The sequence below is a fragment of the Kogia breviceps genome, chromosome 12 (genome assembly GCF_026419965.1).
Source record: "Kogia breviceps isolate mKogBre1 chromosome 12, mKogBre1 haplotype 1, whole genome shotgun sequence".
Taxonomy (NCBI): domain Eukaryota; kingdom Metazoa; phylum Chordata; class Mammalia; order Artiodactyla; family Physeteridae; genus Kogia; species Kogia breviceps.
The window spans coordinates 41285316-41355660 of record NC_081321.1 but is presented as its reverse complement, the minus strand read 5'-3'; the positions used below and the strand labels follow the sequence as shown (position 1 = coordinate 41355660).

Sequence of the window (70345 nt, the reverse complement as noted above, 5' to 3'; positions counted from 1 at the left end):
GCTCCCGGAGGATGACACGGATGACAGGACCTCAGGGGAGGCCCGAGTTCAGTCAGTATTTGGAGTGCCAAGGTTCTAGGTGGGAGGGAGCTCAGAGGCCTCCGGAATCATCTTCATTCAACATCCAGTCAATAAACCCTTATTGAGGGTCTGGGGTGTTTTTTATTTTTTATTTTTTATTTTTTTTCTTTTTTGGCGCGCGGGCTCAGCAGTTGTGGCTCATGAACTTAGTTGCACCGCGGCATGTGGAATCTTCCCGGACCAGGGCTCGAACCCGTGTCCCCTGCACTGGCAGGCGGATTCTTAACCACTGAGCCACCAGGGAAGTCCGTGGGGTGTTTTTTAAAATGCTGATGCTACAGCCCCGACCCAGAACTCCCGAATCAGAATCTTATGGGGGGACTTCCCTGGTGGAGCAGTGGTTGAGAATCTGCCTGCCAATGCAGGGCGCACGGGTTCGATCCCTGGTCGGGGAAGATCCCACATGCCGCGGAGCAACTAAGCCCGTGAGCCACAACTACTGAGGCTGCGCTCTAGAGCCTGCGAGCCACAGCTACTTAAGCCCCTGCGCCTAGAGCCCGTGCTCAGCAACAGGAGAAGCCCCCGCAACAGAGTCGTCGCCGCAACTGGAGAAAGCCCGCGTGCAGCAACGAAGACCCAATGCAACCAAAAAAAAAAAAAAGAAAAAAAATCTTATGGGGAGGGGTAGGGTCCTATCTTTGGTTAAATGTCCCCCAGGCGATTTGTTGCTATAGTTGGTAACCACTGGTCTTTCATTCACTTAACCAGAGACCATGTTCCTCAGCACTAGTGGGGCTTGATCTGGGCCTTCAATCAGGGTGAAATTTGGAGAAAGTTGAAAGTGGGACCTGGGTGGCCAGTCAACTCTGGTGGGGGAAGGGAGTTGCTGAATGGACTGGCCAGCTGTGTGTGTTGGAGGGGGCCCTGTTAGTGACTCTTTAGGGAAGCAGTGGGGAAAGAGGGGCAGTATTTGCATAATCTTTACTTTTCGCATAGATTTATGTGTTCTCTACTGAAAGGCTAAACTCCAGGAACAGAAAATTCGCTGCCATTTAGGAGGTGTCCCTTATAGCAGCAATTCTTTTTGTTGCAGTTTAGCAGCTGTGCTTCCTCCCTTCTCCCCGCTCCCACCCCAGTCCCGGAGCCTCCAGACCATGAGGAGTTCCCTGCAGAGAAGGTAAGCTGGTTGAAATCATGGGAGTTGGATGACTTAAAATTCTGAATTCATTCTTCACTCCCTTCAGGCATACCTGCCTTCAGTGTTTTGTGTTTGTTTTGCGGTTCGCGGGCCTCTCACTGCTGTGGCCTCTCCCGTTGTGGAGCACAGGCTCCGGACGCGCAGGCTCAGCCGCCATGGCTCACGGGCCCAGCCGCTCCGCGGCATGTGGGATCTTCCCGGACCGGGGCACGAACCCACGTCCCCTGAATCGGCAGGCGGACTCTCAACCACTGCGCCACCAGGGAAGCGCCTTCAGTGTTTTTTGAATGCCCACGCATTACCAGGCCCAGGAATGGTGTCCGAGAGCTTCAACTGGGTTGTGTGGTTCCGAGGTGGCCCCGCCTTGTAAGGGCGTGGGAGCATGGCTGAAGAGGTGGGCTCGAAGGCGGGAGCTGCCTTCACAGCGTGTTGGCTGAGGGGAGGACCGTACTTCTGCCCCACCCTGTTTCCCGAGCTCAGGGCTGAGAGGTGCAGTGTTCTAAGGTCACCACCAGGGGCCAGGCGCACCTGCTCTGTTCTCCAGCGTCCGTCTCATCTCTTGGCTATCTTATTCTCTTAGGAATCTTCCTTGGTCCCTTGCCCTTTCTCTCTCACTTCTCTCGGCCGATCACTCCCTCCTTTAGGTCATCCCATCCAGCCATCAATGCAGGAACAGGCAGGCTCCCAACTCGACCGCCTGACGTTTCTCCCGACACTTGGAGAGTCCCACAGCCCTTCTCACTTCCCCAGCTTCATGAGTGACGGACTGGGGAGCAGAAAGTCTCTTCTACTGTCTCACCTTTTCCCCTCCTGCTGCCGTTCAGCTCACATTCTCTGGTTTTGTTTCCAGGCAAAACAGGAGTGTTTATAGGTTCCCTCCTTCTAACAGGTTTTCTTATGTGTGTCCACAAAGCACTTCTCTAAACCCAAGTTCTTTTGTGACCCCCCAGAACACAGTGCCAAGAGCCCCTCCCCACCTCACTCCAGGACAGCACCCACATCCAGGAGACTTGATCTCTGTGGACCTGATCTCCTCCTCCTTTTGCTGTCTGGTACACCTCAGACCCTGCTCCCTCAGGTCCCACCTTTCATTTACCCTCCGTGCTCCCACCTTGCTCCCCACAAGTGAGTCTTACAGCTTTGGAGGTTCAATTCCTCGAAATGGTTCCTTACCACCTTGACCCTGTCCTCACACTCTTTCCTCCAGGAAGACTTCCCTCTCCCCAGTCTAGGCTCTAGAGACAGACAGATCTGAGAGAATGCTGCTCAAGCAGGTACCAGCTGTGCTACCTTATCCTCTCTAGTCCTCAGTTTCTTCATCTGTAGAATGGGCTGTCAGATATGCTGTGAGGCCTAAGTGAGGTGATGGATGTGGACGTGCTTAGCACAGTGCTGGTACCTAGGTGATGCTCTGGGAGCCAGTCTCCTGTCCTTTCCTTCAGGACAGCTGCCACCCCCACTGTCCCCCAACTCCAGCCTGCTGTCAGGAACCTGCCCTTGTCTCTGTGCACTGGCTGCTTCCGCTCCCCCCACTGCCCCTGGGCAGAGGGGGATGAACCAGGGGACTCAGGGCCATGCAGCCACCATGTTGAGGGGATGGGGCAGATGCAGGGCTCTGTGGGGACCTCAGATCTGAACTCCATCTGCAGGGCTGTGTCCTCAATCTACCATGCATGACACCTGGGGTGGCATCCACTCTCCTCCTTCCTGGAATTAGTAGGGGCCCCTTATGGCCTGGGGAGGGGGAAGGGCTCCCACAGAGTCCCCTGAGGCTTTGAGAGGACAAGGAGGCTGGTGGGAGGGGAGGGAGGGGAGGCAGGGCAGGGGGAATACCGACCACACAATATTCCGAGTCCCTGCTCCTTTCCCATCCACCCCCACCCCTCCACCAAACACGATCCCTGGGTTAATTTTTAGCATCACAGCTCTCACATTAGTCACTCCCTGTCACCCACCTACACGGCAGGAGGCTGCTGTGCTGGTGCCGTCATTCCGTCAGCTGAGAGGTGGGATCCAGCCCCACCCTGGGCACCCCCTCACTCTCCTTGGGGTGCACACGGCCAGCCAGGAGCCCCCCTTCAGCCTGGGTAAGCGGTGCTGACATCACTGCCAACGCTAGCTGTTTGGTGGGGGAGGGGAGGAACAGGCTGGTAAGAGAGGGGCTAGGAATCTATTCTGGGAGGAGAAAGCCAGGGAGGCTCTGGCAGCCCCCCACCCCCAGGAAGGTGCCAGGCTATGCCCAGGCAGCTGGTCTCCTGGCAGCTGGGGGCTCTGGGAACAAAGGTGCGAGAGGTCCCCTCCCCTAGACCTGAGTTCCTGGGAGCTGCTGTTTGTCATCACTGCAGAGCAGCTGTTCAAACAGGGAGCTCGGGGAAGGTCCATTTTCTTAATCAAATGTCCTCCCTCCCCAGGACCAGGGAGGGCAGGGCAGCCAGGTGCAGGTGCCCTGGCTGGAGCCAACACCCAGCCCCGAAGGGATTTGGTGAGAAGGGCCCACGGATGCCAGCTACAGATGGAGCAGGGCAGGGGCCTCCCCACCCCACCCTCCAGGGCTGAGAGGTGGGTAGGTCGTGGTCACCCCTGTGCAGGGCTGGCCCCAAGGAAGCATTCCTGTATATTGAGCACCTGCCATGTGCCAGGCTGTGTTAGTCCCTGGAGGTACAGTGTAACACAGCTGAGTTTCCTGCCTTAGAAAGGCAAAAGGCAGATACAAAAGAAGTCAGTAAAATTACCAACTGGGAGTAAGTGCTATAAGGAAAGAAAAATAGAGGGCTCAAGATAAAGAATAACGGGGACAAGGAATTTCTTCTGATCAGATCAGGAACATCTCTTTAAGGAGGTGATGTTTCAGATGAGATCTGAGGATGGAGGAATCAGTCTCGCAAAGACTCTTCCAGGCAGAGGAAACAGTATGTGCAAAGGCCAGAGGCAGGAAAGAGCTTGGCATATTTGAGAATAGGACTAGAAAGAATAGTGTGGCTTAAATATGATGAGTGACATAGGAGGAGAAACGATTTGCGCTTGAAGAGAACGGCAGGGCCCAGATCCTGGAGAGCCTCGGGCAGGGCATCCCAGTATAGTCGCAGAGGTTGTGCACTGCACAGAGGCTCACAGCTGCCAAACTGTTGGGCCCGTGTGGCTGCTGTCAACCCACAGGAAGGGATGCGTTTTTGTAATTTGTCTGCCCAGAGGGACAACACATTATGGCTAGGCCATGATAAAGAGTTTGGATTTTACTTTTTTATTCCAGGGGAAACCATAATGGGTTTTAAGCTGAGGAGGTTTGTGACCCAATTTCCTTTTTGGAAAGATCACCCGAACTGCTGTGTGAAGGGGTGGTCCAGGGGTGAGAGAGGAAGCAGGGAGCCACTCAGGAGGCAAGTGCAGTGGTGCAGGAGGGAGAGGCCTGCCTGGTGCCACTTAGACCTCTCAAAAGCACCCCTTGTATGCTGATTACTGCCAGGGAGGAGCGCTGGCTCAAGAGGCTCAGAACTCAGGCCCAACTCTGCCACTTACTTTCTGTGTGACCCTGGACAGGTCACTTGCCCCGGGTCACCTCAAAGAAGGTGGTGACCACCTCTTGAAAATGCTTTGAGCACACACTGTATTTATCGAGGCTCTATTATGTGCTAGCGTTGGGCAAGAAATAAAGCAGTGAGTAACACAGGAGAGGTCCCTGAGTCCTGCTGTATGGAGTATACTTCCTAATGGGGAAGAGAGCCAGGCACAAACCAAAACCCATCTGGGTCGAGACAGTTTCAGATGGGGATGAGTAGTATGATGGAAATAAAACAAGGCTCTATCAAAGCAGAGGGTGTGACAGTATTTTAGACCAGATGGGACAGCCTTGGGGAGGCCAAGCTGAGTACCAAAGGAGTCAGCTATGGACAGAGCAAGTGCAGAGACCCCAAGGGCAGGGCATCTGAAGTGTACTGTGGGCAAAGTGGCCAGAGCAGGGAGCGAAGGGGGAGGCAAGAAATTGAGGAAGGCAGGAGTCAGATATCCCTGTGTAAGAGTTGGAATCTTATTCTAGGAGTGATGGGAGGCCTCTGAGGAGTTCTAGAGCAACAAGTGACCAGTGATTGGGCCTGTCACAGGTTGGGTGGGTGATGGCTAAGGTCTCCTGAGCAGGAGACCCCAGACCCCCGGGAGAAAGGGTGCCAAGCAGTTGTTTACACAAGGATAGTTAAGAAGTATAGAGAAGCCTTGACCCCACCAGTTGTGGTATTTGGGGAGGGAAGTTCTAGATACATTAAACACGAGGCCCAAGGTCTGAAGGGGTATGGGGCCTCGAGTTCAGGACCATACATGTAAGTTAAACTCTCCTAGTCTGTTTCCCTGGCTGCAGGCTCCGAGCAAATAAGATGTAAAATATAGTGAGTGTGAGAGTGTGTGTGTGTGTGTGTGTGTGTGTGTGCACGTGCGCGCGCGCTGGGGGGCAGGGTGGTGGAGTCAGAGCTTGCCGAGCCCAATCCTCCCCCTCAGGCAGTCACCACACTGACACAGATGCAAAAAAAACCATCGATTTTATACAGTCTGTGGTTCAGAAGCAACAATATGCAAAACGGTGGAACAGTCTGTGCTGCCCCCATCCCCCCCAGACATGCCCATTCCTGTCCCCCAAGGGGCAGAGGACCCAGAACCCCTGCCGGGCAAGACCCCACTTAGTTATAGGCTCCTGGGAGGGGCCAAGCCCTTAGAGGTCAAGGCTGGGAGGGAGGGGGACCAGCGCTGGTTAACTGGAACTATGTGGGGGGATGGGGAAACGACTGGGCATAGGCCATTTCTCCCCAAGGCCAAGGGTGGGGAGCAAGTAAAGCTGAGGAGAGGGCTTCGTGGGACAGGGTCCTCTCACCCGGAGAAGGGGTTTTCTTGGACACCCCACAAGGCACTACTGACCCAGATGTAGGATGGCACGCCCCATCTTTGGCCCCCGAACCTCTCCCAACCCCGAGCTCGCCTAGTTCTCCCGTGCCCACCTCCCACTGTGCTTTTGGGGAGGAGTAGAGGGGCCTGGGGCTCGGGTTCATTCACCACTCTGCACAGCCAGGAAGGCAGGCCAGCTGGGGCTGGCAAGGACCCTCTCCCGCCGCCTTGGGCTCCCGGAGTCTCCGCGGCCAGGCGGCCGCCCCCGCCCCCTTTTTGCACTGACTGGAAAGAATAAATAAATAAATACCTTCCCCCGCCCGCCCCCACCCCTACAGCTGGCTCTCCTCCTCCTCCAGGGAGCGGTTGAGTCCGGGGATGAACTTGAGCAGCCGCCGGCGGAAGCTGCGGTACTTGGTTTTGCGCAGGCCTGGGCCGCACAGGGCCTGCTCACGGGCCTCAGTCCAGAGAGCGCTCGGCGCGCCCACGCCGCCGCCGCCGCCCCCGGGGCCCGCGCACCGCACGCTGGCGCTGCGGCTCAGCACCGCCCGGGGCCCTGGGGCCAAAGCGTCGGCGGGGCCCGGGCCGGGCGCGCGCGCAGGGGGCGGGGGCGGCGGGGGCTCAGGCGGTTCAGCGCCCCCGAAGAAGCACGTGTGGTAGACGGCGTCGTCCGCATCGCCCCTGGCCCGACGCGCACCGCCGCGGGAGCCCCCGGGGGCGGCCAGCAGAGGCCCGAAGGGCAGTGAGCCCGGGAGCAGGCCCGCACCGTACAGGCTGGAGCGCACGGACTCCAGCGTGTCATAGATGCTCGGGTCCTTCACCACGAGGCCTGCCGGGGCAGAAGACACGAGGGAGGGCCGTCAGAGGGCACGGGTAGGAGACCTCAGCTCCTTCCTGTTGACCATCTGTGTGGCCCTTGGGCAAGTCACAACCTTGAACCTCACTTCTCTTGTCTGTAAAACAGGAATTATACACTCAGATCCTTATGAGGATCACTTATGACACAAGAGCCACGGAAGGGGTCTGAAACAAACTCTTGGAGCCTTCCTGTTCCCATCTGTAAAATGGAGATGGTACTATCTTGTACTTTCCTTCAAGGGACAATCGTGAGAATAAACTAAAAATGTGTGTGCATCAGCCTGGGGCAGCATTGTACCCAAAGTAGTAGCTCAACAAACCTTTCTTCACTTTGGAGTGGGAAGTAACCCACTAGTTCTGAGGGGGAAGCAGGAATGGGGGTATCAGTAGGGGTGCAAGTAGCCCTTCACACCCCTAATCTACTCACCGTGCACCAGCCGCTGCTCCTGCACCATTAGGGACCTGTATTCTCCCCACTTCTCATACAGGGTTTGCTGTAAGAGACACCCCCCGCCTCACTGTCGGGAGCTAGCAAGAAACTAGCAGGAGGTGGGTACAGACTGAGGGATCAGGGAGCACACAGAATAAACCTTAAGGTTAAAAGGACGTTTAGGACTTTCCTGGTGGTGCAGTGGTTAAGAATCCGCCTGCCAATGCAGGGGACGCGGATTCCAGCCCTGGTCCGTGAAGATACCACATGCTGCCGAGCAGCTAAGCCCGTGCGCCACAACTACTGAGCCTGCGCTCTAGAGCCTGAGAGCCACAAGTACTGAGCCCGTGTGCCACAACTACTGAAGCCTGCACCCCTAGAGCCCGTGCCTCGCAGCAAGAGAAGCCAACGCGATGAGAAGCCCGCGCACGGCAATGAAGAGTAGCCCCCCGCTTGCCGCAACTAGAGAAAGCCCGCGCGCAGCAACGAAGACCCAACGCAGCCAAAAAATAAAATAAAATAAAATAAAAGGAGGTTCAAGCAGATAAACGACCCCTAGAAATGAGTGGGGCCGGTAGGGGCAGGGGCTTGGGAAGAGGAGGGTGGCGACTGGATGTTATCTGTGCAGCTTTACCTTCAGGTACTGCAGACGAGCCTCCAGTTCTGCCTTCCGAATTGATGTCCCATACAGAGTTTCCAGTCTGAGGAGGTTGGGGAATCAAAGGCTGAGTGGGCCCACAGGGTGGGGAAACACTGAGAGAAGCTGAGCTCAGGAATCCCTCAGGGACCGCAGCACTTGGACGTACCTGAGAACGTTGCCAGATGCCTTAATGATGTCAACAATTTCCCGATGCCGGATGCCTTCCACGTTCAGGCCATTGACACTAGCGATGGTGTCCCCTGCCAGGCAGAGAGGGGATCAGAATCTGCTCCACGGGGCATGTGGAAGAATTCCAGCCACCTTCACCAGAAAGGGTAGGGGTAATAACCCCACAAAATACTCCTGAACTCCCTACCCCCAGTCATGGTTCTGGGGAGATCTTGTCCAGGCCCGGCACCCCAGCATAGGGCCCAAGGCCCTCAGACATCCACATCTTCACCTCACTCTCAGGAAGCTCTGTCCTCAAAGGCTGAGCCCTCCTGGCAAGGCGGGGCGGCCCCCAGAGCTGGTTATTTTGGTCCAGCCCACAGGCTGTCATGAGACCCAGCCAAGACAGGAAGGGGGCAGGGTGAGTAGCACCAAGCTGGGAACTAACACTGGCCCCAGGCATAAGAGGCCTCAGCTTCTGATACCCTGGGCCACTGCAGAGCCCCCTGACCTCAGGCAGAGCAAGGCACCATCTCTGAGGGCCCATTCCCCATCTGGAAAAGGGGGTGTGGACCCCTGTGGTGGCTACCATGGGGATTAGGAGGGAGGGTGGATGTGAAATTACTTTGCAAAGTTGCAATATACCACTTAGCTACCAGGGGCTGCTGGTAAATAGGCAGGGGAGGTAAGGGCTTAGGGAAGGAAATGGTGACAGGACTGGGTGGAGGTCAGTTTGTGCAGTCGCAGGCTGTCCCTTCCTGGGACTTGGGACTCTAGATTTGGCCAATCCGAAGGGTCTCCTACCGGTGGCACCATTTCCTTGTTAGAGGAAGTATCACAGGTACCCCAGTTTGGGGCCAGGTTGGGAGCAAGATAGGCCCTGATCCTCAATATCAAGCAGATCTAATGGAGTTGTTCCACCCCAACTCCTGCCCATGCTGGATTGCCAGATCGCCAGGGGGAGGAAAAACAGCAGCAGCACCACCTGCTATTTACCAGGCCATGGCTCTGTGCCCAGGGAATTCCCTCACCACAGTGACGTGAGGACATGTTACTGCCCCCAGTTTGCAGATGGGACTGCTCAGCATCACACAGTAAATGGCAAATTTGCCTAAGTCCAATCCATTCTTCTTTCTGGCCTTCTCAAAATAGGAGGAGGAAGGGAAATTGTTTTCAGAAGAGATTTCTTACCCCCTCTGCTTGGGAGTAAGCTCATACCCCTTTTCCCAGAGCCCTGTGTCCCGGGTTCATGCCCCACCTGGTGTGAGCCCAGCCAGCTGGGCAGGGCTGGACTCATGAACCCGGCAGACAAAGGTCACCATCTCCACGCGCTGCTCCTCCCGGTGGTGAAGACCATAAGTCTGTAATAAAGAAGGGGACCCTCAGCCCAGGGGTGTGGCGAGATCCATCCGTCCCTCTGACCAGCCTCCCAAGCCATCCCTCCCTCTGCACGCAGCTTCTCCCACCTGGATCTCAAAGCCGAAGGTCTGGTTCTCCTCCTTCTCCAAAGTCAGCACTTTCCTGCAGGAGACACGGGGGCCATCTCATCAAGACTGTCAGAATTAAAAGGAGCTTGGCAGTCCCATAGCATGGCCCTCCGCTAATGCTGGGAGTCTGCTCTGGGACATCCAGGCAGGGCTCACTGTCTCCAGTGACAAGGCACACTCATCACAGGTTGTCGGAATGTCCTTTTCCCATTCGCAGCTGAAATCAGCTTCACGGAGCCACACAGCATCAGTCCAGCCCCTGGTGGGGGAGGCACTGGAACGGCTGACCCCCAGAGCCGATGGACTAGCTGAGTTTTTCAGCCACACTCCCAGCTTTCTAGTGAGCCCCAGAAGACTACTGACTGCCTAGCTGAGGCCCCAAATTCGGCCACAGCCCGCAGCACCGTCCGCTCCAGAGCTCTGGGGAGAGGGCTGGCCCCACCCCCAGAGGCCAGTCACGAGGCTGAGCGCAGACCACAGCTGCTCCTCCCAGCTGCGGTGAGGCCAGCCCACCAGATGTGAGGGCTGGGGGGAGGGGAGCCTCAAGGCCGCCCCTTCCCGCACTGCAGGCCTGCCCACTGGACACAATGGTCTGGAGTAGCTCCAGATTCTGTCTGCTGGGGGAGCCCAGAGTTTCCTCTGCCCACCCCCACACCCCCTTCCTTCCCGCCCAGCCAGAGGCAGAGTTAAAGCAGCCTGCAAAGGCCCCTTCAAGCCTCATGGCCTCAGAAAGGCCCCGGAGACCCAGGCCTCTCAGTGCCCAACCTGACCCACATATCCCCCAAATGCTGAGCAGCAACTCCCAGCCCCAGCCTGAGCTCCTCCCTACTTTGAACGCAGGCCTTTCCCCCTCTACATGTATTGGGGCGGGGAGCAGAGTGACTTCTGTGTCTACTCCACTGCTCTCTGGTTTTCTGGAAGGGTTGGCAAACTTTTTCTGCAAAGGGTCAGACAGTAAATACTTTAGCCTTGCTTTCCGAGACCTAAATTATTTGACAGCCTCCGTCCTATATCGTTCTTTGTTTTTATTTGTACGACCCTTTCGAAATATGAAAACAACTCTTAGCTCAAGGCCAGTCTGGCCGGCGGGCCATAGTCTGCTGATCCATTTTGGAAGAAGCCAGGCCCAAATCAGGACGGGACATGAGCAGAGTGGGGCCTGAGTCAGCACCTACTTCTGCCCTTACCTCAGACCCTTCCTATGAGGCCACCACAGGATGGGACCAGCAGAGGACTGAGATTTTGGATGCAGGGGCAGACAGACTGGAGCAGCTGGACATAGCTTGGCCATGGTTTGGGCCCTCAGAGTTTGCTGGGCTGGGAGGGCTCAGGGTAGCCCCGAAGACTTCTCCTGCTTCCCTCCTCCCAGATCCAGATCCCTCCGGGGAGGGGTAACTGGCAGGGACTGGGGGTGGGTTGAGGAGCACCTGATGACTCAGAAGTCCCTATCTCCTTCCTCTGCCACCCCCTTCACACAGCCCACACCTCCACCTGCCCCTCATTCCTAGCAAGGGTGCAGTGCTGAAAGGGTGGGAGCATGACTCCCCCCTGGCTGGGCTGAGATGCTGTGTCGTGCTGCCCCCAACCCTGCGCCTCACCCTTTTGGACCAGGGCAGGGGCTGGGGTAATGGTGACTCACCGCTGCTGTTCAGGACTCTGGCTGAGATTCTTCCAGCGCACTCCTGAGCCCTGAGTAGGAAGGAGAGTCAGGAAGGAGCAGGTTAGAGGGAGCTGTCCTGGAGCAGATGGTGAGAGCCCTCCTTTGGGGGTTTCTCACCTGGGCTCCGGCCCTAGACCCAGCACCCCATTTCCTGTTGCCTGTGTGTCTGGCCCCAGCTCCACACCTACTGTGGTGCCGGGGTAGCCATCTGCAGAGTGCCACCATCAGCACCGTTCCACAGCTTTCTCCCTAAGCTCTATCCCCACAGCCGGGAGGACTGTGGGGGCACAACAGTCTACTGGGTTCCAGATGCATGAACCTCTGCATGAACCTCTGCGCCCTGTGCTGGCTCCCAACCTGGAGGGTAGGGGGTTTCATTACTCTAGATAGAACAGTCTCCACCCCCAGGGTGCACGTCTGTGGCGGCTCAGGCCCCCTAGACCCCACAAGCTGAAGCAGGGGCTCTTCCCAGATGTTATTCAGGGAAGGGCAGGGGGCCCCTGGGCTTGCCTATCAAAACACTCCAGAGGCCCCTGGGCCGGTCAGGTCTCTCCTAATTTCTCATTCACACAGAGTGGCTCAGGGGAGCCGGGGTCAGAGGCCCAGGTCTGGAGGGCTGAACTCTCAGCCTGCGCATGGAAAGGCAGGGGACAGAGGGGCCCAATCTCCTCCCTCAAAGTAGACTGTTTTTAGGGACCAACTATGGATTCCAGCTGCAGGTGGCCAACTGTGCCCAGCTCCACCTGGGTCTCTCAACATTGCCATATATTTTGTTGCTTTCTGGGACAAAAACAAAAAAACAAAACCTTGGATCTCAAACTTGTCCTTAAGTCTCACTATACTTAAGGAGAGAAATTGGGAGCTCTTTTTTGGGAGGGGGGGGGTCATGGCAGATGACAGAGCTGAGGGGCCCTACCTCTTTTGGGTCCTTGAGAAACTAAAGCAGTCTCTCTCCCTCCCTAAATTATTGATCCTTGGAAGAAGGCCAGCCCCAGACCAGCCCTTGTCCTGTGTGCCCCAAACAGCCCAGGGCCTTCCTGGTCGGTGCCCTTGTTAACCCTCCCGGCAGGCTGCCCCAAGGCCAGGAAGAGAAGGAAGCCCTCCTTCTCCAGAACCAAAGATTGGCCTCAGGGGTGGGGACAGTTCCCAAATGGGCCACGGAGGAAGGACTGGGCCGCATAGAGAGACCCCTTTGTCCTTCCACCCGATTTTCATAAAATGCAAATTCTCAACAAGCTGTTCATTGTGTTGGGGGGAGCCAGGGGCCAGAGGGAGAGGAGGGGGGCTGAGCTGGGAAAGGCCACCAGCCCCTTCTCCCTAACTTGGGTCTTGAGTTCCCCTTTCTGAGCGCTCGGGTCCCCCTCAGGTCAGAGGAAGAGCCCTGCGCAGGGGGAGACTCAAAGGGCGGGCCCGGCCCGCATCCTTCCTGCCCCACGGGCGCCCTGCGACCCCTCCCACCGCGTCCGGTCGCGGCTGACTTCCAGGGAGCGGTGCCCTCGAGCCCCGCACCGCTGACGCAGGGCAAGGCGGCAGGCCCCGAGTTCAGGAATCCGGGCGTCCCCTCGGAAGGTTCGGCGGCGCCGCACGCACTTCCCCCGCTAGAAGGCACGCGGCGCATCCGCCGCCCCCCTCCCCACCCGTAACCCTCGGACTCTCAACTTGACTGGGCGAGCGGCGGGACCCCAGCCCGAGGCCTCCCCGCTCCCACGGGAGAAGCCCGGGCGAGGCGTCCTGGGGACCTCGAGACGCCTGGACGCCGGGAGGAAGGGCTCGGGGGTGGCCGAAGACCAGCTGGGGCGAGGGGAAGGGGACCTGGGGAGGCGGCAGGAAGGAGAGCAGAGAGACGGGGCGGGGGCGCATGGGTAGTGGAGATCCGCCAGGTCGGGGGCGGTGTGGAGCCGGGGTCGCGGGTATGGGGGATTGCTCCTTCTGAGCAGAGGGTCGAGGGGACCCAGCAGGATCTGAACGTGTCCGTGGGGGATCAGCGGGCTGGGGAGGAATGGGGGGACTCGGGGGCCCCAGGAGAATGGTGTGGGGGTCGGCAGGCGCGAATGGGGGCTGCTGCGGGTTGCGCGGGTCCTGAGGAAGGGACCCCGGAGGGTACCGAGAGCCGAGGGGGGGAGCCGCGGGAGTTAGGGGGGATACGCACCTTTCGGCGAGGCAGGGTACCCCCGGACACGGCGAGCGCGCGATACAGCTCGGCAGGGTGATAGTCCTCCAGCGCCGCGTACAGCTCGTCCCCGGGGGTCCCAGGGCTGGCGGCTGCGGCAGGGGGGCCCGAGGCCGGGGTCGGGGTCGGAGGGGCTGGAGCAGCTTCCGAGTCGGGAGCCGGGGCAGCAGGGTCTGGGGCGGCCGCCGCCTCCTCTTTCTGCTGTAGCTTCCTGAGTCGGCGGAGGGTCATGGCTCCGGCGCCCCTCGGAGGCGGCGCTAGCTCCGCGCGGCGGGGCAGGCGGCGACTCGGGGATGCCAGCCGGGAGGGTGGTGTGTCGCCTCCCTTTATAGGCTCAGGGAGCGGGGCAGGCGGGGAGCGGCCTCGCGGGGCCTCGCCCCCCGCACGGCCGGCTCCGCCCCCCCGGCGCCCCCACCCCACCCCCGCTGTCCCGGCGCCCCGCCCACAGCTCCCGAGGCATGCCAGGCTGGGGAAACTCTTGGGGACCAGAGAGCTCAATAGGGGGAAAAAGTAGCCGCGGAGGGGAGGGGGGGTCCAGGGCATCCCGGGGCGGAGCATGGGTCACCGTGATACCTGAGGGACGGGGAGCCTGTGACGGGGCTTGTGCACGAGACTTGAAAATTTAGGGATGGATATCTTTGGAGATTCAAGGAGTCTGGCCGTGGAGCGACCGTAGGAGTCCTTAGGAGGAGGTTTGCAGGCTGCCCAGAGTAAGATTCTAGGAGACCCAAGAGGCTGCGGAGATTTTAGGCAAGGAGAGGGAGGCAGGCGGAGGGGTGAGGTCCCTGATGGGAGGGAAGAGATGGCCCTGAACTAACTGTGCAGAAGCCGCTAGGGAGTGAAAGGGTCCAGGATTTCCCCCTTACACAGCTGTCCCAGAAGAGTTCAAAGAGGCTGCCTCTCCTTTGCATGTCATGGGGAAAGGGAAGAGGGGGAAACCCCAAAAGTAGTAGACTTAATTCTGGCCTGTCCCCTCAGAAGATCAGGAGTTGTTCCTCCTGGATAAACCTTTCCTCACCTCCTGATGTTGGAGCTCAGGTATCCTTTTCCCATCCGATAGATCCTTACTATGGGGTTGACTCATGGCAGCGGATGTGACCGCGCTGAGTGGGTGCTCAGGGTTGGGGGAGGGTGCTCAGCCACTATCTGACCTTTTTGGGGGAACCGTCTTCCCCCCACCCCCGGCTGTGTTGCCGGTGGCTGCCAGGCCACGGGAGAGGTGGGAATGGCCCAGCTGAAGTCTCTGTCGTCAGTGGTACCCGAATAAGAAGTGAGAGGAGGAAGTGGAAGGCCAGGTCTGGCATCTAAAGAGTGGCCAGCCACCACAGGGCGTCAGCATGACAAGCTGGGGGCTCCACATCCCGACGTCTGCCACTGAACAGAAGCCAGGAATGTCCACATTGTCCCCTCCTCCAGTGTTCCCAAATCTGTTATGCCTTTATAGCTGACATTTATTGTGCTGTGCACACCGTTCTGTGTATTCTTTTACATCTTTTACACCCATGAATGAATTCATTTGGTCTTCATAACAACTCTATGAAATAGATACCATTATCATCCCTTACAGAGGAGGAAACTGAGGCCCAGAGAGGTTAAGTAACTTGCTTTAGGTCACTCAGTGGCAGAGCTGATTCGAACCTGGGCAGCCTGGTTGCAGAGCTTGCAACCTAACCACTATGTGATGCTGTCTTCCGCTGTTCTTCATTCACCCTACGTTGAAGCCCTGCTCCAGGCCAGGTTACAGAGGCTGTTGGTCAGGTAGGGAGTGATACACGCACCGGTGCCGTGTTAGATGCACGGCCTGCGGAGTTCAGAGGGGCTAGTGGCCCATCAGCCTGGGGAGGCCAGGAAAGGCTTTCTGTCTCCTGTCCCTCTCAGTCCATGCATCTGTCTCCATCTTCTTGCTTCTAGTCTCCTTGACTCTGTCTGTCTCTTCCCCACCCCCAGGCGCCTGGGGCCCCAGCCCCTACAGGAGGTGTGTGGGGGGGAGGAGGTGCTTCTCCACCCCGCAGTGATTACACAAGTCCAGATGGCAGGATGCTTGTTGGGTGGGGGGCAGGGGGTGGATTGGGGACTGCCACGGGCCAAGTGCTAGCTCCCTTAGTGCCTTCCTCTCCCTCCTCCCCCCTTCCCCCTTGGCATCACCAAGTGGCCATCAGCTGAGGGGCAGAGGGGGCGTTGGTGGGGAAACACGGGACTCTATTGTGAAGCATTAGCACAGATGGACCCCTGGACCGTCTGCTGCCTGCTCCTGACAGACGGCATCTGCAGCGGGGGTGGGGATGGGGAGGTGGGCAAAGGCAGCAGAGGCAATGGTTTCTATCCTCCTCACTCCGTGCGTATTCCTGAAGGGACCCTCAAAAGGGCATCTTGTAAGCTCTCCTGTACCACCACCCCACCTATCCCAGAGGGTTACCTAAGGGACACCTCCTCGCCTGAAACCTGGAGGAGCAGACACCACGGGTGTCACAGCACATGTGTCTGCCAGCCCTGTCGAGACATTCCTCCTTCAGACCGACATGGAGACAGAGACTGCCCATCAGGATCCAGGCCAGTCTGCCTCCCGACCTCCAAGTCAGAGAACAGCACCAGAGAAGTGAAGCTCACACCAGTTTCCACCTCCTGCCAGGCAGGGTACCCTAGAGAACCCCAGAGCAAAGGTGGGCCCAGGAGATGCAATTTCTGTCACGTTCATTGCATGGATTTCCTCAAACCCTAGAACTTCAGAGCCGGGAAGGGCCCCGTGGTCCGGAAAGGACACCAAGTGGTCCAAGCCCTTATTCAACGGAGGAGGCGAACTGAAGCCAACCAGGGAGGGAAAGACGGTGGCAGAAGAGGCACGAGAACCCACTAGAGCCCAGGTCTCCTGACTCTGGAGACTGTTTAACTCAGCTGCTGGTAGCTCCTGCTGAGAGCTCGGAGACCCCTGCCTGCTTCCTCCTCCCAATCTTCCCAGTTTCTCCAGGGAGGCGATGGGGAGCCCAGGATGCCACACTGTGGGGGGGTGGTGCCCTCTGGTGGCCATGAGTCTCGGAAAATCTTCAAATCAGACTCCGAAGGGCTGTCTGGGTGGTGCTAGACCCCCTCCTGGAATCCCAGCCAGGTTTAAGAAGCCCTCAGAGCTCCTCTCTGGCCTGAGATGGTCTGTGTTCAGCTGAGACACCAAGCCCTGCTTCAGTCACTGAGTTCTGGAGTTTCACACCTGTCAGGAAGTTGTGTGTTTGTCACCCAGCAGCAGGTGACACTGCTCAGGGAGAGGGCAGACAGCTGGTGGACTTCCTCCGTGCAGGAACCTGCACACATCAGACAGTACACCGGGCCTAAAGCTTTGCTTTTTCCGACCCTCCACAACTTCCTTCTGAGCCTGAGTCTCTGGTCTAGCATCTGCTCTCCTCATCCCATCTTCTGCAGCTCTCTTAAGGCTGGTGGCGGGCAGGGGGTGGGGGGTGGGGAGTTGGGGGAACCATGCTGCTCGCCACCTGCAGCCTCATATTAGGACACCTCCCCCTCTGTTCTCCTCCCCCCGGAAGCCTCTTTGCAAAAGCCCCATCGCTCTGGCTCCCGCAGACATCTGCACTCAATCTGTACCTTATTCCTGAGCAAGTCCCAGGCTTTCAGAGTGAACTCTCCAGGCTTTGCTTCCTTTGGCTCCAGCTGTCCTGGACCCTGGCTCTCAGGGTAGGTGGGCTTGGCCTGTGGAAGGGGCACAGAGAGCGGGGGCCTGGCTAATGGACAAGGCCTAGGTGAGATCCCTTCTCTTTGGGACAAGCCCAGGTACCTGACAGTCAAGGGTCCCCTGAGTCCTGTCCTCACCCACCTGCTCAAGCTCTAGGCTCCCATCAGGAGGTTGGGGCACTCAGGGCAAGAGCTCCAGAAGCCCAGGCTCCTCTCTGGCATCTGAGTTAATGTCAGGGCTCTCGCACAGTCATTTCATCCCAGGACTGGGGGGCTGATCGGTCCGCTGGGGCTCCTCTCTGGGTACTGCCACTGCTTCTGAGTGGAAGGTGGGAGGGTGAGGGCCTGGGACGGAGCTGGCTGTGTGGGCAGGAATGAGGGGCTGGGCCCTGGCTGTAGGATGCTGAGGGAGGCCTGGGCAGCTGGTAGGCAGCTGACTGGCCAGGGAGCGGTTGTTTTCCTTAATGGCTCCTATTGCCCAACTGTGTCCACGGGCTGGTGTCTGTGTGTGGCACTGGGGTCCAGGGGAGCCCGGCAGCAGGGGCTAGAGGTGGGGTGGATCCATCACAGCCCTAAGAGCTAATCCTAGGGGGTCTGGGAGCAGGGGCAAGGCGGATATGGCAGTTTATTTGTTTTGGATACTGTGGCTTCTGAGTCTAGTCCCAGCCAGAGGCCAGGGACCATCTTGCCTCCTAGGTGGGATGGCAAGGTATCTTGGGCTTGAATAGGTTAGACTGGTAGAAGGGAGAAAGGGTCACCTCTCTCGTTTTCCTTACGGTATCCACATACCACTTCTAGGACAGAGGGCATGTATTATTTTACCCTGCCTCATTTCAGACAGGTACAGATAGCTAGGACAGAAAATGACAGCTTTTAGGGCGCCAGACTCCCCAGATCTCCTCTCTCTTGGCAAACACAGATGCTCTGGTGGTCCAGCCCTGGTTCCTTCTCCCCTGGGACAGCCTTGTACGCAAGGCTAAGATTCTCCCATGGACTCCACACTGCAGTCGGCTCCTCCTCACTGTCCACGTCTGATCACACCTCCAAGCTCTGCATCCTTTCCAGTGTCTCTCCCTGTCCTCCAGCTTTTCCTGCTCTACCACCTCGGCAGTTACCTTCTCAGGGCAGCACTGTGTTCCTCCCCCAATACAAGTAAGATCACATCACTCCCCTGCTCAAAACCCATCAATGGCCTGGCATTCCTACATCAGCAATGAAAAAAAAGAGGTGTTCATTCATGGGACAACTCCACATAAGCATGCTGTTGAGAAGATTTTGGAGACCGGGTCGAGACTCAGGAGGAAAAATTACTGAGATTAGCAGTCTGAGGCAGTTGTCACAGGGGAAGTGATGGCGCTGGTGACTCTCGGGATACAGTCTTGACAGCTTAGCACAGGATGGCTCCAAGAGATTTCCTGTGTGTACCCCTGGCTCTCTTGCTCTAGCCATACTGAACCTGTGGTTCTCGAACAACGCACTTTTTAAAAATAATTAATTAATTAATTAATTTCTGGCTGCATTGGGTCTTCGTTGCCACGCGTGGGCTTTCTCTAGTTGCGGAGAGTGGGGGCTACTCTTCGTCGCGGAGCACGGGCTCTAGGTGCGCGGGCTTCAGTAGTTGTGGCGTACGGGCTTGTTTGACCCGCGGCCTGTGGGATCTTCCAGGACCAGGGCTTGAACCTGTGTCCCCTGCATTGGCAGGCGGATTCTTAACCACCGCGCCACCAGGGAAGTCCCGACACGCTCTTTTTGACCAAATCTCCCTCCTCCCCAGTCAGCAGGCCAGTGCCTATCCCTAAATAGATGTCACCTCTCTTGACCCCATCTTCCTGTCTGTTCTGTGTTTCCAGAGGATTGTGTGTCTACCCCACCATAGCACTTACCTCACTCCATTGTAATTACCTATTAACTAGCAAATCCTCTCCATCTCGAAGGGCAGTGGCCAGATTGTTCGTCCTTGTATTCTGCCTACTGCTTTACACACTAAGGTTGCTGAACACATGCTTGTTGTTTAATAAGAATGTATTTAGAGCCCACTCCATCCTATTGTTCCTTAAACCTTCCTATCCCATTATCCTCCATCCTTGGCCTCCAAGGAGCATTCCCAGGTGGATCCAGAGCTATCTGCCATATTCCTTTAATCCCGCCCTGTCTGGCCATGGGATGTCTAACACCTTTCAGGGTGTGGTGCCAGGGGTTCGGTCAAAGACCAGTCTGGATGTTACTGTGAAGGTATGATTTAGATGTGATCAACATTTAAATCAGTAGACTTGGAGTAAAGCAGGTTAGGTTATTACCCTCCAAGTGTGGATGGGCCTCATCCAATCAGCTGAAGGGCTTAAAAGACTGAGGTCCCCTGAGGAAGAAGAAATTTTGCCTCCAGACTGCCTTCAGACTCAAGACTGCAACATCAATTCTTCCCTGGGTCTCTAGCCTGTCAGCCTGCCCTGTAGCTTTCAGACTTAACAGCCCCACAATTGTGTGAGTCAATTCCTTTAAATATCTATCTATCATCTGTCTAATCTATCCAGCCCTCCTATTCGTATTCATTTCTCTGGTGAATCCTAATAAACCATTCCCGTCTTGATCCACAGCTTTCCCTCCCTTCCCCTCACCTTCATTATGCATCCCTCACATGTTCCTGCGTGTCTCTTGAACTTTACTACTCTACCCCTCATTTTGTTTTGGTTGTATTTAGCAAGCACGTTCTCCAGACTATAGATCAGAAGACATGGCCTGGGGTAGCGGGTGGGGACAGAAATTTAAAATGTGTGAAACAAAACCCCTAGTGATACACCATTAAATGAACGCAGGTCTCCTGGGTCGTGGGCCTTACAAAGGTGAAACGTTAGTAACCTTCGAGGGCACATGAAGAGGTCCCAGAATTGCTGCCTTCCTGATTTTCAAAACGGTAAGGTTGAACCTGCAATCCATAGCCTAGTGAATTTTAGGTCCATGCCTGGCAAGATGTCTGATCATTGATTGGCCTTTGAACTGGGTTGAGATCCACTACAAGCCACTTAACCTCTCCTTCCGACAGACAGATCAAAGAGGTGCAGCAGCCACAAGAATACCTTGCCACTTCAACAAGGTACTTGGGATTCTACTGTCATCTTTGTCCAAAAAGAATTATGGCCAGGGTGCAAGGACAATTTAATTAGCAGCCACTCTGGGTTACTAGGATATATGCCAAACTTAGAGCCAACTTCTAGAGGTAAGTTACTTGATTTTCTCCGGCCCAGCAGTCTCAGATGGGAGGACAATGGAAAACTCTCGGCAACAACCAGAATTCTAAAATATCGACGGGCTGCAGCAATGGACAGGTTCTGTGGTAAAATTTAACAGGGTAAACATATAAGGCATAGAAGGTCCTGTACTTGAGTTCAAAATACCAACTTCTCATATACTGGAAAGAGGAAGGGGGGCTGGATTTTACTCAACCCAAACATAAGATGCAGTCCTGGGATGTGACCTGAAGGTGACAAGCAGAGTCTGGGATTCTCGTTCTAGTCTGTGCTGCCAGTGAATGCCTGGGTGGAATGTCATGTGCCCTCCGTGGCCCCAGGCTTGAGCCAGGTTCTCGGAGAGCAGCCGGCGTGGGGGAAGGGCATGGCGCCATGGAGGCAGGATGTGCAGAGGCTGAGGGGCTGCAGTCTCTGGCCAGACACCCTGGACCCAAGGTCTTCTCCACCCTTGTGAGCTATGTGGGCAATTTATTTGTTTTCTCTAACCCTCAGTTTCCTAATCCAATCTCATACATTGTTTTGAGGATGAAAGCAGTTCACGTACGTAAAGCCAATTTTGGCACACTGCGTAGCACAGAATAACATTTTTTTTTTTTTTTTTTTTTTTTTGCCGCTGCACAGCATGAGGAATCTTAGTTCCCCAACCAGGGATCAAACCCATGCCCCCTGCAGTGAAAGCGCGGAGTCTTAACCACCGGACCGCCAGGGAAGTCCCACACAGTAACTTTTTAATAAGTATCTGCTAATAATAACTGAAGAAACCCTAAGCTTTGCCAGATTCATAGTAACGTAACAGCTGCCTTCAAGTATTTTAAGGGACCTTATATGGAAGAGAAGAATAAGTGCTCTGAACCATCTTGGAGAGAAGTCACAGGGAGGTTTCCCAGTTCTATGTAAGGAAGAGCTGTTCACTGAGCAGATGGCCGGCAGGTGGAGGTTGTGGTCCTGAGTGTTACAGCACGAGGTCCACGCCATTTGGCAGGGATGCAGTGGGGGAGGTCAGGTGCCTGATGGGTGCTGGACCACTGGAGTCCCATCTAAACCTGAGAGTCTATGATTCTAGGACTTGCTCTCTTGGTTCCTCAGCCTAGAGATATTGGGTTAGGGCTGTTCCTCACAGCCACCCACACACTGAAAACCCCGGAGTCACCACTGAAGACTCCCATCTCAAAGTCGCTTGGCCAACCCCCAATTCACATTTATACTCCAAGTCAGGAGGGGGAAAGCTAAAACTGAGGAGGGCCCAGGCTGCCTTCAAGACTGGGTGGTTTGTGACTTACCAGGATCAAGACCCTCTTTTATACAAAGAGAAAAATGCTAAAAGACAAAGACAAACACAGTCAAAGCCCAGGAAAAGGTGTTGAGTTCGTCCTCCGCTCCCTCTCACACGCCAGGCCCTCCCTCCATGAAACACAGAGGAACAGCCTCAGGAAGACCCCGGATGTTCCGACAGGGTCCTCTTCTGACATGACCTGCTGCGGCTGGTGTTAACGTCGTACCCCAGCAAGTGGCGGGAGGGACGCTACCTGAAGCACCTGCCCAACTCTCCTCTGATAAAGGCTGGGCAGCCAGTCCACAGATGTACAACAGATGGCACCAGAAAAGCTCTGTGAATAAAACTTTAATAATGTACAGCAGAAATTGGACAGGCTCATTCTTATATTAAAACAAAAGATTTCCTATATTACAACTTATTTACATTTGCATACTGAAGAGGTAAAGTGTCTAAGTGGCTATTTTACAGTCCATTCTAATAAAATGTACAAAAACAAACAGAAGTACCGAGAATGCCGTTCGGGGGCCTTGACGGCAACCTAAGAACGGGCTTGGACTTGGTCTGTGAATCCAGAATCCAGAGGTGCAGGTAGCCCTATGGATCAGGGTTAGCCTCAGGGGGCCAAAACCACGGCTTTAGTTTCTTCCCAACTCTCTCACTCCTAACTCTTGGGTTAAGAGTGGTGGCGGTGGGGTTGGGAGCTTCCCCCCAAAACTACTCAGTCTTCCCCGGAGGTGGAGAAGGAGGAGTGTGTGGTGGGGAGAGCAGGGCCACCGGGGGAGTGGGCTAGTGGCTTGGGAGTCCCTGGGTCAAGGAGTGTTGGCAGATCCCAGAGGCTGGCTGCGGCGGGGGGAGGGGACTCTGAGTTCAGTCATCTCCTCTGAGCCGCCAAGTTCTGCCGCAGGGCGGACAGATGGGGCGTCGGCAGGGGTGGGGAAAGAAGGCCCCCCTAATGACACAATTGGTATTCGAGGGAAATTACTCAGTAGCCAGTAATTTGGCTCAGAGGGTTAGGGGAAGATCTCCTTTAACGCAAGGAAAGAAGCGATACAGCAGGAAAATAAATAGGAAGGCCAGGGCACTGGGGAGACCAATGGAAGTCGGGGGAGGGCTCTCCCCTCCTCCACAAGCTTTGGCAGAGAATCGCTGGGCTGGAGGCAGGGATGCTCTGAGGCTGCACACAGTCTGTGCCCCCCCCCGGGGGGGCAGGAAGGGGGCTCCGGATGAACGCAGCGACTGGGGGGGTTCTCACCGCCCGGCCTCTCTGGTGGGGGACAGGTGGGCAGCCTCACTCCTTAGTGGTCTTATATAAGAGCAATCACTCCAGGCTCAAAAGGCTCAGAAGCAACTACGAAAACTTCTGGTCTCAAAACAGTCACCCACTAACTTGAATGGGTTCCATGGTCGGTGCTCCAAGGGTAGGACCCAAGCCTGTCTTGTTCACAGCTGTATCTCCCAGCACCCGGCGCACTGCCTGGCATCCAGCAGGTTCCCAGCGATGTCTGTAGCGTGAACGCCTGCAGGAGAAGCTGCAACCTGCTGGACAACGCACAGAAGGCTAGGGCCCCAGTGCAAAACCCACTTGTGGAACTGGGAGGGGAGGCAGAACGCAAGCGAGACCAACCCCCAGGGCAGAGGAACTCTTGCTGCTGGGTGGGGGGAGCAGGCTCAGGTACAAGGACAGACATTTCCAGTGTGATTGAGCTGTGTGCGTTTGATTGAAGCATTTTTTTTGTGGTTGTTTTTATAGGGATTTCCTTAAAAACAAATAGATTGAGAGGTAATCATCACATAGAGATGGTTTTCCTTTTATAAAAACTTAACAATATTTAAAAAAAGTTAAAATCCAGACCCTCCCAATTAAATTAAAAAAAAAAAAAAAAAAAAGGAAAGAAAAGAAAACCAAACCACTCCAGTTAAGTTATGGCTTCAAAGTTAATATATACCTAAGATATGCTGACGGAATCACCACCCACAACCGTGCTTCCAGACGTCGTTAAATACTACACTCGGTTAAACAACAGGTTCAGCTCGGGCTGTTCCCTTTAGTAAAGCCCCTGAAGTGGATGCAAGTCTCACATCTTCCCTCCACCGTGATCAGATAATCCAGTAAAAGACCCATGCAGATGCCTCCCTCCCGCCCCAGACTCCCTCCCCACTCCTTGCCCCCCCTTCCCTTCCCCACCCTAAATCCACTACCACCAAAAATATACACTGCTGTTTCCAGAATCTGGGATATGAAAGACAGATGAGACATTCCGATCTGAGTCCCAAGAACTGGGCTTCAAATTCCTCGGCCCTTCCTTGACGCTGCCGAGGACAATGCCCTTAGGCTGGCTCATTTCCCACGGTGGCCGCTGACCACAACACCCCAGACTTCCACCAAGATTCTCTCCCTGCCCATCCCAGCCCGCCTCCCTTACATTTGGACCCCAAAGCCTTGCCCGCCACGGACAACCAGGCCAGCTTTGGTTCCACAGTCTGAAATGGAGAAGGAGGGCCAGGCGACACAGGGGAGGGAGACCCACCGTGGAGTGGGGCTTCTGGAAGGGAGGGGAGGAAGACCTCCGGGAGGGGCACCAGGGAAACCAGACGCTGCTCACTACTGAACAGAGGCCCCAGCACGCAGAGCTGGCAAGACGACCACACCCCTGACCTGCACATGCACAGAAAGCTCAAGCAGGTTAAGTGCGCACCTACAGACACACACACACACACACGCGCGCGCGCGCACACACACACACACGTGTAAGGGCGTGGCACAGACCAGGCACAACAGGGGACGCACCTCGGCACATGCATACACAGCTGGACAGACGGGCACTGGCAGTCCCTCCAGGTGTCCCGATGGGGCGGAGGGGAGCACGAGGCCCGGCGGTGCCGAGAGGGGCCAACCTTCTGGTTCCCCGGGCTGCCTCGCTGCGCTGGGGCTGGTCCCAGAGGAAAGCCCTCGGTGCCGCTCAGCAGGGGCCACACTTGCTCCTCCCGGGCCCTCCGAGGCCGCCCGTCACCACGCCAGGCTTCTCGCCAGGTGCGCCGGGCTTTGCAGAACTTCCCACTACAGCCGGCCCAGGCTGTGGCACTGAGTTCTCCACACCATTTGCTCTCAGAGGCTCCGTGCCACTAGGAGGTAAATATAAAAGGTGTCTGTGTCTCAAACCCAATGTGGGAGTGAGCGAGTCTCCCGGGCTCTGTCCCTCTTGTGGGCCAGGCTCCTGGCCACAGAGGGCTGGGCAGAAACGAGAGGTAGGCCTCCATCGGACACCCAACACGGCAGCTCAGCTGTAGGTCCCGTTGCCCGGCAGCGTGTGGGGAGGGGCAGCTAGATCTTCACGTCCTCCTGCACGCTGAGCTGGGAGAGGGTCTTCTTGATGCGCAGCGCGGTCAGGCGGGCTGCGCCGTTGGCGTACCAGCACTCCCGCATCATCTTCCCCATCACCCGCAGTGCCTGCACAGAGACCCCGCCGTCACTCGAGCTTGCCCCCGCCCCCATTGAAGCCTTCCTGGTCCCCAGGCAGCTGTCTCCCCCACCCATCCTCCTTCGGACCCCAGGGAAATGCCCCCAAGCTCCGCCCACCTCCCACCCCCTGCCCTGGGCTCTCCCTTCCTTAAGGGACAGCCTGGGGAGGGGGACCTTCTCGGAAAGCATGGTTGGTCAGCCACTCCCCGGCGTCTGGGTGATCCTGAGAGAAATACCTGCAACGGCCTGTGATCTGAAAATCATTTCTGGAAGGTTTGAGTATCCGTGTTTATGACTGTTTACCGACTGTTTTTTTTAAAGTAGCGCACGTGCCAGGCACAGCAGGGACATCCCCCAGCATGAGCACACACGTGGCTGTGACCCCACGTTCACGTGCAGAGACAGGGTGGTGGAGGAGGAGGAGGCAGCAGCCCCTGAGAGGCAGCCTCGTCAGAGGCAGAAGCTCACGGCCAGGGCCCGGGAGACACAGGCCAGGGGCAGCCAAGGGGTGGACCTGGAAGGTCACCTGTGGAGGGCTACGAAGTCCCCAGACTGCTGTCTCAGGCCAGTGTTTTGCAGATTCCTTTTATCAGTGTGGGACCCGTTTTCCCTAGCGGAGTCCCAACACACAAACAGCCCCGACTGAAGAGGGAGTGGGGTGCGGGCAGCTGAAGACCAGCTCTTTCTGCTCCCCTCACCCTCTGAAGTGAATAAAGCCTGAGGGTTTTCCAAGGAACATTTTGGAAAAGGCTGCTCTGTCAGGCAAAGAGGAGGCTCCATCAAAACGTGAGCTCAGTAATTCCATTCTTCAATGCACGCCTGCCCTCCAGCGGTTACACTCCTTAAAGCAGAGCCACGAGTGACAAGGAGGCCCAAGAGCACTGGCTGAGCAAACCCTGTGCCGCCAAAGACTCTAAGACCCCACAACTCCGATGTTTATTAGGAATCTAGATCATAAATTTGTCCTCATTTCTATTATTTCCATAGAATGTCATCCCCTCCCCGCTTCATCCACCATCACTCCCCAATCCAAATTCTCTACACCCTCCTCGTTTCCAAGTTTTTAGAAAGGCCACGGCCCTCGCAGACATGTCTTCTCACTGACTCCCACCCCCTCATTCTTCTACACCCTTCGTGGACACCTCTTCTTAACTCTTCCACGAAACTCAGCTCACCCCTGTGGCTCCAGAGCCATTTTTCTAGTTGGACAGGTCTAACAGCTCCCGCTCAGTCTTTGTTTTGTCTCTTATCTGTGTCCTGGGACCAAGCCTTTTTCTTCTTCTAGGCTGTCAATTCCAAAGGGGACCCTACAGTGCCCAGGACAAGGGGTCAGTCTATAACACAACAGCACATAATAGTTTGTAATAACCGACATGCTCAGGGGGTAGCCCTGGGGTTGGCCCCATTTTCGGCAAACCCTTTTCTAAGGGAGAGAAATCGGGCAGACAGAAAGGCCACAGGAGAGAGGGGAGCTTCCCACCTCATAACTCTGCCACCAGTTGGGGATGTTGGGGCGGAGCTTCTGGTCGCATACGACCTTCCGCATCTCCTCAATGGAAGGGTCAGAGGGCACTAGGTCATAATATGGCAGCTGATATTCCTCATGGACTCCTGGGAGAAAAGAAAACGTCCACCGGAGTTATCAAAAGAAGGAAGAGATTACTCAAAAGCCAATGACAACACCCATGTTGTGATCTGTAAATACCACTTCCCACTAAGAGGAACTAGGGCTCCTTGGAGAGCCTGGTCAATGCTAGGTATGGGACAAGAGACACACAGGATTAGCCAGGAATATCTTTTTCATAACAAAAAGCAAGGAAACTATCAAAGACTACTGAGGCCATGTCAAAATGTACCGACCTGAAAAGCTCCCAACTGGCCAAAGATGAGAACATTTAAGCAACAGTAAGACCTATGACTTCAATGGAAACAAATATTTTAAATCACCAGTTCATGATGACACTAAAAACAAACAAATAAACCAAAACCTCAGTCACCTTTGTAGGATGATAGGGAATAAACTCATTATTTTGAAAAATGGCAAATAAATGGAAAGAATCAAGTATTTTTCCTGCCTTTCCTCTTCAAATTAAACATCTTGGTAACCAAATAGACAACAGGGGAAGTTTCTCTTTAAAGAAAAAAATCTAGCTAATACATGAAGTTTGACACGATTGGAATACTGGCATTTTTCAACCTCTAATAAATTTGGATTTGGACAATGATCAACAATAGCTGTTAACATCACAAAAAGAGAGATAACCACCATTATATGTGTCTCTTAACAGAAGGATTTTTGTGGAAAAAAATGATTCTAGTCTTTAGATGGAACTCTCATAGGAAATTCACAGAAACAGTAGAACGTGTGAATTCCATAAGAGGCTATCTGGAAAATCTAGACAGGGAAACCCTACAGGACAAAGGACCTGGATTCTCCAATTTTGAAAACTGCAGGAGAAGGGACTTGACCTGGTGTTCCAGTGGTAAAGAATCCACCTTACAATGCAGGGGATGAGGGTTCGACTCCTGGTCGGGGAACTAAGATCGCACATGCCGTGGGGCAACTAAGCCCATGCGCCACAACTACTGAGCTCTCGAGCCTCAACTAGAGAGCCCGTGTGCCGCAAACTACAGAGCCCACGCACCCTGGAGCCTGCGTGCCACAACTAGAGAGAGAAAAAACCCGCACGCCACAACTAGAGAGAGAAAACCTGCACGCCGCAACAAAAAGATCCCGGGTGCCTCAACAAAGATCCCGCATGCCGCAACTAAGACCCGACACAGCCAAAAATAAAATAAAAATAAATAAATAAATAATAAATCTTAAAAAAAAAAAAAACAAAAACCAAAAAACTGCAGAAGAAAAAAATTGAGGGGTAACCTGTAGATTATGAGACTTGAGAGTTATATCAATCAACTGCAGTGGATAGACATTATTTAAACCCTGATTTAACAAGCTGTTTTTTTAAAAAAATTCGCAGACAATTGGGGAAATCTCAACACTGGCTAATGTTATACGATACTAAGAATTACTGTCCGTTTTTTAAAGTGTGATAATAGTACTATATTTTTGAAGTCCTTATCTTCTAGAGCTACAAACTGAAATATTTTCCATAATAAAAAGTTAATTTAAAAAAATCCAATGTAACTTTCTTATGCCTTTTTCCAGAAAAAATTCTGCTGTTCTGAGCTGATGGGACAGATTTTTATTTTTATTTATTTTTTTAGATTAGCATTTATTTTATTATTTCTAAAAAATATTTATTTATTTATTTGGTTGTGCTGGGTCTTAGTAGCGGCTGGCGGGCTCCTTAGTTGCAGCTCGCTGGCTCCTTAGTTGTGGCACGTGGGCTCCTTAGTTGCGGCTCGCTGACTCCTTAGTTGCGGCAGGAGGGCTCCTTAGTTGTGGCATGCGAACTCTTAGTAGCAGCATGCACGTGGGATCTAGTTCCCTGACCAGGGAGCGAACCTGGGCCCCCCTGCATTGGGAGCACGGAGTCTTGTCCACTGCACTACCAGGGAAGTCCCAGGACAGATTTTTAAATGGAGTCTGACTTTGTTAATTATCTAAGGAGCAATTAGCTTAAACTCTGGCCTTGGTCTACCAGAGTCTGAATCCTAGTTTATTAGTGGTGTGACCTTGGATAAATCACCTAATCTGTGACTCATCTTCTTCATCTGCAAAAGGGTGACAATAACAGTACCCACACAGACCTGTGTGACCAGATTTATCTTGATCTGTTTTATCTGTATATCATGATCAAAATTTAAGATGTACAATATCTGGGTGCCTCCTCCATAATTTGGATCTTACCAAATGTATCAAAAATGGAAAAAGGCAGTAAAATACAGAAAAGGGCTCTGCTGGAACACTCATCAGTTTTTGTGTTTTTTTGTTTTTTTTTTGCGGTACGCAGGCCTCTCACTGCTGTGGCCTCTCCCGCTGCAGAGCACAGACTCCGGAAGCACAGGCTCAGCGGCCATGGCTCACGGGCCCAGCCGCTCTGCGGCATGTGGGATCTTCCCAGACCGGGGCACGAACTCGTGTCCCCTGCATCGGCAGGCGGACTCTCAACCACTGCGCCACCAGGGAAGCCCCATCAGTTCTTTTTAATTAATTTAATTTAATTCACATCCACTGACCTGGAATCTCCTACATCAAAGATAAATGGCTGAGGGCAGGGTTCTAGTGGTTCTTGAACTTGATCATGTGGCAGAATACTTGGAAGTCACCATAAAATTCTGATATACTAAGCTGATGATAAAAAATGTTTTCTGCTAAATCTGATACTACCTTTCATTGAGTTCTGATGTGGTTGAACACTTGCAAATGCCAAAGACTTAAGAGAAAACTGCCTAAGAAAAAACTCAATGTGAGAAAATTCTATGCATTAGTAAGCTCTCTCCCACAAATTGAGAAATCACCACTATTATTTTATCAATGAAACCCCACATTCCCCAGGAACATGGCTTGAGAGCCAGTGTGTTAGAATACCCTGCCTCCTTTGTAAAAGAGACCCCTACATTAGTCCTGTGCTATTCCTACCCAGGGCTTTCCCAACCTTGAAAGACCAATAAAGACAATGTGTTACCAAAAAAAAAACCCCCAAATGCCCAAATGAGTCCCCGGAACGGTCACCACAGCATAAAACACTATTCAACAAGCTGGCCCAAAGAGTAAACACACTCTTAGCCCTGCTGCTCCCCGGTCCCCGCCCTCCTCTTGGATGAGAACCCTAAGTGTGACGGGTTCTGGTGCTATAGGCATCTGACAGGCTGTTAGGAGAAAGAAGGCAGGAAAACACTGGCCCCTCAGGTGGTCCAGCACTCTGGACTGTGAGGTAGGAGCCAGAGAAGGCAAGAAGAAAGGTACCTCCAGAGTTGCATCTTCGAGCAATCTCCCAGTACACGAGCCCAAGGGCATAGATATCAGCACACTTAAAGGAGTCGAAGTGCTTCATGTTGATGGTTTCATCAAGTACTTCAGGGGCCATGTATCTGCAACAGCAAAGGAAATGTGATCATGCATAGAAAATGATGACTTCTTTCTCAACTCAAAGTACTGATTCAAGGGCCCCCTGAATGTGCGACAGCATCACCCCAAGACAGCCCCTTGGGGAGGAGGAAGTGAGGGATTCTTATTATTGCAAACTCCCAGGCTTTGGATTCGAATCTAAACACCTTAGCAAGGCTTGGTAATACTAGCCTACTCTTATTTCTACCTCTATTTTTTAACCGCCAAGATTTATTTTAAGCATGTTTTGATTTCTTGGCAGAGGTATGTGTACTGCAGGTCACAGAGCAGGAACAGTACATAATATCTGGCTGCTACTGGGGGCTTGGACTTTATTCAATGCAGCCAATAATGGGTTGAGCTTAAATTTCAGTCTGAACTTCTTTTGTTATCTTACCCGTGCAGGTTAAGTGAGAATTAATTCTAGATAGTCATCAGAGGCCCACTCAGTTAGTTCATGAGTACTGCTTGAGCCACTCCCCACTTCCCACAGAAGGCAAATCCGCTCACCTCAGGCCTCACACTTTGGGGCCTGGGTGGCTGCAATCATTCAGGTCAAAAGGAAGGGGGAAAAAAAGCAGCAGCACAATTAGTGAAATTCACTGAGACTCAGCAGAGAAACAGCCCTCCTCTTCCATCCTATGAAAAGTTGCATTTCCAGCTCGTGAAGTCGATCTGGAGTCACAGTCAATCTGTTCCTTATTTCCTTTTTTTTTTGGCCATGCCATGAGGCCTGTGGGATCTTAGTTCCCCGACCAGGGATTGAACCCAGGCCCTCGGCAGTGAGTGCTCGGAGTCTTAACCATTAGACCAGGGTATGCCATGTTCCTTATTTCTTACTTCACTTCTCTATGACGCGGGAAGGAGGCCCATAATCCTTACGGGGGTCCCTCATCTCCACCCTGGACTACCTGTGCTCTAGCTTGGCAAACCTGCTCTCTACACCCTAAGCAAAACATGCTCCCTGCCTCCTCTAGGGTCCTGCACAGGCCACCCCTTCAGACTGCAACACTTTCCCTCTCCCCCAGCCAAGCCTGGTGCCTAACTCCCTTCTAAATCTTGCTCCAGGTTCTCTTTCTCCATGGCCTCCCCTGTCCAATGCACCAGCACCTACGGGTATAGGGTCCTCTGGAGCTGTGCCGCTGGCACTTGTATCTGCGCGATGCAACCTGTGTGGCTTTCCAGTGTGGGGAACAGGTGTTCAATTCAACTGCCAGCTGTCAGAGTAAGGACCACTTTGCCTTCTCCCGTGCAGATGGGCAAGGGCTACTCAGTACAAGTGTCGGGCAAGTGCAAAGGCCCAGGGCCTTCCTACCGTTTGGTTCCCACCCTCTGGTTGGGGGCAATGTCGATGGTGTCCGTGACTGCATCGTGACGGACAGCCAGGCCCAGGTCTGCGATGGCACACATGCCATTTTTCTTCACCAAGATGTTCTTTGACTTTAAGTCTCGATGAGCAATTCCAGGCTTCCCTAGCAGAGAAAAAAAACAAACAAAAAAAACCCAGGGATCTTTAAAGAAGGACAGTACAAGTGTTAAAAGCATAGTCTCTGCAGCCACACGTATGGGTTCAAGTCCTCGTTTTGCTCCCCACTAACCCAGTAACCCTGGAAATGCAACTTAACCTGTCGATGCATTGGTCTTCTCATCCATAAAATGAGACTAAACACCAGTACTTACTTCATGGGAATGTTGTAAGGATTAAATGTATTGTATTAACTTAGGTAAGTCAAGAGCTCAGAAGGGCATGAGTATGAGCTAATATTACTATATTAATACTACTCCTGCTCGCTTTCCCTGAACTAATAAGCTCCCGTATAGAATTGCTGAGGACTTCAGAGAGAAGCTGCTATGCTAGCTAGGTTCTCAGAACCAAACGGGGGAGGTAAGGACTGCTACTTTCCCTGGAGAGCCTAGCAACAGGGTCAAACTTTCGTGGCTGGTTTGCTGTCACAGGCAGCAAGAGCTGCTGCCCGGTCGACGAGGCACCAAGGAGCAGTGTGCCACCTGCCAAGCCCCAGGAGCTCCCAGAGAGCTGATGTCAGTCAACAAGCAGGGGTGCCCGAGGTCGTCTTCCTTCAGGAGGGCCCTCCTAAATTAGCAGAGCCCCGTGTCTAACCCATCAAGCTGACCCAACGATGAGCGTGTGAACTCACTAAACTGAGGCTCGGCACAGTAGTTCATCCGATTTTCTCAGTCCCTTCCTCTAGCAGTGAACCGTGGGCGTCTGAGATGACCACTCAGTTAACGCCAGTCTCCCAACCAACAACCACGCCAGCCCTCTGGGGACAAACAACCAACACTTCCGTCAGGAGTTCCCCCCAGGAGCTCTGAAGGCGGAGGCAACCTCTTGTTCTCGCCGGAGTGAGGCCCAAGCTCCTCTCGCTTAGACCAGAGCCCAGTCCCTGAGGCCCAGATCCAGCATCCTCAGTGAGAAGGAGTTCTGGGAGCTCGGTGGGGATGGGAGAGGTCCACTCACCTTGGGTGCCCACAATCTCCATGTGCAGGTGTGCCAGACCGCTGGCAGCAGACAAGGCCAGCTTAATCATCCCCTCGATGGTCACCGTGTACCGGTTTAGATAGTCAAACAGGGAGCCGTGCTCATGATAGTCGGAGACAAGCCACAGTTGTGTCCAGGTGCCGTTATCTGCAGAGAACCACAGAGGAGTTCCAGAAAAGGCACAACTACCGGCAAGAAGGTCAAGGTAGGAAAGGAAGAGTATGTGTGTGACACAAACCCCAGTTAGACCCCTGCACTCCCCGCTCCCTGCCCCTACACCTCCTGAGGTCCCTCCGTGCCCGTCTCACCCACCACCGTCCACAGCTTTAGGCTCCAGGAAGGACAGAACAGCCTTTCTTTCTTAGACCTGCTCCCTTACTTCTCGTAGGTAGGATTCTGAACCGCGCTCCCTGATTACACCCAAATTTGAAATGCGAGGCACCCCGAAGAGGAAGCACATGCTTAGGCAAAGTAACAGGATCATCTGTTTCTTTTGCAACGCTGCTTCTGATCCTGACAAGACCCGCTCATCGAAACATGACTGGCTGCACCCACCCCTGCCAAGAAGGAAGGCTTCGCAGGCCCTCCTCTGTGCTCCAAGACCCTTCGAGCACAGCCCAACCCGAGCGCCAGGCTCATTTGTAGCAGGTCCTTGAAGTCCATTGCTCTTACCAGGCTATGAGCTCTCTGTGAGAGGAGGAAAGAGCTCCTTTGTGCATTATTGTGTTCCAGGCCAAAAATGCTTTTCAACGCATGAAGAGCACACTTACAAGTATTCCAGAGAGGAATCTTATCATCTTATCCTCAGAAGAGCAATGGGAGGTGGCGAGCACACACTCTCATACTAGGGGAGAGGGGTATGCAGTGTACAGCGGGAAGGAGGAGTGGGAAGAAGGGAGGGAGAAAAAGAAAACCCCAAAGCTGGTAATCTAATTAGCTTGTGCTGTTGTCAATAAGAAGACTGGAAATTGGATTGAGATCTCCCGAATTCCAAGCTGGCCCTAGCTCCAGGACACTATACCATCCATATCATGTTAAAAAGGCAAGAACAAAGGAGTCCGATCTTTCTCCTCCCATGGCCCTCGTGTGGGTTTCAACAGCCAGATCCTACTCACACAAGCTGCCAGAATCAATACAGGGAGTGGCTCCTGGAAAAGCACCAGCCTCTGTTGCCCTGATTAGGAACGAGGGGTCCACTGAACACACCCCTTTACACTCAACTAGCCCTGACATCTTGAGGACCCTGCCCATAAGTTAGAAGGGAAGACATCTTCTGACCCTCTAAAATTTATGTCAGATTTAAATGAATAATAAAAAGGTAATGCTGTTTGAAAAAGGCACAGCTTACTCAGAGTGAGTAAGGAATTCTCTCTTCCCCTTCCTCCCTTGTGTGAGAGGTCAAGTCTCTTCAGCCTGGGGGCAGCTGAGGCCACTACAAACCGCCACGGCAGTGTGAGGAATGAGCAGCCTGCTGTTGTTTTAGGAAGGAAAAACAAACACTTAGCATCTTCCATAGCCTTTGCCAGCACCAACTTCTGAAAATTACTGGACCACGGAGCAAACTGTGTCCTGACCGCCAGAGACACTCTTCTAAAATGTAAATGCCTTCAGCCACGGTCTTTCTGACTTCACGTGTGCTACCTGCCGAGCTGTCTGTCGGCTGTCCCCTCTTCCTGGGCACTGTAAGGTCAGGGACTGTGTCTTGTTCTTATGTGTGATGATTCCAGGACCAGACAGTAGCCAGTGAATATTACTGAATAAATAAATGCAATTTCGATTACTACCCACTGTCTATAATAAAATACAATCCTCTCCAAAAGGCCCTTCCTAATCTGGCCTCTGCCACCTCTCCACGCATGTCTTTGGCTGGAACATCCCAAGTTACCTGCAGGTTCCCAAAGACACTTGCCCTTTGCACATGTCTGGAGTGCTCTTTTCACTCGTTTTTCTTTCTGACCAACTCCCTGCCACCTCCGCCTCAATCCAGCTTGGGTATGATATCCGTGATCCCCATCTCACCCCCAATTTGTGCTCACCAGAACAGCTGTTGTTTGATTACTTCCTAAAATCAATCACTAGTTTGTCTCTTTGCTAGTCAGTGGGGTCCTTAAAAATGAGCACATGCCTGGGCACACGAGACAGACTCAAAAACTACAGCCAAATCAGCAGAGAGAGGGGGGAGGAAAGAAGGAACCTCAGGTACAAGCGGACCAAAAGCTGAGCTTGCAGGCCACGGGGGAGCACCCGGGGGGAGGCAGGCCGTGTCTCTGCTGCGCCCGCCCCACTGCAACAGTGTGTATGATGCTGGTCTGTCACACAGCGTGGATCGCATGCTTTTCCAGGGCCATCCTTTCCTGGCAGGGGTTGAAGCCCCCCTTCTTCGTTCCAACCGGAATGAATGTAAATTTACTGGAGCCCCTGCAGGGACTACCCTAGGGGTGGGTTTGGGAGTCACCACAGAAGGGAAAGTGAGCAGGTAGGATGAGGGTTTATTTATCGACTTAATAACTGCTTATTTACTTGCTTAATAACCTGGATTTCTGTACAAGCTTTTCATAGAAGAGAAGTTTGAAAACCATCGCCTTGCTCAGATCCTCTTGCTGTGGGTAATAACTATAAAGGCAAACAAAACTGTGCTGTCCCACAACCGTTCAGTTTCCGCAGTCACTCCTCCATCTGGGACTGCTGTTGGCTTTGGGACACCCCGTATCCAAACCCAGCCCTTTACCTTTATTGTCAGCAGCAATAAACCCAAGGATGTTTTCATGGCGCAGCATGACTGTCTGGTATATCTCTGCTTCCCGGAACCAAGACCGCTCTTCACGAGAAGAGAATATTTTCACAGCCACATCACCACCCCTCCAGCGGCCGCGCCAAACTTCTCCAAACCGGCCCTTGCCAATAATCTCCTGTAAAACGATGGTTCGGGCCACTGTGCGCTGGACAAAAAGGGGTAACCCTATGGACCAAAGAATGGAAAGAAAGCAGACATTTGTGTATTTGCTGAACTTTGCAATGCCCACTCTCACTGCCACACTGGAAAAGCCCTTATCACAGTGCCTCCATTCTACACTGGTCCACTGACCACGGAGAGCTCGGCTGCCCCTGCATCACGTCCAGGTAATCCTCCGGAGGTCTAAGCTGTGCAGCACTGAGAGTGAGTGAGCGAGGACAGGGAAACGTGTACGATTAGCTCTTCCTCATCTACGCAATTTCTCCTCCCAGTTAGTATGGACGACAGATCTGAATATAAATGTCTGACCGGATTTACTAACTCTTCAGCCAGCCTCCCAGGGGCCAATCCACCTACAGCTGCTTTATGTGGAAGAGGAAAGTGGAGGTTTGAGTGCTGGGAGCCGCCTCTGGCTGCTCCGCTCATTGGCCACTGGAGGGCAGTGCTGCGTGGCCCATGAAAGCCGACGTGTGGTCAGGGCCCAACAGGCTCCCACCTCTCCCCAAAGAGATCAAAGTTCTGCTCACTGGGAGCTCCAGATGCAGGACGCGGGACTACCCAGGCTTATTCTAAGATTACCTTTACTGTCTTTACAGGACTCCGTTATCGCCTCCTTTGACCCATGCAGTAAGTGTCTCCCTGTCTCTCCAATCACCCCCACCACCATGACTCTTAACTCTCCCCCTCTCCCTGACCAAACAAATAAACGTGTCATTAACTACGAAGTTGTTTACTGTATGTTTAATACTATGCAGGAGGCACTTGCATAAATGATCTCATTTCCTCACAACCACCTATATGGTAGGTGTTGTTATTATGCCCATTTTACAAATGAGAAAACTAAGCATCAAAAGGGAAGGCTAAAAAAAAAAAAAAAAAAAAGGGAAGGCTAAGTAACTCATTCAAATTCCTACAAGCTGTAAATGGCAAAGCATCTAAGACTGACTCCAAGGTTTATGCTTTTAACTCCCACAGTACAGAGCCATCAAATGCTTCTCAATTTAGCCCCCTCCTCTCCAGGTCCCCCCTCGCTGGCCCTCGTCCCAGCCCTCCTTTGCAAGACTTGCAGTGGGCCTCCGTGCCTCCCAGCTCACCTGCCTTGCTTGCCCTGCCCTTCCAACAGGGGTCATAAAGCACAGCAGCGCAAGGCTTTCCCACCCTGGCCCTGGGACAGCGTGCTGGCCTCTTGATCATTCCCTAAACACCCAGGGAGCGTTCATGGCTTTCCATCCTTCTTTTGCTCAAGGGTTTTCCCTTGGCCTGGAATGTTCCCTGCCCCCTTACCACTCTCAAAACGTCCGACTCATGACCCCTTTAGACACGACCTCCTCTGTGAGACCCTTCTCCACAATCTCTTCTCTCCAATCCTGGCTCGGCCTCTTTCTCATTTTGTTCACCCTGTATCACCCAGAGGGTATTCAACACATACTTTGTTAGTGTGAATTGAAAGTCACACAAGCAACAAGGACTTATTACTTTAAGTCCACAGAATTAAAACCCCAGCACCTTGGAAGCTTTGCATATTCTGAATTAAGAATGGACTAAACCATCCAGAGAGGAATAGTTATTAATCATTTTACTCCAGATGGCTGGGTAACTGCCCTGGACCTGCCCTAACCTCAACTAATCCTGATCTTAAAAAAGACTCCAAAAAACCCAAGCAACCCTCCTCCAGCAGCAAGTCAAGTCACAGAGTCAGTCAGTTCTAACCACTGCCCTACCCTCTTTCAGCAAAGAACAAGCCATATACTTTCTCTCTTCCAAAAATATGCAGCTTTTAAATATATCCATCATCTTGGCACTCTCTACTGCAGAGCTTAATAAAGGCAAAACCACAGAAACTCAGGAGATGTCAGAGCTCAAAGTATTCCTGTGCTCAAGAAGGGATGTCTGGCCATGACTGATGGCATAATTTCCCTACAGAAGAGTCTCGTCACATGGCGAGAAAACATACATAAACACGCACAAAACTCTCACAAATATGATCCTGTCTGTCTTAGTTAGAATGGTAACAGTGACCTTTGTGGATGATTTTTTTCTAAAGGAAAAGAATACCACCGTCATTAAAATAATTGTTTATCTTCATAAAAAGACTCTTTTGCAGTCATAGCCACATCTACTAGCTAGCTGAGCTCTACCCTGAGACTGAGACAACCCAACTTCCTTTATCCTAAATTCTAGTCTCAAGTCAAGGTCCACCTAAGAAAGGCTTGGTCACTAACAGGCAGCTCTGGAAGTGGTGCTGACGCCATGCTGGAGGCCCCAGCTGCCTTTATTTCAACCGCCACCAAAAACCCTTGGGTTGGGCTTCCCTGGTGGCACAGTGGTTGAGAGTCCGCCTGCCGATGCAGAGGACACGGGTTTGTGCCCCGGTCCGGGAAGATCCCACATGCCGCAGAGCAGCTGGGCCCGTGAGCCATGGCCACTGAGCCCTGTGTGTCCGGAGCTCCCGTGCTCTGCAACAGGAGAGGCCACAACAGTGAGAGGCCCGCGTACCACAAAAAGCAAAACAAAACAAAACAAAACAAACCCCTGGGCAACTGGCACAAGTCAATGATTCACCCAACCCTGGCTCTCGGCTTTACTCGGTGTCCTTAAACTCCCCTGGCGGTTGCTCGCAGATCAATGATTAGCTGCCACCACCTCACAGGAACCCGGCACACTCCTGTTTCTCAAAAGGGGCCCTGAAACTGAGTACTCCACTGCTCAGGTGGAACCAGGTGAATTTTAATAGCTGTACAGTTACAAGACTTGGAGAGGCAGGGATTCTGGAATGGAGAGTTTTGCACCTGACCTTTGGAATTCCAGAGAATGAAAGATTTTCTGTGAACCCTATTATCTTATCTTATTACGTGTCAGACTCCAAAAGAAGGGGAATTATGAAAGCAAATGGCCAGCCTTCTTCCTGAACACTCCATCCTGCTGGGAAGCAGCGATGAAGGCCAACAGCAGACACGAGGCCTGAAGAAGCGGTACCTGAGCCAGACCCCGACGTGGAGAGGTCGTAGACGAGATCCTGGAGCGTCTTGTCCTTGGAGAGACACATCTCACACGAGGGGTCCTCCATGTCCAGCCTCTGGCGGTTGTGATAGACGCGCTGATGATAGTTAATGACAAGGAAAACAATGATGATGATGAGAAACAGGAGGAACACTGGGCCGGCAATAATGCCCACCAGCTCCACAGGGCCCCACATGGAGGGGTGCTCAGGCTCCTTGAGGTGACCTGGGTCAGGTGAGAGAGGAGAGGGAAAGAACAGAGTAAAAATGAGGGAATGCCACGGCCTCATTTTTCCCCGGCTCCTCCCTCCAGGTGGAAATGACCTTTTCCTCTCCCTGTGTTCAAGGTGCCCTTGATCTCTCTGGTCTTACTGGGCTTTGTATCTGCTTGGATGCTCTCAAATGCAAACCTCTCTAGTTAAGGTACCCTTTGCAACAGTCAAACCCACAACCCGCTCTGTAATTTCACAGCATTTCATGGTGCTCTTCCCACCTCGACGCCCCAGGCACGTGCCATGTTCTGCTCCTCCACTTGTGACGGCCTCTTGAAGCTCGGCCCGGTCTCTCTCTTCCTCCTCTGATCTCCCCAGTCATACCTCCTAAATGGCGGACCTGTGAAGGGTGGTGTCTAATACTCCTCAGCCTTGATGGCCGTCCTTTCCAGCTCTAGTTCCTCTTCCCATTTTGCCATCACCATCACGCCAGAAGCTCCCTTCAGATGGCTTAGGGGCTGCCTCCTTTGGGATCAGCCCCAGGCCCTCCCGTGGGGATCCCTGCCTGGCTCTTCCACATCCCACCAGCTGCCAATGGCTGCTCAGCCACGACCCAAATCACAGCTTTCACCTCTGCGGCTCACTCGACATTCTGTTTCCCCCATCCTCGAATCTACAGACCGGACTTGGGAGGAATGCCATCCCATGTCACCTCCGGGAGCATCAAAATGGCACCTTTACCTATCCTCCAACAAAGGGATGGGGGCAGAGTAGAGAAGGATGAAACGACAGGGGTGCCCTACCTCCACGATGAGCCAATAGTCCAACAAGGGTGTCCACTCACCGCTGGGCACCCTCAGGTCGATCTTGTTGCAGAAGTCAGTATAGCAGCAGTGCGTGTTGCGCAGATCCTCGGAGCTCAGGCAGTAGAAGGGCTTCCCAGCGGGGACCAGCTCCACTTTGGGGATGCAGGTGCGCACGTGGTGCTCCATCCCATCCAGGTTGAAAATGGAAACCATGCAGGCCCCATCTGTCTCACACGTGTAGTTGGCCTGTAAGCAGCTGGTGCACGCACAGAGCAGAGCTGCAGGAAATTTGGGAGTGGACATTGACATCAATGGTGAGATCTTATGCTGCTAGGTCCTTTTCCAGACTTAGAATACGATCCCCTAGCATACTTGATGTTCCAAAATAAGGCGCTTATGTAGAGATGGGGCCAGAAAGGTGACATCGTCAGTGGGGGCCCAACCTTTTCACCTGTTTATTCTGCTCACAACAAGGCTTTCTGGGTCCCACCATTGTCCTCTAAGTGCTCTAGTTTATGCCTACAAGAAACAGAGAAACTGCCTTTTTAACTTTGCTTTAGACTTAGACTTATTTTAAAAAATTGTTTTGTGGCTAGGAAAGAGGTCTTCCTTTAAATTTAGAAGCCTGAGGATGGGAGGAAGGCACCTTCCCTTCAGAGACTAGACGACCCCTCTCCCCACATACTCCATCTGACACCACCCAGGTTCCCTGGAGCCATCATCAACCCCATCTCCTTTCTCTGCACCAGGAACGCCCACAGTTTCCTGAATGCAGTGTGCGTGCTCTCACACATGCTTTTGCTGCAATGCTTTTTTTCCTAGCTAATTCTTACAAGTTCTTTAAAATTCAGCTTAAACGTCACTTCCTTTGAAAAGCTTCCCAACTAGTCCAACAACCTCCTCCATCCTTTAGTCCCCAGCAGGTGCCTCTCTCAAGAGGGGCAAAAAGAACACCCTCCAAAGAAGATAATATTAGTGCCTACCTCATACAGTCATTGTGAGGATTAAATGAGCTAATGCACAGAAAGTGCTCGATAAATCTAACCCATTCTGAAAGGCCACTGGATATCACTTTATTATTTTTTTTAAAATTTATTTATCTTATTTATTTATTTTTGGCTGCATTGGGTCTTCGTTGCTGTGCGCGGGCTTTCTCTAGTTGTGGCAAGCGGGGGCTACTCTTCGTTGCGGTGTGCAGGCTTTTCATTGGGGTGGCTTCTCTTGTTGAGGAGCACAGGCTCTAGACCACAGGCTCAGTAGTTGTGGTACACGGGCTCAGTAGTTGTGACTCACGGGCTCTAGAGCGCAGGCTCAGTAGTTGTGGTGCATGGGCCTAGTTGCTCTGCAGCATGTGGGATCTTCCCACACCACGGCTTGAACCCATGTCCCCTGCATTGGCAGGTGGATTCTTAACCACTGCGCCAACAGGGAAGCCCTGGATATCACTTTAAAAAGTACTATATATATATTTTTTTCTTTCAGATAGGTAGTACACACAATCATCTCTGGAACTAATGAGTTTGGCTGGGTGTGTATTATCCCTAAGTGTGCACTGTTGACAGGAAATTACTGTAAATGATTTTGGTGCCTCTGAAAGCTAGTTCGGCAGCCCTGGAATCTGAAATCCTTTATTTATCCGTCTAACAAGAATAGCACAGACAGCAGCCGTTGGTTCTCCCCAGCACTGTCTCCCATGAGCCTAACCCAGCCCTGACCCCTTGGGATGGGCAGGAGGGTGGCTTGAGCCACTAGGATACTGAGGTTGGGACTCACAGTGCTGAACAAAGCATTCGCCCAGCGGGGATGCAGGTGGCAGGGCCCACCCGAGGCCCCGACTGGACACTAAGTGAATACTATCTGGATCCCAAGAGGGAACATATTCAAACTATGGCCCCTGGAGAAGAGACATTTATGACCAGTCCCGTGAAAAACTAGCCTGTCGTAACTCACCCCTTTCGGCTGTAAACAGTCTATCTTTGTCTCTTCCTCTAAAACACTGGAAGGCATCTCCTGGCTTTTCAAGTCCAAAGACAGATTCTAAATATCTCAGGGTCCAACCCCCTCCTTCCCCAGGCTTTCTGTAAGTGACACGATCCTTGCCATCCCCACCACGGAAACAAAGGAGGGCGAGCACAGACAGGTAAATGGACAGCGTGGATCTTCACTGCACCGCCTGTGGGATTTTTCTCACAGCGTCTGATCAGAACCCTTTCTTCTGGGAGAAATTCCAAAACACGCAGCTACCTGCTGAAGGGCTCGGGTAGTGTTATATTTTAAAGGCAGGAAGTTTAAAGCAGGTACCCTTTAGACTAGGATCCCAAACATAAAAGGAATTTTAAAAGTAAATTCCTTCTAAATTTCCTTCTTCTTGCTAACTGAAATTTACTTCTGCGACTCTCAGAACACTCAGCCCAAACCTCTTTGACTCACCCTGGAGTCCTGACTACTCATCCACGAGTGCAAACGCCCATTCCTCTTTGTGTCAATGGGGACATTCAGGCACAAAAGGGGTCCCCGTGGCGCGCACACGATGTCCGGCTATGAGAACAGCCTCAGGTCTATTTTGGGAAGCAAGAAGGGAAAGCGAACAACTCCCAGAGGGCTATTCTGAGCACAGTGGGACACGCGGGCCAGACCCGCAGCCGCCTTTGGAAAAGCAGCTCACTTCAGAGTCCGTCAATTAGCAGGCAGGGAACCAGAGCCTCTGCTCCCAGACACGCACTCTCCTTTCCTTGGTTCATGGCCTCTTTCACAGTGATTCATTCTGGAGAACGAGCACACCCACACGTGGCTCATTATTTTTGGGAAGTACTTAAACAATCCTGGTGTAAGACAGGAAAGAACAAAAGTGATGAAATCTATGCTAGACGGGACGAAGAACGGAACTGGGAGCAGGGCCGTGCGGCTCTGGGATAAGGGACTGGGCAGGTCCCTGACTCTATCTGGGCCTTGGCCGCCCAACCAGAAAATACCATTTATGTTACAGAGATGGTATGAAGATCAGCCCACATCTGCTAAGTGCCGGGGGTACTCCGAGAAGACTGCTCACATCTGTGTACATCTCTGCTTTTACAGAGTGAGAAGTCTGAAAAAGCTATTTTTGCGATAACCATCACTACTGCCCACACCACTGCAGAGGTTTCAGTTACTCTCACTAGAGCCACAGGAGAGCATCATGGCAGGAACAGGCCACACAGACCCAGGGCTCAAATACCAGCTCTAGTGTTAGTCACATGGCCTTGAGCAAGTTAGTAACCTTCCTGCACCCCAGCTGCCTAATCTGTAAAGTGGAACTGTTAATTACTTCACAGTACTATGAAAGAATTACATGAAATAAGAGATTTTAAAAGTGCTTAGCAAATAGATGCTCAATGAATTTCAATCCCTCCCTTCAATATAAAACTCAAGTAAACACATCCACGTACAATGTGTCTCTCTAACCACGAATTAGGAAGTGCCAAGTGACAGCAAGACCACAGCAAGGAACTGCTGTTTGAGTCTCAGCTCTGCCAGTAACTGGTCGCGTGGTTTTGGGCAATTCATTTAACCTTCCTGAACCTCATTTTCCTCACCATTAGCCAGAAAGAAGGGGCTGAACCAGATGACCTCTAAAATCCTCCAGTTGAAATCTGAATCTAGTTTGCTTTTAAATTCACATTGTCTGTATCACTGATTCAACACTGGGAAGTTCTGCTTTAATTCCATATACCTTTTCCTGAACTTTAAAGACAGACTAGTCTTTAAATTATCTTCTGTTAATATTCATTTTTCATTGAAACAAAGTAAGTGACAATAAAATTATAAAAACATCTGAATTTACTAAAACTTTACTAGCACACTAAATCACAAACCTAATTTTGATTTCTTTGAAAAGTTAAATCTGGACTAATGATCACAGGCCTTTATAATCTGTTTCATAGTGACTCATCAGGTGAAATCCACCTACTACACATGTGTAGGTAAACAACACATACCTAAAACTCTCAGTGTTCCATCACCAAAGAGTTACATAGTAGAAACAACACAATTAGGAAAGCCAATGGCAGAAGAGTAACAAAATCAATCTACAGAAAAGCAAGTGGTCAGAGTGAAATTCTCACTAGCACAGCATTTTGTTACTAACAAGCTAGTCAAACCTGAACTAAAGACATTTTGGCAGGATTTGAACATGGTTCCAAAGAATGATTAGAAGGCAGTCTGTGGTAGGATGTCAAAGCAAATTTGATTTGTGAGACAAGCTGTGTTTGGAGGAAGGGTGACAAGTCCCGACCTGGGCAGACTCTGTCTCACTGCATGTTACCGAGGCACTAACACACTGGGCCTGAGCAAAGGCAACCTCACCGCAGGCCCCTCTCTCCTGCCCACGGCATACTCTAGGAGGATACAGTAAGGCTGTTGCTCACTGGAAATTCCCAAGAACCACCATCCAGGACTAAACTCACAGCCACTCAATCACCGGGGGAAAGGATGTGGGAGGAGCAGGGTCGGGGCACCGACCTCAAAAGGTAAGAGGCATGCTGCAAAACACCCACCTTTGTCCTGGTAGATGAAGGTCCACGAAAGTTTTAAAGCTACAGTATCTATGATTTTTAGCTTATGTATATGCTCCTTGGGGATGGTAAGTTTCATCAATTTAGCGTGGAACAGTGTCCCATTTAGGGACACTAAATCCGCCTCTTCCAAGCTTCACTGGGCAACCTTCTAGTTCTACAAGAGCTAAAATGTGTTGCCCAAATAGCCCGTGCCACCCTTACTCTTCATGATTTTACAACTTGATCATAAGCTGCATCTGAGCCCTCATCTTACCACATGACAGCATCCATCAGGCAGGCCAAACTGATAAGAACAGCCTATTACAACCCATGATTATTTTAGTTATTCTTCCGTGGACCCTATCCAAACTCCCTACAGCTTACTTGGGATAGAACAGACGACAATTCTACACAACTCTGTGATCCTGAATAGCCAAGATGATCTTGGGAGGAAAAAAAAAGAGAAAGAGAACAAAGTTGGAGGGCTCACATATCCTGATTTAAAACTTACTACAAAGCTACAGTTATCAAAACAGTATGGTACTCCCCGAAGTACAGACTATAAATCAATGGAATAGAATTGAGAGTCCAGAAACAAATCTATACATCTATCATCAACTGATTTTCCACAAGAGTTTCTACAACATTTTGGGGGTGGGAAGACTAGTCTTCAACAAACAGTGCTGGACAACAAGAAATCCACATGCAAAAGAATAAAGTTGGACCCTTACTTCACATCATATACAAAAATTAACTCAAAGTAAGTCAAAGACCTAAATATATGAGCTAAAACTTATATTCTAAAACTTTTAAAATGAAAGTAGGGGTAAATCTTCATGACTTTGGATTTGGCAACAGTCTCCTAGATATCACACCCAAAACACAAGCAACAAAAGAAAAATAGATGAATTGGCCTTCACCAAATTAAAAAATTTTTGTGTCTCAAAGGACAATATCAAAAGAGTGAAAAGAGAACCTACAGAATGGGAGAAAATATTTGCAAATCATGTATCTAGTAATGGTCTTGCACCCAGAATATGTAAAGAACTCTTAAAACTAAACAACAAGGCTTCCCTGGTGGTGCAGTGGTTAAGAATCTGCCTGCCAATGCCGGGGACATGGGTTTGAGTCCTGGTCCGGGAAGATCTCACATGTGGCAGAACAACTAAGCCTGTGCATCACAACTACTGAGCCTGCACTCTAGAGCTGGCGAGCCACAACTACTGAGCCCACGCGCCACAACTACTGAAGCCCGCGCACCTAGAGCCTGTGCTCCGCAACAAGAGAAGCCACCACAATGAGAAGCCCGTGCACCGCAAGGAAGAGCAGCCCCTGCTCGCCACAACTAGAGAAAGCCCGCGTGCAGCAACAAAGGCCCAATGCAGCCAAAAATAAATAAACAAATAAATTTATATTAAAAAACCTCAACAACGACAAAAAATAATTTTAAAATGGGTAAAGGACCTGAACAGACATTTCTCCAAAGATATACAAATGACCAAAAAGTACATGAAAAGATGTTCAACATCATCTCAAATGCAAATGAATTTCAAATTCAAATGGAAATCAAAACCACTTCACACCCACTAGGAAGGCCATAAGAAAGTGTTAGTGCAGACTCTGAGGAAACTGGGACCCTATACACTGACAGTAGGATCATAAACCAGTGCAGCCACTATAGAAAACAGTTTGATGGTTCCTTGTTAAATTAAACATTGAATTTCCATACAACTCAGCAATTCCACTCCTAGGTGTATATCCAGAAGATTGAAAACAAGTGTTTAAACAAAAACTTGTACTCGAATGTTCATAACAGCACTATTCACAACTGTGAAAAGGTGGAAACCCAAATGTCCACCAAACATAAAAAGGATAAACAAAATCTGGTGCATATTCACATGATGGAGTATTATTCAGCTATAAAAAGGAATAAACTACTGATATTCACTACACTGTGGATGAACTCTGAAACATTATGTTAACTGAAAGAAGCCACATACTGTATGAGTCCATTTATATTAAATATCCAGAAAGCATTATTAGTGGTTGTTAGGGGCTTGGGGGAGAAGATGGGGAATGCTGGCTTAATGGGTTACTGGGTTTCCTTCAGGGTAAATAAAAAGTTCTGGAACTAGAGAGTGGTGATGGTTTGTGTAACATTATGAAGGTACTTAACACCACTGAATTATATACTTTAAAATGGTTAAAAATGGTTATATGTGTTTTACCACAATTTTATAAATACCATAAATCTCTGTAAAATAGTATGTATAATATAATCTCAATTACAAAACAATAACAAAAACCTAACGCGAGCATACCAAAAAAAATGGAGGTACAGTATCCTTCCCAAGTCCCTAGGCTCTCAGATGTCCCAGGAACCTGTAAACTCCTAAAGGAGGGAACCAATGTCCTTCTCTTCTTCATTTTCTCACTGGTATCCAGCACAGTGATCAGCAAATAGCACCATGCTTAATAAATCTCATTCAACAGATCTCAGCCTAGCAATCTGAGAGGGAAGGGGCTCTGCCAGAGTGGACATGCTTTTATCCATTTTATATACCTGTCTACATTTTCATTTTTGAAAGAGTTTTACTGCTTTAAGAAGAAAAAAGAAAGGGCTTCCCTGGTGGCGCAGTGGTTAAGAATCCGCCTGCCAATGCAAGGGACACGGGTGCAAGCCCTGGTCCAGGAAGTTCCCACATGCCGCGGAGCAACGAAGCCCATGCGCCACAACTACTGAGCCTGCGCTCTAGAGCCTGTGAGCCACAACTACTGAAGCCCGCGAGCCTAGAGCCCGTGGTCCGCAACAAGAGAAGCCACCGCGATGAGAAGCCCGTGCACCGCAACGAAGAGTAGCCCCCGTTCGTTGCAACTAGAGAAAGCCCGCGTGCAGCAACGAAAACCCAACTTGGCTAAATAGAAAAATAAATACATTTTTTTAAAAAAAGAAAGTAAAAAGTTGTTCAGTAACTACTGATTTAGACAACTGCCAAAATGTTTATGAAAATCTTGAATCGGGTTTAAAAATGGAGGTGTCTGGCACTAAACTATCACAAAGTAGAGGTAATGTTTGTTTCTCCGGGGTGGTGGTGGTGGTGGTGGGGAGACAGCAGGTAAGGCTGCAGAACTGACACAGTACCAGGCAGAAAAGTCCTGCTGCATTAAAATACAGCAATCAGATGCTACTGCTAACAAAGACTCAAGTTGCATTTCCAGCTTCCACAATCATCAAAATTAGATTGTAAAACTACACTAAAATAAAACAAAACAAAAACTCTTAAGTACCCAAGAGCCATAATAAAGTCAAATTTTACATGTGTAGTTGGTGGTATCTAAAACATCCAAAAAGTATACTGGTAAAAAGCACTTATGAAAAAAATGTAACTGACTTAATAAAGGAAGCTATTTGTATGATGAGGGGAAAAAACGCACAGATTTAACAATAAGACATTTGATAAGCTTGGTATTTAATTTCAATCTGGGAAAAGGTCTCGGAGTGGGTTTTGCATAAGAGAAAGGTGTTTGAAAAGCCAGCTCCACACTATATCTATTCTACAAACTGCCTTTCTGACATTCTACTTGGAGACATACCCAACCCCAGAGAGCTGTTTAAACAAGTTCACCCTTAAGCCTCAGGTCTAGAGAATGAAAGCTTTGTTCTCACTCAAAAAAGACATTTGATGTTTATGCTAAGGAGACCTGTCATTGCGACTTAACTTATGGCTGACTGTAAATGCCTGAACATCTAGCAAGGGCCCACCTGCTGCCCAGGAGAATGTCAAGGTAAAGCTGGAAGGAGTGGCATCGCTATGACAGAGCATGTCCAGTGTTCCTGGGACCTAAGTGCACAGACTCAGCCGTCACATTCAGACTGCCTACTAGTAACTTGGTATTTCTCCTTTACTGACAAGTTTACATTGACATGTACAACCATTCTGTTTTCTTTCTTTGTTGTACTTAAGCAGACACACACGTGGCTCATTAGAGCAGGGGAGGGTATTTATCAGTGGTAGTCCTATTTGCTTCCTGACCTACTTACTATACTACAGATGTGTGGAGAGGCCACAGTGCACATCACAGTTTTGAGGGAGAAGAGGGATAGGAATGGTTGTTTCAAGCAAAAGAGGGATAGGAATGGTTGTTTCAGGCAAATGGGACAATGAAGGAGAAAACAAAATCAGCCAGGACGGAGAATAAAACTAAAGAGGTTGAGATCAAGTCCATCTGGCTGGAATAAAATGGGTAGGTGGTAGAATAAACAGAGTAGAATAAACAGAGATGCAAGAGGTGAGATAGGAAGCGTGATTAGGATGTTCCAAGTAACTCACAAATGTTTGCAGCATTTTGAGAGACTGGGATAAAAACTGTATATACAGGAGATAATAAAATTACAGCAGGACAGAACTAGAATTATTTACCTAGGATTTTGCTGAGAGGATGGAAAAGAAATGAATGAATTCAATTAAATTATTAAGTACTTAAAATACGCAAGGCTCTCTGATAGGACAAAGACATATAAAGAAAAATAAGGTAGTTCCTAGCATCAATTTTTAGGGGGTAGAGAAGTGAGAATGGGAGAAGCAGAAAACTATAAACCAGTGTGAACATCTATACCACTGATATGGACCAAAGAGAAAAGCAGAGAGGATGGAGTCACTGGCTGGGGGATAGGAGGAAGACAAAGTGGGTCCCACACCGGAGGATGGCTGGATTTGGATCTGGCTAAGAAGGCCAAGACCAAGAAAAGCACAAGGCATGTTAGGTCCAAAGTAAATAGACGTGACAACAATGCCATGGTTCCAGTCAGAGACAAGGGCAGTAAGGGAGACTAGGCCAGACTGCATGGATTGTGATGCCAGGCTAAGGGGTCTGGAGTTGATCCTGGAGGCCACATAAAAGTGACACAGAAGGTGCACTTGCCAAAGTTAAATCCAGTGGTAGGGAGGATGACAAGGGAGAGACAGGAGGCAGGGACTGGTTAGAAAGCTACTTTAATAGTCATTACAGTACATAGTAGAGTACAGGATTTAGAGCATGTGCTTTGGAGTCAGACAGACTTTAGGCCCACTGCTTAACCTCTCTATGTCCCAGTTTTCTCGCCTGTAAAATGGGGATGAGAGTGCCTCAGAGAATAGTTGTACAGAGTAAGTGATGTAGCACAAATGCTCAGTGTTAACACTTGAGTAGATAGTATACATTCAGTAAATCAGATGCTTTTATCACTACTGTCATCCTAGTGAATGAGAAGGGTCAGAGCTCTCTGTGGTTTTATGGTTCTTCTAACAAGCAGAAGTCAATTTGTGTGTAAACGTCTCAATGGCAAGGACAGATTTGTTCCTCAGTATCCTTCTCAACATTAAGCTTGGCCCTGCATATTAGGCATGAACATTGACTGAATTTGATTCAAGCTTATCTACTACAAGTGTAGAATGTAATATATACAAACATACACCAAGACAATATGCAAAGATTTGGGGTAAGGCAGGTTCAACACAAATACTTATTTTAAAAAATATCCTTGGGCTTCCCTGGTGGCGCAGTGGTTGAGAGTCCGCCTGCCGATGCAGGGGACACAGGTTCGTGCCCCGGTCCGGGAAGATCCCACAAGCCGCAGAGCGGCTGGGCCCATGAGCCATGGCCACTGAACCTGCGCGTCCGGAGCCTGTGTTCCGCAACAGGAGAGGCCACAACAATGAGAGGCCCATGTATCGCAAAAAAAAAAAAAAAAAAAAAAAAAACCTTCAATTCACAGATTCCTCAATTCAAAACATCAAAACCATCTAAAAACCTTATCTCCAAAGCACCCACAATCTCCTCTCTCCGCCAAACACTCACAAATATCTAGGAAAAGGTAACAGGCAGTAGGTGAAAGCCACATGTCGTCAAAGGACTTCTTTCCACATGCAAGGTCCATCCATGGGATGACAGGGTACCAGGTCTCAAGGAGCCTCAAGCCTATCTTGGGAGAGTTCTCTTATTTCCCTCTCCTGTTTTCCTTCTCCTCACATCACCATCTGACTCACCACACACACATTTTTAAAAACAACACCTATTTACTATTTCACAGTTTCTGTAGGTCAGAAGTCCAGGCACAGCATGACTGATGTCAGCTGGGGCTGCTTTCTCATCTAGGGCTGGGACGTCTCTCAAACTGACTTGTTGCTGCCAAACTCTAATGCCCTGTGGAAGAAGGACTAAGGCCCCCATTTCCCTCCTCGCTGATGGCCAGGGACCACTCAGCTCCTGAAGTCAGCCTGCAGTTCCTGCTCATGTGGCTCCCATGGGCAGTTCATACATGGATGTTTACTTTCTTCCAAGCCAGTTGGAGCATCTCTGCCTTCCTCTTCTGCAATCAGCTGAGAAAATGCTCTGCTTTCAAAGGGCTAGCTTGATTAGGTCAGGCCCACCATGATAGCCTGCTTATCTGGAGATGCACTGATTTAATCCCTTCACAATACAGTTGACCCTTGAACAACTCAGGGGTTACGGGCACTGACCACCATGGAGTCAAAAACCCAAGTATAACATAACAATCATCCCTCTGGATCTGTGGTTCTGCATCCGCGGATTCAATCAACCTTGGACCGTACAGTACTCTAGTCTGTATTTACTGAAAGAAATCCAAGTATAAGTGGACCCGTGCAGTTCATACCCATGTTGCTCAAGGGTCAACTGTACTACCTGCATTCATGTGTGACTGAGTAACTGGGAAAAGGTGTATATATACTTAACGCTAGGATATTTGGGGAGAGGAGAGCAGCGGGGGGACTGTGGTAGACAGAATCACCTTGTATTTTCTTTCTTTATCGTCTATTTCACCAGCCAGAAGGTACACTTCACCAAGGAAAGCATTTGTCTCCTTTTGTTTACTGTTGTATCCCTGCACCTACAACAGTGCCAGGTATATGGTAGGTGCTCAAGGGTTAAAGGAACCTTTAGATCACCAAAGCAGTACTTGATTTATGTATATGTACCTGTTTAGTTTATTCACAGGCTGGAAACGGGACTTCTAACTGTATACATTAAACTTTTGGTTCAGTGAAACCATTCAGGAATCCTGGGAATTCCACGATATAATTTTCTCTCTGCCACAATCATTGTATGGCTTTTAACAAAATACCATTGATTCTTGTTATTCATGGATTCGTATTTGTGAATCTGCCCACTTGCTAAAATTTATTTATAACCCCAAAATCAATACTCTCAGTGCTTTCATGGTCATTTGCAGACATGTGCAGAGCAGTGAAAACTTTTGAGTCACCCAATGCACACGTTCCCACTGAGGCTGAACAAGGCAATGCTCTGGCTTCTTGTTTCAGTTCATACTGTTAACATGTGTCCTTCTCATGGTATGTTCAGTGCCAGGCTTTTTGTCTTTTTGTGTTTTTTCTTGGTGATTTCACTGTTTAAAACAGCCCCCAAGAGCAGTAGTTTAGTGTTCCGAAGTTCGAGAAGACAGTGACATGCCTTACAAGAAAGAAAATACATACACTGAATAAGCTTCATTCAGGCATGCATTATAGTGCTGTTGGCCCTGAGTTCAATGTTAATGAATCAACAATATAAATTAAATGAGGTGTCTTTAAACAGAAACACGAACAACACAAGGTTATGTACCAATCAGCTGATGAAAACGTGTGACCAGCAGCTGCAGGGACCTAACCCTGTGTCTCCCCCGGGAGCAGTGGTCCAGTATTTGCTAATCCTGTGTTCAAGTGGGCCTCACAGAACACAGTTACGGCAAATAACACGACCTGACTGGATTAGCCCCATTTTACAGATGAAACAATGATCCAGACAGGGATGTGAAGTGGCAGCCCCCAGCGCACTCCAGCACACCATCCTGTTTTATTTCCTTCACAGCCCTCATGACTGATAACTGTGTTTACTCATTTATTTTCAGTCCGAGCCACTGCAATAGTAAGTTCCATGAGAGTTAGGGATTTTTGTCCATCTTGTTCCCTGTTACCTCCTCATGCCAAGAACCATTCCAGGGACATACCCAACCGAATGAATAAAGAAACCTCCTATATGTAATTGTGTAAATATTAGGGGGATTGATACTTTACTTTAAAGGGAAAGGCAGTTACTTTCATTATGTTAAATTCAAAATATTTAGCAAGACAAATGCAGGCTTCAGACTAAGTGGAGAGAAAGAGAACCAAAAAGAACACCAGAGCTGCCTGAAGTGGCGCTGTCTCAGACACCCGTGGGCAGGTAAGACTGCTGGGGATGGCAGCTGCACAGCTGCACCAAGCTCCCGAGACTCTACAGAGGAAGAAGAAAGCTACACTCTGGAACGGTATTTATCTGCGACGGAAAAGCCAGCAAGCAGAGAGAACAGGCAAGAGCAGAGATGCTGCCTCCAGGCTCAGCCGCAGGTTGAACCACGTGTGAGAGAGAGAAGCTGAGGAGAGCAAAACCCGAGAGCGGGACTCGAACCTGCCCGTGATGCCGTCCCTGCAGAGTGACAGAAATGTAGCCGAGACTGCCGGGGACTGGCGGCTCTGGAGCCGATTCCCTTCAAAGGTTTGGACACTCCTAGTCCAGGCGGAACTGATGGGCTCTGGAGGCCCGCAGCACTTCCAGCATCGGGGGGAACTGATGTGCAAGAGGACTCCAGGATTTTCTTCTTATGAATACAGAGAGGAAAATGAGATAAGACCCTCTTACATCAACCCTACTGTAACAGACAAATAGCACAAGAACTTGAGACAAAGAGGCGGGATTCCAGAATTAATGTTCACGGCTGCTCTGAGCAAAAACTGAACAGTAAACAATAAGGATTTCAAAATTAAAACAAAAGAGCCACTTCAGTATTCCAATTTAACCTTCAAAAATAAAGAAGATCTCAAGCACCGTGGACTGAGAATTCCATTCCACCTCAACACCCTGTACTCCTGAGTTATTATGAGAACAGACTGCGACGCAATTCAACTCGTGCTCCAAAATGCAACAAGCAGCTTCAACAGGCCATGCTGGAAGAAGCAGCACGCCTCATCATCATCTCCTGATTCATATTTTGGTAGCAAGGTTACAATTAGCTCACCGGTGGAGAATAAACCTATTTATAACACAGTAGTCCACCTGAAAGACACAATCATCTAAAAAGGTTTTTAGACAAAAATGAAGTGCAGCTTCTTCCTGTACTGACTGCAGATTCCCAAGGTCCTTTCAGATGAAGTCCTCAGTCTAACCTTCCTGTGTTCACAGGCACCATTCTGGCCACCTCTCAGCCTCCATGTTCTTATGTAACATTTACATAGTGCCATAAACATACCCAGAGTTGCGTAAGAATTAAAACGTTGCCAAACCAATAAAGCCTAAAGCAGGTCACTCCCTCCAGACTGCCTTTGATTAGCAAAGGTATGCTGCCCGGCCTAAGATGTAAGGGCCTGTCAAGAGACAGAAATTAACTTGAGGAAATCTGAAACGGGTCCACAAAAATGCACAAAGAAGAAGAAATAAACCACACTGTGACATATGATGCTTCCATCAATCCCAAGAATTATTCTGCCCCATAAGATAAAAAGTAACCCAACATTGCCTGGTCCCTGAAGTCAGAAACTGTGTCTAAAAATACCTCTCAGCCAACTGGCTATCAGTAAGTCAGTCTCACAAATGTCCCAATAAGAGCGACACAGACTAGTTCCTTACTTTACAGAGGCAAAACTGAGGCAGTCACAGAAAGGTTAAGTGCCTTATTCAAGGACAACCTGTAAGGGAGCAAAGTTCAGGGGCTGGAAACCAGCCTCCTCCCTCCATCTGGCTCTAACCTTTAACCAGAGTAGCCATTTTATTGTTTTAATCACATCTGTTCCCGGAGCTCTTAACAAAACTAATCTGAGATTCTCTTTTTCTCTATGAGAGTTCACTTTCACTGTAGTTCAAATTCATGTTCACTCAACAAAATTACAAGACTTGGCCTGAAATTAAATTTTTAGTTTACTCACAGAAATTAAAAATATTCCTATCAGAACCTCAAATGTCTCCCTTGTTGCTTTTGTCTTAAGAAATAAGTATCATGCTCTCCTGCTACTAATTCAATTTTACATTTTCAAGTACTAATGTGAAAATTCCAAAGGCAGGCCTTAAAACATGGCCCACATATCAAATGATGCTGTTTATAACCTGGAACTCATGCTTCTTATCACTGGCCTTTTACTAAGTCGACATTAGTTCACTATTTAATGCAGACACCGACCCCTTGCTGCCCTCATGTCCTGTCCAAGTACCAGGCATCAGGGCTGGCCGGTCCTGCCATTCCTCTAGCCCGCCTAGAGGAGCACAACAGAGGAAGTGCAGGGGAGGACAGCAATCAACTTCTTGTTATCCCACAGCCTCTATTTTCCCAGAACTGATGTCTTACTTGAAGCCTTTTGCAACAGTGGTCTCTGTAGCATGCACTATTGGCAACTAGATGTGTCCCGGAAAAAACTGTAGTGTCTGGCCAAATTTAAAGGCCTTCGAGAATGTTTGCTGGACACACAACCTAATTTCCAATTTACCAAAAAAAGAAAGCAACTTCCTATTATGCCCACCCATCCTCACGCCAACAACATCCATTTCAGGAAGGTTACAGAAAATGAACTCTGCCCCATTCAGAACCAGCTGGATTATCAATTAAACATTTAAGGCTCACAACAAGAAATATCCCACCAGACACTATACCAAACCAACAGGGACACGGCTGTTAAAAATCTTGGATATATTAGGAACAGGATAAAAATTCCTATGGAAGGAATTTAAAGATTTATTTATCACATGTAAAATGACAAACCTGAAGGCTGAGCCTCCTTACTTACTACCCTACTAGAGAAATAACATCGCGTTACACGCTCCAAGAACATGGACCATAATAAGGCCCAGCAAACATTATTCATGAAAACCATTAATTTACCATCAATGTCAGGCTGTGTTCATACACCTTCACCATGTCTATCAGACCCCACGGTGCATTACCTATGCCACAGAGCAGCGAGACCCAGGAACACGCATGAGGCGCCTTAGCAGAAGCATTAGCCTGTGAACAAAGACCCCACCGTACAGGCTGCACCACTGGGAACAAATATCAAGGCTGGAGGTAATGAACTTGTTTTTGAGACTCCAAAGTGGGATGAGGTCTTTTGTTGATTGTCTGGTTTACGAAGGAAGCCAGAACCCACCTGAGAACCATTCTTTTTAGTGGAGAGAAGAGAGCCACAGGACATACATTTGATCTCCCACTGCTGGAAGGTTAGGGGCTGCTGAGAAGTCAAAGCAGCAGGCTTTGTACATCGGGAGCTGATACAGACCTGATCAGCTCTTCCAGATCTATCTGTGGGTCAATAATCACTTCAATATAACTGCCAAGTATAACCTTCATCTGCTACCCCAATGCCAACACGCATTTGAGACGACTCGCTTAAGTTAAATATTTTAGGGTTTCATCTGCTCTCCTCAAGCCCCCAAAGCCTCACAAACAAGACACCCAGCTGAGTGTCCCACAGAAAGGGGCTACCTCTGCAGCGGGAAGGGTGCGGGTGCTACCAGGAAGCAGAAGCCTGTGGGGTTTGGAAGGCAAGGGGTGTGTGAGGTGGGGGAGTGTGTAGGGAAGGGGTTGGGGAGAGGGATTGTGCGGGAAGGTAAATAAATCCTGCCCAAGGGCCGGGAGCCGCTCCAGAGCTGGGGTCTTTAAATGATCTTGGGGGTGGGAGGCAGGTTCTAGGATGTCACCTGAAAGGCATCCACAAAGTGACGAAGTGAATGGGCCCCCTGGGGTAGGGTGGGAGAGGCGAGGTGAAAAGCAAATACACCTAGATGCAGATTAACTGTTCTGGAACTAGGTTTCCTAGGGTTCGAGAGATTCCAAAGCCAAGCTCCCAAAACGTTTAGGGCCCTGTTGGTCCCATTGCCTCCACAGAGCTTCCGCGGGGCATGTGTATTGGAGGGGTGGGGGGGCTGGCCCCACTGAACTCAAGGGACTGCGCGAAGGGGAAATGTGACTCGCTTTCCCAGAACATTAGAGAGGAAGGAGAGGGAGGGGAAGAGGCACCCCAAGCGCAGGAGCTCAAGGAAAGGTTTGAGACCCCTTCCCCTTTCATCTGAGGTGCGCAAGGACTCTCAACATCAGGATACCTCGGAGAGGCAAAGACCCCATCGCCCGAGCCCCACAATCTTGGCGGGAGAAAAGGCTCCCCCCAGGAGCATCTGGAGGGAGGGAATGAAGACCACCGCCCCTGGATACGCTGAGGGGCAGAAACGTGGACCTCCAAATATTGGGGAAGGAAACCCGCACTCCCCTCTATGGAACATGGGGGTGCTAGGAGCGCGACCCCCGAGAGCTCCCCGAATCCAGTTTCGCCGGGAAGAGGGATCGGGTCCCCAGGGGCCCGGTGTGAGCTCGGTCCCGGCTGCGCGACCGCGCCTCGGGGGTCGGGGGAAGCCGACTGGGGGTCACCGCGACTCCCCCGCGCCCCCCGCCCGGCCATATTGAGTGCGTGGGGAGGGGGCGCGCTGTAGTCAGGGGCCGCGGCGCGAGGCCTCGCCCTCGCCCGGCCCTCTCCATCCCGGCCCCCGCCCCGGGACTCACCCTGGATCCCCCGGGGCCCGGACCCGCCGCTGCCGGCAAGCAGGAGAACAACAAGGAGGAAGAATGAGGCTCCGGCCGACTCCGCCATAGTAACCACCGCCGCCGCCGCCGCCGCCGCCGCCGCAGCCCAGCAGCGCCCAGCGCGCGCGCGCGCGCCCCCGGCGCCTCCCCTCCTCCCGCGGCCCGGCTCCCGCCTCCCTCTTCTCCGCCCGGCGCCCGCACGTGCACTCCCGGCGGAGCCGGCGCCGCGGCCGCCGCGCGCGCCCCCGAAGGGCGGGGCCGGGTGCGCGCGGGCGCCCGCCTTAAAGGGGAGTGTCCCAGTTAAAGGGGTGGGAGGGGTTCGCGCCTCGGCCAACCTCACCCGTGGGTGCAGAGCGCTGCGCGGAGGAGGCCGAGCCGGACACGCGGCTTCTGCTCTGTCCTGCGCTCTCCGCAGCGCAGCGTGATCTTAACGGCACCGACCCCCATCCCCCGCATCGAATGTTCTACGAGTGCCGTGCGTGTTCCCGTTCCCTTCATCCCTACTGCTTAGCATCAGGCTCCCGTCACGTCCCATCGGGATCTTCGCAACCGTCTCCTAACTAGTCTCCCAGCCCCAAGTGGTCCCCCTGCGATCCACGGGACGCACAGCCACCTGTGTGATCGAATCATGGGATGCCACTTTTCAGAACATACCGGGCTTTTTAATGACAGTACTCAATCTTGGTGAGGGTGCCGTGTGAAGCACTCCCACTCTGCTGCAGGTAGAACCCTTTTGGTAAACAATTTGGCATTATGTATAAAATGTCTTAGAATATTCATACCCCTATTCCCTGTCTTCAAGAAATAACAGAAATGAAGACAAATATTTGTGAGAAATGTTAACTGTTGCATGTTCATCATTGTAAAAAGCTGGAAACAAGTACTCAATAATAGAAGACAAATAATGGCCCATCCATATGATGGAGCATTATTCCGTAATTAAAAATTATGTTTTTAAAAATAATGACGTGAGAAAATGTCCATGAGATGTTAAATGAAAAAGCAAAATACAAAACTATTTTCAGTACTGTTGTAATTTTGTTGACACTATATATCTGCATGGAAAAAAGACTGAAAAGAAATTGCTAATATTATCAGTAGTTATCACCAGAATAATTTTTTACTTTTTCTTTAAACATTTCAGTATTTTCTAAATATTTTACAAATAAGCTAGTGTTACTTTCAAATTTAGAAAAAAAAATGCTTATAAAAGGTAAACTGAATCACCCATATCTTTCTGAAAAGAGTTCACTTTCCTTAGCTTGAAAAAGCGCTTGAGATCACAAAAAGGACAGGGGTTTGGACCCAGAGTTCTGGATCTGAAGTCTCCTTTTCTTACTAACTGGCATGAAAACTTAGGCAAGCTTTTTAACCTCTCTAAGCACAGTTTCATCATCTGAGATGTAGGGGTGGAGAGGATGACCAAAGAGGGGAGTCGGGGTAGGGGGGAGCTTCTCAAATGGAATCCCCACCTTTGAAGTTGTCACAAACCTGAAGAACACCCCTCCTCATATAAAGAAAAAAACTGGACTGTAGACACGCTCCCCAGACACAACTCACACACAAACACACATGTGCAAAGTCTTGCAGAGGCACCATGTACACAAGGGTCAGTAGCTGGATGAGCAAATACCTTATTCTTATACTGCTCTGCCTCAGACCCCCAAAATGGGCACTCCCCCCTCCATTTTATCTAACTGATCTCCCAAACTCTGTTCCACCCACCCTTAAGGGCTCCCAGCTGTGGTGGGCACAGTGTAAGGTTACTGTGTTAGTTTCCTAGGGCTGCCTTAACAGAGTACCACAAACTGGGTGGCTTAAAAGAACAGAAATTTATTCTCTCAATTCTGGAGGCTAGAAATCTGAAACTAAGGTATCAGAAGCCCCATCCTCTCTCTGAAGGCTCTAGGGAAGAATCCTTTCTTGTCTCTAGTTTCTGGTGGTTCCCAGAATTCTTAGTGTTCCTTGGCTTGTGGAAGCATAACTTCAATCTCTGCCTCCATCTTCACATGGCTGTCTTCCCTCTGTGTCTGCATCTCTGTGTCCAAATTTCTCTCTTCTCATAAAGACACCAGTCATCAGATTAGAGCCCACCCTAATCCAGTATGAGTTAAAGTCATTTTAACTTGATTGCATCTGTGAAGATCCTATTTCCAAATAAAATCACATTCACAGGTTCTGAGTAGACATGAATACTGGGGGCACACTGTTCAACACAGGACATTCACCAACACATGCAGTTGGGAAGGGAAAGCTGACCCCTCAGGAGCACATTACAGAGACCAAGGGAGAGGAACTGTCCTTCCTTATACCTTGCTAAGTGCTGCCACTGTGGCTGCAAGACCAAGAGTCGCAGAGGGGACCTGTGGTTGCCTTACTCCTAAATTACAAGGGCAGTCGCATAGCTGAAACTACAGCCCAGGGAATCAGAACGCTGGGTCCACAGACCAAATACCAGCTCACTTGATAGCCTTTGACTTTGGACAAGATATTTTACCTCCCTAAACCTCAATTCCCTCATCTGTAAATTGGAACTGATGTTAGTTCTACCTCATAGAGATATTGTGGGGATGGAGGAAGATACAGTCTTTAAAGCATTTGGCACATTCTCTGACACCTAGGACGTGACATAAAAAGAAAAGCTATTGTGATGATGATGCTTTAATCTTTACTATAATCCTTTGAAGTGGTTGAGGCATGTCAGGGTGTGCTCAATTTACAGGTGAGGCAACTGAGACCTAAGGAAGGTAAGCCACTCGCCCAAGCTGACGTCTAATTAAGTGTTGAAGCCACAGCCTCCTTCCTGGTCCTGTGCTTCTTCAACATCACAGCATCTCATGCTTTTCCAGGGACTGGTTTTCAAGAGCCAGCTGAAGGTGGGAAATCAGACTTGATGGGGTTGGGGAGGGGTGTGTTATATTCCTCATACCCTATTCCTGAGTGTTCGCAGCATCTCCTCAAGTCAGAGTTTTACCAGATGATGCATCTACCTTCCCTTTTAGGTCCCAAGCAGTACGGAGACAGACCTCCCAATCTCCCTGCGCTCCCTCCCACAGCCTGGCTCTCCTCCCATCCCTGAAGACCTCAGCAAAGCATCCATTTCTGTAAGCCTCCTGAATCTTAGGACTGGACCCAGGTCACATCTACGAACTACTCATCCGCCTTGCTCTGTCTCTTTGTCATGGGATTCCCGGGAGCTACCAGGATTTACTTCTCCGGGAAAACGTCTTACTCCCCAGGCTCCACTGACTAGACCACCCAGTGTCACAGCTGCCATCTTGTTTACAACACACCAAGACACTCCACCTCCTAGGGGATTCAGCACAGTTTGCCTTGGTGAGCAGCAGGGTCATTAATTCCAAGAAGACAATAGCTCATCTTCATCCATTCTGCAAGTGCATATTGAGCACTGGCAGTACACCAGGTGTAACCTATAAACGTGGATAAGTCATGGTCCTTGTCCTCATGAAATTTACAATCTAATAGAGATGAGAGTGGAAAAAAAGGCACAACATATTATATATGCTATAACACACCTGTAAAGCGTCAGCAGGGAGACTCAGGACGGCATGGATGGTGCAACTCTGGAAGGCTAAGGAGGTGGGAAAGGTTTCATGAAGAGACCGTGCTCCAGCTGACTCCTGGCAGGTCTACAAGTGTTCCTCAGATAGACAGGCTTGTGTGGGGCAGGGGAAGGCGGGAGATTATTCCTGGCAGAGGGAGTAGTTACCAAGTTATCTCGAGCAAGATACCAAGGTGAAATTGCCCGATGTTTAGGCATGGCAGCACACGCAGAGGCTGCAGGGTGAAGGGGGCTGGTGGTGGAGCTGAAAGGTAATGTGGGAGAGAGAGACAGATGCGGAAGTCCACATGGAAGTGTCCTTTTCTCCAGTATTCCTGGACGGGTTCTAAGCAGGGGGGTAAAGTGATCAGATTTGTATTTTAGAAAGACCACTTTGTTGAACCAAATGAACTTGAACTTTGTGCAGATGGTTTGGTGGTAAGGAAACCAAAGAGCCAGTAGCTCAGACAAAATAGGAGGAGGACCTGACCCTAGGCAGCAGCAATGGAGATGGGAAAGAAAAATAGATTCAAGAGATTTGGATTGGATGTGAGGAGTGAGGAGGAAACAGAGAAGCCCATTATGTTTCCAGTATAATCTGATGTGGGTGACTGGCTGCTCGGTGGCTAATTCAGCAGATTAGCAAGAGCAGGTTTGGGAAAAAGATAATGAGCTCCCCATTGGACATACTGAGTTTGAAGGGCCTCTTGTAGGAACCTGGAGCCATGGAGCTATGAATTGGAAATCAGCAGCATATCATAGTTATGCAGACAGCTCAGGGGTGTGCAGTAGTTCTGGAAGTACAGCAACACAGACAGGAAACAGGAGACAGAGAAGGAACAGTCAGAGAAATAGGAAAAGAACCTGGAAAAAAACAGAATCATGGAAACCAAGGCAGGAGAGGGTTTCAAGAGATCAGTAGTTTCTAATGTTGAGAAGGAGTCAAGTAAGATGGGAAACAAACAATGTCTAGGATTTGATAACTTGAAACCCAGAGGTGAATTTTACTTGAGCACGTTCAGTGGAAGGTGGAGTGGAGGCCTAACTTCAGGGGGCTACAAGTGAACGAGAGGTGAAAGCTTAGAAAGACTGAGTGTCAGACTTCCTTGGTGGCGCAGTGGTTAAGGATCCACCTGCCAATGCAGGGGACATGGGTTCAAGCCCTGGTCCAGGAAGATACCACATGCCACAGAGCAACTAAGCCCGTGGGCCATGACTACTGAGCTTGTGCTCTAGAGCCTGCAAGCCACAACTACTGAGCCCGCGTGCCACAACTACTGAAGCCCGCATGCCTAGAGCCCATGCTTCACAACAAGAGAAGCCACCACAATGAGAAGCCCGTGCACTGCAACAAAAGAGTAGCCACCACTCGCCGCAACTAGAGAAAGCCCGCATGCAGCAACGAAGACCCAACACAGCCAAAAAGGAAGGAAGGAAGGAAGGAAGGAAGAATTTTAAAAAAAAAAAGACCGAGTGTCATCTGCTCTTTAAAAGAACTTGGCTGTGATGGGAGGGGGAGATTTGAATTTCCTTCAGAATGATAGACCAGGTTCCCTGAGCAAAATTTCTGCTAAAGAAACAACCCAAAATGCTTGGTAAACTAGCAAGAAAGTGAAGAATACTCAAATCAAAAACTAAGGAACAAAGAGATAAAAGCAGAGAACCAAAGCTGGCTTTCACCTTGAGAGCATTTGTATACCAGGTGTACTTGAACTTTGGTGTTCTGAAGGTGAGCAGGATGCAGGGGACAGGAGAGAAAGTCCAGGACTGCCCAAGGTGTGGAAGTCTAATAAATCTTCCTCTCCTCAAATATGAGACCCACAGAGATAAGACGACACTCAATCAAAGGATGACCTAGAAATAATTCGCTCCTCCAAGAGGCTGCCAGGAAAATTGCCTGACTTGAACCTTGGTTCTGAGTGAGAAAAGGGGAAAATCTTCCCTGAGAATTCCAAACTACAAGTTGGCCTGCATCATTTATTTTAATTCCAAATTAACCGTACCTGGGTGGTCTGAAAAACTATGCACTATTTAGATTCAAGTGGGCCTGGGCTGGTAGTACCCCCTGGTAGTACCTGGAAGAAAGAAGAGCAAATAATCTCTAGAGGACCCACCTTCAACTCAGGCTACAAGGAATTCTCACAGACAAAATTCCAAGAAATATAATCTATGTAGTCAAAAATCCAAAAACAATTAAGTAGGGCTGAGAGAAAAATAACAGTCAACCTAGAATTATATACTCGTAGAAAATGTCATTAAAAAATGAATAAGCTATGTATGAATTCATGCCTACTTTACTAATTGTCAGATATTCCCTAAAAGAAGAGAAACAGACTATATAACTTCCAGGTTAGGAGAAGGAAAAAAATAGAATAAGAAAATATAAGCAATCCTGGGCTTCCCTGGTGGCACAGTGGTTAAGAATCTGTCTGCCAATACAGGGGACATGGGTTCGAGCCCTGGTCCAGGAAGATCCCACATGCCACGGAGTGACTAAGCCTGTGCGCCACAACTACTGAGCCTGCACTCTAGAGCCCCCGAGCCACAACTACTGAGTCCCATGCACCTAGAGCCTGTGCCCTGTAACAAGAGAAGCCACTGCAATGAGAAGCCCGTGCACTGCAATGAAGAGTAGCCCCCACTCGCCACAATGAGAGAAAGCCCGTGTGCAGCAACGAAGACCCAACACAGCCAAAAATAAATAATAAATAAATAAATTCTTTAAAATAAATAAAGGGGGGAAGAAAGAAAGCATAAGCAATCCAAAAGGAGGCAAGAAAGGAAAAAAAAGGATGGTATCAAGGTGAGATAAACAGAAAGCACAAAATAAGATGGTGAAAGTAAATTCAAATACATCTGTGATTACAATAAATAGGAATGGGCTAAATAATCCAAATTTAAAATACAGATTTCTAGACTAGAGAAGAGAAAGTGAGAAAAGGGGATTTCCAGAGGACATACAAGGTCAAAGAAGTATTTGCTGTGTTTTGTTACTTTAATAAGAAGGGAGAGATTGCAACTTAGACTGCACTAAAGGAGTCATGAAGAGTTCAAAAATATGGAAGAAGAAGAAGTAAGTGATGGAGCCAAGAAGCTGGAGGAGGAGGTGAAAGAAAATTTATAGGCATGAGAGGGTCACCTGGATGTTCTCAGTCAAGTTTCGGGCATGGCCTGTTTTGGTACAACATGGTCAGGAGGCAGGATAGCATATGAAGGAGGACATGCTTGAAGAGAGTAGGGAAAATTTGCAAAAAGCCCTGTGGGAAAAGGGATGGTGTCCAGGAACATAGGAAAGCAGAAGGTAATTGCCAGGGTGGCTCTGGGGCCCAGCCAGAGTTGCCAAACATTAAGTTGAGGTCATAACGAGCCTCTTTGATGGTAAAGTTTCCTCTAGAAGTGCTCAGCTTCTCAGAGTGGGAGCTGAAGAGGGGTTGTTTGGAGGCTGAAGGGTTGGGGGAAGCAGTATAGGTCTGGTGGGAGAATGGGTGGGCCAGGGAGTTGAGGGAAGCAGAGGGAGGGCAGCTAAGGCAATGGAAGGAACAGGAATGTGATGTGGCTGGTGGCTAAGGATGGGAGGCTGGCTAGAGGCACTGTTATGGGCCTGAGAATCCCGAAGGCCCCAGTCAGTGTTAGGGACCTGACAGAGTCAGCGGCTGCAGTCTGTGCTCAGGGGCCCCATGGGATGGTGCTGAGCTCTGCTGTTTTTGAAAAAAAACCCTCCCCAGGCTTTCCCCCCTCACTTTCTTCTCCAGAGGCCATGGCATGATTGTAGATTACTATAACCCCCACACTGACCTCTTTCCACCCCAGTGCCTCCTTGGTAAACAGGCCCGGTGCCCTCAGCCTTGATGATTCATACTTTAGTTCTATCCGGACATGCCCAGTGGCCAAGCAGGATGACTCTCCTGGTCATTCTCCTTTTGCTGTGGACCTCTGAGCTTTTGCCTATCTGTACCCCCCTCTTCTCCGTGCCCCTAATGAAGCACCCATCCAGAGCCTCATATCATACACCTCTGATACTGCTAGCGCTGTAACCTCCCCACCTCCTGGTCACCCTTCCTGCAGTTACCAGGCACGCCATGGCAAACCCATGTTCCTTCTCGCTTTGTCATCTGCCTTCCTGAGATCATACGGGCTCCCTATTGCCCAGGACACCAAGCCAAAAGCATGGCATTCTAAATCTGCAGGGGATTTTTAGAGATTATTTAGTCTGACCTCATTGTTTTACGGATGGAAAAACTGAGGTCCAGAGAAGATAAATGACTTTTCCAGGGCAAAACCAAAACTGGTAGTCAAGACCTCTACATGACAAGCCCTTAATATCCATCCATACTTACTTCCCCTGCACATAAAAATAGCATACAGAGACTGACCATGTACTCTCCTAAGAGCCCTTTGTGGATTATTTATTTAATCTTCACAACAACCCCGTGGGAGCAGTACTACTGTTCACCCTATTGTAGAGATGGAGAACTGAGGTACAGAGAGGCCAGATAATTTGCCCAAGATCACCCAGCTAATCCCAGTTCTGACAGCTCCCCTGTCATCTTGGCTCCTCTCTCTCTCTCTCAATCCCTCCCCCTTTTACACACTTGTACACTTGCAAGCACACCTGCCAAGTCCTCAGTCATAGTCTTGCCCCTGCTTGGACAACCCCTGCTCCCTTTTTGTCCATGTGGATTACAAAGGTGTATTGCTCTCACCTGCCCACACCCCCTTCTCCTAGATGAATACATGGTCCGCCCTCTGGCCACAGATGATTGCACCAGGGTCGGGCATCTGAACCAAGGGAAAGTAGTAAATAGACTGGCTGAGCTATTCAGCTTCTCTTTCATGAGCATTTGAACTAAGGAGGCATAGAAACTGTGTTACTTAGATGGTGGCAGGAACTACAGAGTAGTAACTGGAAGCCGTGTGGTATCAGGATGAGCTAGGAGAAGAGAATGGAATGGAGCCGAGGCAGGGAGAAGGCCGGGGGTGGTCACCAAGGTGTGCTTGTGCACACACACCCTCCAGCCTCAGCCACTCTAACAGTCAAATTGTCCTCCACACATACCCAGTCCAGTGTCTTCAAGACCCCATGAGATCTGGCCATATTTTCCCATTACCAGTTTCTCTGAGACTCCTACGTATCTTTCCAGGAAATCCTCTTTTTTCACTTCTACCAGTTTGAGTGTGTTAATCCTCGTAGCCTAGGGTTCCTGGCTAGAACCCCAGGTCAAGGAATTCTACCCATCGTTCAGAACGGGCTCAGAGCCTGACTGCTCTTGGAAGCCTTCCCCCTTCCTGGGTGTGTAGCCTCTCCTTCCTCAGACAGGTCATTAACCCTACCACTTCCACTTCCCTTCCAATGTTCAGGAAATACTAACTTTGGGGCACCCTGTTCTAATTTTGCCATTTGAAGCTGGACTATCTTTATTGTTATCATCTTATGTTCTAGCAAATCCATGGATCCAGGCATCATTTATTCATCCTGGAACATGTTTCGAGTGTCTTTGTGCCAGGCACTGGGCTAGGCCCTGGGAATGATTCAGATGAAGTTCTTAGTTCTTTGCCCTACAGGAGTTCACAGGCCAGGAGGGAAGTCTATATTCCCCTTGCCAAACTGGTCACACCAACACAGCCTCTGGTTTCATGAACCCAGACACACACACACACACACACACACACACACCCCAGACGTGACTATGAACGCTATCACGTTGTCACACACACACCCAGACACAGGCTCTATCTTGTCGTCTCCTCCCCGTTTCTTCATCCCCTTCCTTATGCCATGTGCCCACCCATCTGGGGCCTGAGCTCACACTCACACTGCTCTCCTCTCAGGAAGATGTCCTGGAGTTCCTGCTCCACTCTCTTTTTGATCATTCTGTGGTACGGGAATTGACACCATAGTCTGAGTGTGTGTGTGCCTTCATGCTATTTTAAGACCCCAGCACTTTGCAAAAACCTGGTGGAGAATACTGCCAAAGCCAGAGGGCGGGGGAGGGGAGGCCAAGCAACCTGAGCCCAGGCGGCTGGGCCTCTGAGAACCCGGTTAGCAGAGCCAGCTGCAGACTCCGCTGTGAACTGCTGGTTGCCCGGCCCGGCCTGACCTGGGCCTCTACCATCTCTTTGCCATGTCCAGCCCTCATCCCTCCCCAGGAGTTGTTTTGGAGTTTGCACACCAGGCAGCATGTAAAATTGTTTGTGTTTCTGGAAACGCACGCACGCGCAGAGAAGTCTTGAAATTCTTCTTGGAACGGTTCCAGGGATTTATTTATGAAATTCCCAGGGGGTGGGAGAAACAGAAGTCTGGACTTTGCAGACTGAGTGCTGTGCCGTCATCTCATCAACATAAACAGCAGCTCTGGTGTGCACTTACTAAATACCCACCGCGAGCCTGGGCCAGGCTGGAGGGGTGGGGGCAGGGGAGCATGCACAGGTGCTCTGTCCCCAAGGCAGCAGGGGTGCCCTCCCTGCCATCCCACCAGAGGGAAAAACAAACATGATATTGACATATTTTGGCCATGGTCCCTCCTGCCTCTTCTCTCTCTCTTCTACCAGCCTCCACTTCCTCACTCTGTGGCTCTCTTTCTCCCGGAGTCTGCAGCCTCTCTCCCCGTGTCCACTCCACTGCAGAGTCCATGCTATCCTGTGGATGGATGTCTCGGTCCTCTAAAGAAAGGCTTCGTGGCTAGTTTCTCCACAAGTGAGAAGCTGAGAGCTGGCTGTCCTGTGCTGCCATCCTCGATCGGATCGTTCTGCTCTGATCCCTGGCAGTTTGGCAGGGAACAGAAATGGGGTTGAGGCACAGGCATGGCAGAGTCTGCCAGCTGCTGGAGAAAGCTGAGGTGTCCAGGCCTCTGAGGATGGTTTCTAAGTTGTCCCCCAGGACGTGCTGTGGGAGCTTCAGAGGGGAACTGAATGGAGGCAGATAGTCAAGCTAATGGAGTTGGGGAGAGAGCCTTAATTCTGCTCCCAGTGGAAAAGCATGTAGAAGCTTCTTGCTGCAAGACAAGCTTCAGCAGGTCTTCCAGCCCCAGTCAAACCTTCTGATGACTGAAGCCCCAATCAATGTTATAACTGCAACCTCATGAAAAACCCTGGGCCAAACACCAGTAAGCCACTCCCAAATTCTAGAACCACAGAAATTATTATGTGAGATAATAAGTGTTTATTATTATTATTATTATTTTTTTTTTGGCCATATGTGGGCCTCTCACCGTTGTGGCCTCTCCCGTTGTGAAGCACAGGCTCCGGATGCGCAGGCTCAGTGGCCATGGCCCACGGGCCCAGCTGCTACACAGCATGTGGGATCTTCCTGGACCAGGGCACGAACCCGTGTCCCCTGCATCGGCAGGAGGACTCTCAACCACTGCGCCACCAGGGAAGCCAATAAGTGTTTATTATTGTTGAAAGCTGCTAAAGTGTGGAGTAATTTGTTGCATAGCAACTATACATGACTTCCAGGCTTGCATGATATATCCCCTTCTTTGGCCCTTAGACCCCATTGCCTACAACCCTCTCCCTTGTTCATTCAGCTCCAGCCAAAATTTACCTAGTTGGGTTTACCAAGTGTTCTTTTTTTAAAAAACATCTTTATTGGGGTATAATTGCTTTACAATAGTGTGTTAGTTTCTGCTGTATAATAAAGTGAATCAGTTATATGTATACTTATACCCCCATATCCCCTCCCTCTTGCACCTCCCTCCCATCCTCCCATCCCACCCTTCTAGGTGGTCACCAAGACTGATCTCCCTGTGTTATGCAGCTGCTTCCCACTAGCTATCTATTTTATATTGGTAGTGTATATATGTCAATGCTACTCTTTCACTTCATCCCAGCTTCCCTTCCCCCTACCTGTGTCCTCAAGTCCATTCTCTACCTCTGCGTCTTTATTCCTGTCCTGCCCCTAGGTTCATCAGAACCAGTTTTTAATTTTAGATTCTGTATATATGCATTAGAATACAGTATTTGTTTTTCTCTTTCTGACTTACTTCACTCAGTATGACAGACTCTGGGTCCATCCACCTCACTACAAATAACTCAATTTCGTTTCTTTTTGTGGCTGAGTAATATTCCATTGTATATATGTGCCACATCTTCTTTATCCATTCATCTGTCAATGGACACTTAGTTTGCTTCTATGTCCACATGGCTATTGTAAATAGTGCTGCAATGAACATTGTGGTACATGACTCTTTTTGAATTATGGTTTTCTCAGGGTATATGCCCAGTAGTGGGATTGCTAGGTCATATGGTAGTTCTATTTTTAGTTTTTTAAAGAACCTCCATACTGTTCTCCATAGTGGCTGTATCAATTTACATTCCCACCAACAGTGCAAGAGGGTTCCCTTTTCTCCACACCCTCTCCAGCATTTACTGTTTGTAGATTTTTTGATGATGGCCATTCTGACTGTTCTGAGGTGATACCTCACTGTGGTTTTGATTTGCATTTCTCTAATGATTAGTGATGCTGAGCATCCTTTCATGCGTTTGTTGGCAATCTGTATATCTTCTTTGGAGAAATGTCTATTTAGGTCTTCTGCCCATTTTTGGATTTGGTTGTTTGTTCTTTGATATTGAGCTTCATGAGCTGCTTGTATATTTTGGAGATTAATTCTTTGTCAGTTGCTTCGTTTGCAAATATTTTCTCCCATTCTGAGGGTTGTCTTTTCATCTTGTTTATGGTTTCCTACCAAGTGTTCTTTAAAATCACTTATAAGCCTGAGGTTTTAGAATACAGATCCTAGAAAACTAAGAAATGAAATCTTCTATGATTAAGAAATAGACTCGGGCTTCCCTGGTGGCGCAGTGGTTGAGAATCCGCCTGCCGATGCAGGGGATACGGGTTCGTGCCCCGGTCCGGGAAGATCCCACATGCCGCGGAGCAGCTGGGCCCGTGAGCCATGGCCGCTGAGCCTGCGCATCCGGAGCCTGTGCCCCGCAACGGGAGAGGCCACAACAGTGAGAGGCCCGCATACCACAAAAAAAAAAAAAAAAAAAAAAAAAAAGAAATAGACTCACAGATGTAGAAAACAAACATGGTATAGTTTGTATGATATATACACAAACACTGTATAGTGCAGGGAACTATATTCAAGATCTTGTAATAACTTATAATGGAAAAGAATCTGAAAAAGAATATATATAGTTGAATCACTTTGCTGTAAACATTGTAAATCAACTAGACTTCAATGAAAATTTTTTAAAATTAATTTATTTATTCATTTATTATTTTTGGCTGCGTTGGGTCTTTGTTGCTGCGTGCAGGCTTTCTCTAGTTGCAGTTGCAGTGAGCGAAGCTACTCTTCGTTGCAGTGCACGGGCTTCTCTTGTTTCAGAGCACAGGCTCTAGGCGCACGGGCTTCAATAGTTGTGGCACGTGGCTCAGTAGTTGTGGCTTGAAGGCTCTAGAGCACAGGCTCAGTAGTTGTGGCACCCAAGCTTAGTTGCTCTGCGGCATGTGGGATCTTCCCGGACCAGGGCTTGAACCTGTGTCCCCTGCATTGGCAGGCAGATTCTTAACCACTGCGCCACCAGGGAAGTCGTGAAAAAAAATTTTTTTTAATCAAAAAAAAAAAAAAAAAAAAGACAGGCTTCAGGTCTCTGCCCCTTATCTAGCCCACAATCTGAGTGGAACTTGGCAGAACTTGAGGTTCTGTTGCCGCCCTTGAAAATATCGTGGTTTTACTTCTAGACCTTAAAGGTAAGCTCCCAGGTGAAAATATGGAATGGTCTGGCAGAGCTGAGACAGAAGGCCACGGAAGGCCACTGCACTTACCACAGGGGTTGTAGGACTTTTAAAAATAAAAGTCACCACCCAGAAAATAATCAAATCAGGGGACAAGTAATTAAGTATATTAAGTAAAAAAGGGACACTGGAAAAATAATAGGGACAATGTCCTTCCGACAGAACCTCCCCTTCCCTAAGCAGCCCAGCTCTGAAGTTCAGGCTCCCCACTCTCTTTAGGAAAAATATCCCCAAAAGTCCCAGTGGCCTCACAGACTTCCAGAAGTTTCTCCCTCCATT

At 50.3% G+C, this 70345-nt stretch overlaps 2 protein-coding genes across 8 annotated transcripts; both read right to left on the bottom strand.

The window, feature by feature from the left end:
- Positions 1-5730: 5730 nt before the first annotated feature.
- Positions 5731-13853, bottom strand: TAMALIN (trafficking regulator and scaffold protein tamalin). The gene is made up of 8 exons (XM_059082821.2): positions 13478-13853; positions 11308-11357; positions 9648-9702; positions 9440-9542; positions 8180-8273; positions 8008-8074; positions 7371-7437; positions 5731-6914 (listed from the first exon to the last, which is right to left on the bottom strand). The coding sequence occupies exons 1-8, from the start codon at positions 13727-13729 to the stop codon at positions 6418-6420; spliced, it is 1185 nt and encodes a 394-aa protein (XP_058938804.1). The 5' UTR covers positions 13730-13853; the 3' UTR covers positions 5731-6417.
- An 8166-nt stretch (positions 13854-22019) lies between these two features.
- Positions 22020-57319, bottom strand: ACVR1B (activin A receptor type 1B). 7 transcript variants are annotated; one of them, XR_010835811.1, is made up of 10 exons: positions 56745-56866; positions 39677-39916; positions 38598-38846; positions 35397-35627; positions 32648-32815; positions 31484-31640; positions 30028-30152; positions 26635-26765; positions 24483-25142; positions 22020-23230 (listed from the first exon to the last, which is right to left on the bottom strand). XR_010835811.1 is itself a non-coding variant. In XM_067009337.1 (9 exons), exons 2-9 carry the CDS (start codon positions 39849-39851, stop codon positions 25017-25019), a joined length of 1362 nt encoding a protein of 453 aa, XP_066865438.1. In that variant the 5' UTR covers positions 39852-39916; positions 57106-57319; the 3' UTR covers positions 22020-25016. The 7 variants fall into 7 exon arrangements, 5 of the variants coding, with proteins under 5 accessions (XP_066865438.1, XP_066865440.1, XP_066865436.1 ...); XR_010835812.1 differs by lacking the exon at positions 26635-26765; XM_067009337.1 differs by lacking the exon at positions 56745-56866 and adding an exon at positions 57106-57319 and having other exon boundaries at positions 22020-25142.
- Positions 57320-70345: the final 13026 nt, after the last annotated feature.

Coding starts and splice junctions, on each gene's coding strand:
- TAMALIN (XM_059082821.2), bottom strand. CDS start 13,729: ATGACCCTCCGCCGACTCAGGAAGCTACAGCAGAAAGAGGAGGCGGCG. Junction 11,358..13,477: donor GTACCCTGCCTCGCCGAAAG/GTGCGTATCCCC, acceptor CTTCCTACTCAG/GGCTCAGGAGTGCGCTGGAA. Junction 7,438..8,007: donor CTCGTCTGCAGTACCTGAAG/GTAAAGCTGCAC, acceptor TGTCTCTTACAG/CAAACCCTGTATGAGAAGTG.
- ACVR1B (XM_067009334.1), bottom strand. CDS start 56,832: ATGGCGGAGTCGGCCGGAGCCTCATTCTTCCTCCTTGTTGTTCTCCTG. Junction 35,628..38,597: donor CACGTCGGGGTCTGGCTCAG/GTACCGCTTCTT, acceptor TTTGGTCCATAG/GGTTACCCCTTTTTGTCCAG. Junction 25,143..26,634: donor ACTGGTGGCAGAGTTATGAG/GTGGGAAGCTCC, acceptor GTCTCTGTGCAG/GCACTGCGGGTGATGGGGAA.